General features: G+C 40.6%; 3 protein-coding genes across 3 annotated transcripts; 1 reads left to right on the top strand and 2 right to left on the bottom strand.

Annotated features, from left to right (window-relative positions):
• Positions 1-4,995: 4,995 nt before the first annotated feature.
• Positions 4,996-5,958, bottom strand: Tas2r39 (taste 2 receptor member 39). The gene has a single exon (XM_048337728.1). It carries the CDS (start codon positions 5,956-5,958, stop codon positions 4,996-4,998), a length of 963 nt encoding a protein of 320 aa, XP_048193685.1.
• An 11,695-nt stretch (positions 5,959-17,653) lies between these two features.
• Positions 17,654-31,278, bottom strand: LOC125345677 (prolactin induced protein). The gene is made up of 4 exons (XM_048337727.1): positions 31,184-31,278; positions 28,846-28,957; positions 18,053-18,167; positions 17,654-17,778 (listed from the first exon to the last, which is right to left on the bottom strand). Exons 1-4 carry the CDS (start codon positions 31,276-31,278, stop codon positions 17,654-17,656), a joined length of 447 nt encoding a protein of 148 aa, XP_048193684.1.
• A 31,449-nt stretch (positions 31,279-62,727) lies between these two features.
• LOC125345893 (olfactory receptor 9A4-like) lies at positions 62,728-63,665 on the top strand. The gene is given in 3 exon segments (XM_048337960.1): positions 62,728-63,231; positions 63,233-63,315; positions 63,317-63,665. Coding segments are annotated over 3 exon segments (936 nt in total).
• The last annotated feature ends 8,424 nt before the right edge of the window (positions 63,666-72,089 follow it).

The following is a 72,089-nucleotide window of genomic DNA, read 5'->3' as shown; positions in this document are numbered from 1 at the left end:
TAAAATGCATTTTGTGAAGACACCCGGGAACATGCCATCATTTGAATTCCAAATACTTTTCTTCTTTTTTTTTTTTAATGCAACTGAGTCCTCAGTGAGGATCAAATGACGAATAATGATGTTTGTGTAAAACTCACAGCTGGAGCACTTCTCTGGAGGCTCATGCAACAGTGACAACACAGAGCTTTCTCGCTTGCTGGTAGGTTTTAACGGAAACATATGGTGATGGAGGTTATGGTGAGGCTGGCTCAGGTAGCCTAGTCTTTGGCTGCAGCGTCCATATTTACTTTGTCCTGTGGGTTGGGTCAGGAAAAGGCAGGAAGCCAGTTTGCCTGTGTCATGCAGTACGGTGTAGCTGCAAGGCCCTTTCCACATCAGATCATGAGCCTGATATCCAGAACCTTCCCCAAGAATCAACTTCATTAGTGGCGTCTCTTTCCTGACTTGGATCTCCTGGCTTGTTCTTGCCTTCTGCTCCTTTGCTTCTGTGTCTGTCTCCCTAGGACATGGGAGTTTAGGCATTGAGACCTCGTAAGAAAAGCCACCATGTTTTCCTGAGAGGTAGCATCTTTGTTTTTAAAAAGTTTTACATAGCTGTTTGCAAATAAAAATAGAAAGTAAAGTAACTTTTATTTGGAGAATTTATCATAGGCTAAATCTTGCAGATTCATAATGCAATAGTATTTGCTACTCCAGATGTGGCACTTTTCAATAAAGAATTTGGGCACCTTATGATAGTCATGTGCTAGGGACATATTATCTTAATTACTGTTCCAAACTTCATCATACCATACACATTATTTTCTCCTTAATTTTATAGACAATACAATTGACATTTGGAAAGGCGAGTCCTTTGCTCAAGGGAGTGGATAGCAGTTAACTTAGAGGTGAACTTAGCTTCTCTTCAAGGTTCTTACCATCCCTTGCTTATAAACTATGCTCTCTTCACTCTCCTCGTTATTTTGTTGTTGCTGTTTTTTATGTTTGTTGCTAATTGACCATCTTTGAGATGCAACCCAAGTTTCTTTTCTGAGAACTCTATTATTATTTCCTCAGCATTTTATTCAAGTTGATCTCTTACTTTTCATATTTTACATGTACCTCCACTCCAGCGGTCACTAAAGAAATTATTTCAGCTAAATAACCAAGCTGATGGTGATGGTGATGACGTGTGTATTTTGTCACTTTTATGATAGAAATGACTCATACCAATCTTATGACCCATACAAGCGATGACAGTGAATTAGGAGTGTTGTATTTGATACTTGGAAGACAAAGCTCTCAACCAGAGAGATAGTCTTCAACTTTCTAGATTTTTAAGCAAGCACTTGCAAATTAAACAGACTTTACTTTGCTTGAAACTCCAATGGACATTCTTTAATTTGAAAAGCTCTTATTTCAAGTTTAAAAAGGAAGGGGAAAAGTTGACAAAACGCAAGCCATTTTGGAAAAGTAACATACAGGAGAAAGTATGAGATTAGCAAGTTCAAAGACAGGGAGGTTGACACAGTTGCCTCTGCCTGCGACAGAAGTTGAAAATTGTGTGAACTGAAAATGCGTTCACATTTCAAAGCTTATCGTAAAGCTGAGGAGTCGTGAGTAGAACCATTGTAAATGAGAACCATCTGTGTACATATCTTGCATAAGATGCATCTTGCATTGCATTATAGGGCACACTTTTGAGTTTTAGAAATGTTCTGTTTGACTCTAATATCATAGTTAATCTTGTGTTGCTACAATAGAATGACACAAACTAGTTAATTCATAATGAACACTGGCTTTTTTTGACTCACGGTTCCAGTAACTGGGAAGCCCAAGACTAAGGGGATATCCTGCTCTATGCTTCTAAGGCAGAAGGCAGAATGGCAAGGCAGCACCTGTGAAAGAGAGAGAACAGATGGGGCATTCTATCAGGCATTATTTGAATGCAATAAGTTAGTGCATTAAACTTGAGAAAGTAGACACTTTAATAATCCCAAATGGATGTTCACAGTGTGAATTGGCAACTTAAATCTCTGAGGGTGGGTTTGTTTATGAAGTAATGCTTTGTGACTGTGTCCCCAGTATTCCTTATGTTGTAAAATCCACCCCAAATGCAACAGGATCGAGGGGTAGGAGCTTTTGGAAGTGACCATTACCATTGTTAGAGGGAGAGGGTTCCTAATGTAAGGATCAGTAGCTCTCTTTCTTTTCTTTCACATTGCTGTCTTTCTCTTCTATCTTGGATGATACTGTAAGAAGATCCTCACCAGAGAAATCTTTCCATCTTGCACTTACCAGGCCAGAATCATTCCCAGTGAGATAGTTTTCCATTCATTATAAATTACCCAGTAGGTGGAATTCCAACACATAGTGGACTCAGACATTTAGGTTTGACAGAACATTTCTAAAATTTATTGAAGTCACACGTGCTCAATCCATAATCCAAGTTAGCACATTGGAAATTTCATGGTATTGCACTGAATTTGTAGCTCACTTTTGGAAGTACAGAAATTTTCATGATATTAATTCTGCCAATCCATGACCATGGGAGTTCTTCTTGCCTCTTAGAATCTTCTTTAATTCCTTTCTTTAAAGTCTTATAGTTTTTGTTGTAGACGTCCTTCACTTCCTTGGATAGATTTGTTTCTTGTTTGTTGTTTTTTCATTTGAGGCTATTGCAAATGGTATATTTTTTCCTAATTTCTTTCTCTATCTTGCTGCTATACAGAAAAGCTATTGATTGACTTCTCAAGTGAGCTGAGGAATAGATTTGCTCAATGATGTTGCTCATGTTGCTGCTGGTATAAAATTGTAGGAACACAAGTCTCTTCAGTTATGAAATATTTTTATACAACACTAAACTGCTTACAAATAGTTTTGGTTGAATTTATACAGATTGTGAATATGAAATTATTCCACATTATGAGGTTGTGGAAGAAAAGAGCCAGGAAATTTATATATAATGTGATTTGTATATAAACATTATATTGAGGGAAATATCAAGTGTTCTGTTGTACAGAAAATACTATAAACATTCCACATACCCAAAACCTTCTGCAAAAAGAATCATCAATATATGACTAGCTGGAACTTCTGCTCTACCTATTCCTTTGTCCTCTGTTGGATTGTTTCTAGGAGAGGGTCAGACTTAGTTCATCTGGTTTGTGACGAAAGAAAGCATTGTTAAGGGAGTGAGCATAATGACTAATAATTCACTCAAACTGAATATGAAAGAAAGCCAAGAATGGGAGGGCCTGATAAGGAGACAGAGAATAAAAAGTTGATGACTTTTCTAAATAAAATGGAAAAAAAAGAGAAATAATAATAATAAGACAAAAGATGCTTAATTTGTGATTTTAGTTTTCAACTTTTTTAGTTTTTGGTTTGGTCAGGCTTTGAACTCAGGGCCTACACACTGTCCCTGAGCTTTTTTTTGCTTAAGGCTAGTGCTCTTACATGTCCAGTCACAGCACTACTTCTGGCCTTTTCTATGATTTCAATGGAAATAGAAGTCTCGCAGACTTTTCTTCCTGGGCTGGCTTCAAACTGCTATCCTCAGATCTCAGCCTCCTGAGTAGCTGGGATGACAGGCATGAGTTAGCAGTGCCCAACTGGTTGGCAACTTTTGTAAAATCTAACAGCAACAGAGAGACTCCATTCCCCAAGTAAACAGCGCAATAATTTTACTCATCTCCTTTCAGTATACCTAGGTCCCTTCCTAATGAAAACCAATAAAAACGTTTTGAAGTTTCATATCAATACATGCATGATGTAAATAGTTTAAGCAATTTGGAAAGGCATAAATGAACATATATGTATATATATTCTCTATATTTTAATATTTGGTGCTACTACTTATAAATTCTCTGTTCATAATTTTGGTACACTAAGAAATTTTAAGTATACATATAAGGTCACACAAAATATAGATTCATTAAAAATAGAAACATAAATGGAATAATAAAGTATCTCTAAATTTTTGTACTTAACACTACATTGGAAATCTTTTAATGTCTGTACAGAAATTCATCTCCCTTTAAAAATGTCAGAGTAACATTCCATTAGGATTTACATATTTTCTCATTAATAAGCAACATTGCAATGAAGATCCTCTTGCACATATTTTGCATTTATAAAGACTTATGAATTCATATGTTTAGCTAAATACTCTAGACAGTAATTTTAAGCTGTAAGGCATTTCATTATGCTGATAATGAGCGATATCTCCAGATTAGTTAGTTGTGTCTTTGGAAGATGGAGACAAAATATACTTCCAGCTGTAGCTTAGAAAGCTTTCCAAGGAATCTCAATGTGTTTAAATTGGATGTGAGGGGAGAAAGAGAGGACATGTTAGCAACTCAAGTTTTGGAAGGTGGTTCTTTCTGTTTGTTTGTTTGTTTTGCCAGTCCTGGGGCTTGGGACTCAGGGCCTGAGCACTGTCCCTGGTTTCTTTTTGCTCAAGGTTAGCACTCTACCACTTGAGCTACAGGGCCCCTTCTGGCTTTTTCTATATATGTGGTGCTTAGGAATTGAACCCAGGGCTTCATGTATATGAGACAAGCATTCTACCACTAGGCCATATTCCCAGCCCTCAAAGGCTGTTTTGGTAGCTGTATCAACCCTCGCTGCATATCATAATCACAAAGAGGACGCAGAAATTTGCCTTAAGTTCCCAAACCAGAAATTCTGACTTCATTGATCATAGTATCCCTGGCTGGTCTTGGTCATTGGTTCTTTCTGTTGAGATCCTAATATTTAGTCAGTGTCAAGAACCACTGCTAAAGATAGAGTAAGAGGAGATACACAAAGAAGGCTCAGGCAAGGAGTATGCAAGACAGTGCCCATGAAACAAAAGAGAAAAGTGAAAATAAATCTTCTATTAAAACAAAAAACCACCCATGTCAGGTGAGAGGATCAGATCAGGTTTGAGGCAGAAAGGAAGAAGAAAGGAGAGGCCTAGGCAATGGAATGGAAGAGCTGACTGGGTCAGCCCACATCATTCCCTTTCGTTGCTTATCTCAGAATCCACTCTCCTGGGTGAAGATGAATTTGAGACTGAAGCTTCCTCCACGCTCTCTTTAACCCGGGGTTGTCCTGAATCAGTAGAACTGAATGAGCAGTTGGGTAGGTGATCAAGGAGATTCTGAGCAGAATAGTCCAGAAAGAACTATTTTTAAAGATATCAGATATAGCAAGAAATAGAGTAACTGCATTGAAAAAGTAGAGAATGAGAAAGTAGCTAGTTGCTTTAATGGCCCCTATGTGGGCTTCCATCCTTGGATCTCGCGAGCCCGTCGCTCTGCTTTTCATGTGCAGGGTATGTCTCTTGAGAGATATGATCAGCATGGTGGCCGCCACAATGAAAATGATCAGAGGAACCAGGATACTCAGGCTAATGAAGAGAGCCACGATGGTCATATTGGTCTTAATGTGGGATAGCCCCTTCGTGGAATTGTGGAAACGGATACCATGAGAATCATCATTGAACAGCGTGATGGTGTCCTTGCAGAAAACCAGGCTGCAGCTGAAGGAAATCAGCACAGAGAGCCACAGGAGCCGGGGAATCCATCCAGAAATTCTCCACTTCAGCTTGAGGAAAAGTGAGGAGGAAAAATTGGCAATCTTCATGAAGTAGAAGAAACTGAGCCAGGCAGGAAACCAGAGGCCACAATAATGTAAAAATATAAAACTTATCTTGAATAGCGTATAGAATCTATCTTTGAAAAAAGTAAGCGAGAACGTAGAGACTAAACTAATTTCTAGTATCATAAGGCTGTTGAGAACTATTCTAGATACACTCAGGAAAACCAGAATCCTGCCACTTGTTGAAAGTGTCTTTTTCTGAATCCACGTAGCTACATAGATAGCCACGATGAATCCATTTGCAATGACACCGGCTGTGCATCCAACGCCTATGATAAAAACTGAGGCCAAGACAAATGGGGACCAGTCATTGTCTACAGACTTGCTGGACATCGCCATTCTGAGGTTGGTGCTCTTCTTTGATGTATGGAAGAAAATGTCTCCCTGGCATTAGACAGGAGCCTCAAGAGCTCCCACAAATCACGTCACAGGAGGAGGTAGCTGAGAAGCCATTCACAAATCCACTCCATTTGTTTATATCAAGATTCTTAGCTCTAAATATGGAGATACAAATGATGGGAGGATCTGGTTTCCAGTTCTCTCCTTGGTTTTGAATATGTGGGTATGAATTCAGTTGGGGGCTCAAGGAATTCTCCCCGACAAACCATGCACATGGCTCTAAGAGCTATGCTCTCTGGTAACTAGTTAATATGAACTTGTGCACACCGAGGGAACTGATTGAAATTAATATCATGAAGGGGTGTGTGTCCATACATATATATATATATATTTATTATTTCATGGCAGGAAGTGCCCAAACAATCTGGATATATCATTATATTTAAATATCTTGACAACATTATGAGGCATGGTTTTTTTTTTGTTATTTCCATTTTGCAGATGGAGAAACTGAGGCATACAGAGGTTTTTCTTTTTCGTTTTGATAGCTTATCCAAAGCATTCAGCTAGATTATGCTAGAGCTGGAATTCAAACCTATCACCTGGTCTTAGAGCTTGTCCTTGCTCATTGGGTTGTTCTGTCCAGACCTGTGTGAATTCTTTTGTGTATGACAAAGACTATATAAACAACTGACTTCACTGACATTTTTTCCTGGTAGCCTCTATAATGTCTTTAGTACTGAAGGGGCATAATAAAGCAAGGAGACACTACATATGTAAGAGATAGGACTTTATCTACAAGACATATTACTTGAGGCAACCATTTCTTTCATGATTTTTAATTACCACAAGTAGTTTCACAAGGCGGTTTCAGTGACTTTGACATACACACCTACATAGCTACTTACTTACGAGGCACGCTGGTGAAGCCCCCTTTTTCCTTCCTTCTCTGTCATCCTTCTTTCTTAAAAGCATTTCAGCGTTTGGTTTTCATCCATGCATGTAAAGTGCTTTGACTGTGTTCAGACCCATTTGCGCTCTGGCTGCTCCTCCCCTCCCCGCTGGGTACCGGTCTCCTTAGGATCACCTGTTCTGCTCTTGCCCGGGATTCAGCATGAGTTTCGTTTATTGCCACCATGGCAATCCACGTGCATATTGTGATAACACAGGCACGCCCACACTCGCTATCATTTTAAAGAAAACACTAGGAAAAGAAAAAGCTGAATGAAAGTTCCTGGGTTCTATAAGGTAGGCTCGCCAACACCTCATCCATTCAATTTTGGAATTTTAAAACCAGAAGAGATGGAAAATGTATCACCTTTATCTGATTTGAAAGTGCAAGCATAGGTTACACAGTGGTAACAGGGGCTCCCTATGGAAGTGAGTTAACTTTATGAATATGTACGTATGGCATACATATCCTAAAATAATAATAATGAAGTAAGTCTAATGAGGGGCAGCTGGAAGGTAACAGATTTCTAGAAATCTTTATAATGTTTATATTTTTCTTTAGGCTTTTAAGCTAGGCAAAAATTTATGAAAGCGTTTCAGTTTAATTTTAGTCAGTTATTATAAATCTTAACCATCTCATCTCATCTTTTGCTGGTTTTGATTGGAAACCATCTCCTTCTGTAGACCATGCTGGCCTTGAATTTAGGATTCTCCTGCCTTTGCCTCCAGGATGCTGAGATTACAAGTGCTACCACTATACCCACCTTAGCATCTCAAAATCTCTGTTCCCAAGCTCCAAATAGTTCTTCTGAATGTAGTATAATAACAGTTCTTTGGCTCTGCCTATGTATACGTGGAGGTTTGGAATATCTAGGGCCTATTATTTCCCACTGGCTTTCTTTCCCTCATGTCTGATAATCCAGGTTTCCAAGAGAACAAGGGAAGATGGGCACAGCCTCATGGTCTAATGCCATTCCCCTCATAGAATATTTATTCTTATTATCATTGAGGCAAAGTCTTGTTATGCAACCCAGGCTTGCCTCAAAATTGCAATCCTCGTCCCTCCACAGCCTGAGTACTAGAATTACAGGTGTGCACTACCATGCTCTACCCTCTCCTAATTGGCTTTGCTTACCGTTGTATCCCATCCATGCTCCTAGCCCTGTTGGTGAAACATAGGACACAGCATAGACACTTGCTGGGGGTTAATGAATGTCCTCTAACCATCTGCTCAGAGAAGCATTACATAATGAGAGGCATGAGGAAAGGTGGCGCGGAAATGCTGCCTCCCCTAACTTTAAGCTTTTGCGAGCCCCAACTCTAAATAAAACGGAAGCACATGAACAGGGAGGTTATGGTTTATTTGATTATATTTTTACATCGTTATTTTGAAATACCTTTGACACGGAGCTGAGCTGTAAAAATAGCACAGAGAATTCTCACAAACCAGCTTCCTCTAATGTTTCTTTTGATGCAATGATCAAACCTAAGAAATAAGCCCTATTAAGACAGAATCAGCTAAGCTGGGCTTTATTCCCCACCTTTCCCCTTCTCTCATATCCTTTTTCCCTTCCTTCCTTCCTTCCTTCCTTCCTTCCTTCCTTCCTTCCTTCCTTCCTTCCTTCCTTCCTTCCTTCTTTCCTTCCTTCCTTCCTTCTTCCCTCTCTCCCTCCCTCCCTCCCTCCCCCTCTCTCTTTCTCTGTCTTTCTCTCTCTTTTTCTTTCTTTGTCTCTCTCTTTATTTCCTCCCTCCCTTCCTTCTTTTTTCCCTCCCTCTCTCCCTCCCTCTCTCCCTCCCTCCCTCCCTCCCTCCCTCCCTCCCTCCCTCCCTCCCTCCCTCCCTCCCTCCCTCTCTCCTCTCTCTCTCTCTCTCTTTCTTTCTTTCTTTCTTTCTTTCTTTCTTTCTTTCTTTCTTTCTTTCATTGGTTGTGGGACTTGAACTTGGGGCGTGGGTGCCATCCCTGAGCTCTTTTGCTCAGGGCTAATGCTCTACCACTCTGAGCCAAATGCCACTTCCCTAATATCCTTTTTCTATTCCAAGATGCACTCACTGCATATTGCATATTAAAAAAATACTATATTTCCTTAATTGTTTTGATCTGGAAGAGACTCTGGGCTTTTCCTTTTCTTTCCTGACCTTGACAGTTGTGAAACATTTAGGTCAAGTGTTGTGTTGCAAATCCCTTGCTTTAGGTTTGTCCTATGTTTTCTAATGATTTTACTTGGGTAGAATTTGGGGGAAGAACGCCACAGAGGCCGTGAGCCCTTGCCACTGCAAAGAACACAATGTCATTGTCACATGACCAGTGTTGTTTATCTGTCACTTAGTTACCATGGCATCTGCCAGGTTTCCCCACTTTAGCCTTCCCTTTCCTCCTTTCACCCTGTATTGGTTGCATCCATTAGAAGTGTGCGGCTGAAGGAAATCATTATTTGGAGGCCCAGGCGAGGGAGCTACAACACAATGTTCCTATTTTACTGCAGCCTGTGCTGACATGTCTACTTTATTATTTTTAGGAATATGTTGCTTGATTTGAACACTGTTTTACTATTTTTAAATAAAATAAAAATAAGAGTCATGCGGGAAATAAGAAGTGTGCCTCTGAGCACAGCCCGTGCTCAGAGGGGAGATGACCCTCGTAGAGAAGGAAAGCTCAGAGAACTTGCATACTTTAAACCATCATGCTGGAGCAGATCATTTGAAGCCACGTGAATAATTCCCCGCCCCCCCCCCGAAACTCTTGCCCAGTAATTTGAGTATTTACCGGTGGATATTGCCTTATAGCGGTTATCATATGACTGCAATGCTTTAATTCTATGCTTCCTCATCTCTTCTACCTTTATTAAGGATTGATTTTTGTGGGGAAGGTTTTTATCCTGTTCTTGGCATGATGCTCATACCATCCTGGGATGAGTCCTGGTGATTTGCTTGAACATGACTCGGTGCTTGCTTCTGCAGGTAGTTCAATTAAAGATTTGAGGTGAACAAAATCTTTATATGAAAAATAGTGACTGTTTTAAATAAAAACAGAAGGAAACATTCCTCATCAACAACCACTCCACGTAGCATTTTTACTTACCGAATCTCTAAATATTTTACTCACTTTCAAGCAATGAAAGAATAACAAATATTTAGCTTAAAATAAAATCCCTTTCGTCACATTTTATAGTTGATTTAGATATGCTACCTAAATTAACCCTTCCCTTGATATTTTCAGTTTTTAAATTTCAATCATCTAGAGTCATTTTTCACATAATCACAGTAGCAAATGCCTACAATTTTGTTTCACTGTAATGCAGAATAAATATTTATTGGATAAACTAATAATGCTATCAGAAATATTCTTTTCAGCTATGATACTATGGATGGCTCAAATGGGCCATGAGCTCAAAGTTCTGAGTTCAAATCCCAGTATTGCCAAATAAATTGATAGCAATATTTTTTCTCAATCAATGAGCTATTCTACAGTAACTTTTAATTTATTATTGTAAAGGTGATGTACAGAGGAGTTACATAAGTAAGGTAATACTACATTTCTTTTTGAGCAGTGTTCCTCCCCTCCCTCATTTTCTCCCACTTCTCCCTGACTTTCCTCTCTCCAAGTTGTAAAGTTCATTTCCAGCATCGTGTCCAGTGAGTATCACTGTTGCATTGGTTCACCCTTAGTCCCACTGCTTCTGTGATTCCCCTTCCCTTCCCCAAATCAGATAAACTTACACACAAGACAAAAGGTACAGAAATTAAAAAACAAAACAGTGACAACAGGGCATAAGCCCAAGGGAAAAAAAGAAAGAAAAAAAATAATTGCAAACAGTACATTATAAAAACTTCTTGTTTCCATTTCTTGGAGTTCATTTTGGTAAGCTTCATTTTACATGGTCATATACACCTAGCTATTGAGCTGTTGTGATCTTCTGCTAAGAATATCATAGCCATATTCTAGTTATTACAAAATAGGGAAACTATGCAGCCTTGTGTTTCTTGGGCCTGGCTTGCTTCACTTAATATAATTTTTCCAATAGTTTTTTAAAATTTAAAATTAAATCATTGATACCACTGAGCTATAGCACCTTGATTTATTTAATTTATTTTTTTTTGTTTTTAGTTTCTTCCTCACCGTCTTAGGAACAAATGTCAATATTTGTTACCATTCTGCTAATGGGTGACATTTCAATGATTGCAAGTTTCTTAAAGCTTACAGAACTGAAACTTTGTGTTCCATTTGTTTAGATTTTTTTTGATCATCTATCTCCTTTTGAGTTTCCATAAAAATAATAACATTTTAACATTTACCCAAACACTCCTTGGTAATGCAGGAAATTTAGGTTTATTTGCAAATCATCAAAGACTTAAGCTTATCTAAAGAAGGAATTATAAGTTGCATTAAAGGGAGCTGTGGGCACTGCCGGGAGAAGTATTTTTGGCATTCAGTGTGACATTAGTGCTGTAATGCTACCGGCATACCCAAATTGCAGTTTGTCAATTATAGCCTCTCTTTTGATTTGTGAGATATCCCTGATTATCTTAATGCTAGTTTGAATTATATTTGTTCCACCAATAATTCCATTTGTCTGTCTGTGTTTTTAGGGTTAGATTGTGCTACATAAATATTTTTATTCATATGATTAACTGCAAACAAATCCTTTTCATCTTCAACATTTGCCTTTTCAAACTTGTTTCAGTAGCATATGAGGTCGATTATTTATTTCAACAGAAGGAGCTTCCAAAAGTAAATCTCTTTATGAATTGGATGAGCACACTCTATTCTTTGAATTAATGCTGGAGAAATCATTCATTATTTAATTGTTTTTCTATTTGAAAGACTATAATGAAACTGACATAAAATTGACAGCATGTTATGGAGAATTTATTCCTCCAAATTCTTCTATCATACATGCTTACATCCTTGAATTTGAAGTGGTACAACTTTTAATTTTAGATATTCTTCTCCTTCTCCTTCTTCTTCTCTTCCCTCTCTTTCTCTTTCTCCTTCTCCCTCCCTCCTCCCTCTCCCACTCCTTTCCCCCTTTTCTCTTCCCTCCTCCTTCTTTTCTCCTAATACCTCTGGCTAGGACTTCCAATACTATATTGCATAGAAGAGGAGAAAGAAGGCATTTTAATCTTATTCCTGATCATAAAGGCAAGCCTTTTATCATTTTCTTGTTGAGTATGGGGATTGTCCTTTGTGCTAGTATGTTGAGGTATTTTTTTCCCCATACTTGTTTTGTGGTTGGGCCTTTTTATTTTATAAAAGATGTTGGATTTTGTAAAATGTGCTATCAGCATCTACTGAGATGATAGTAAGAGTTCTATTTTCCATCTATTAGTGGGATTTGTCACATAAATTCATTGACGTATATATGTTAAATCCTCGATTTTGTTGTTGCTATGAGTCTTTTGATATTCTGTTGTATTGTTTGCAGGATTTTGTTAAGAAAATTACTATTATTATTTGCATTTATCTTCACAGGAATATTAGCCTGTAGTCTTCTTGCTATGCCCTTGCCTCATTTTGATGTCAAGATGATACTGATCCCATAAGATGAATTTAGAAGTGTTCTTTACCTGAGTTTTCTGGGAGACTTCAAGAAGGATTGGCATTGCTTCTTTTTATTTTTATTTATTGATTTTTGAATCAGTACTAGGCCTTGAATTCAGAGGTCACAGTGGGATTTTCCTTGTTCACAGGTTTTTGGTTACCGACTTATCTTCTTACTCACTATGGGTCTGTTCAGATTTTCTATTTCTTCATGATTCCATTTTGGTAGTTTGTATGTTTGGAAGAATTTTTCAGTTTCTTCTAAGCTATCTAATTTATAGGTGTACAGTTGTTCACATAAGTTTCTAATAATCTTTTGCATTTCTGTAGCATTACTGTAATATCTCTTCTTTCAATCTTGATTTCATTTGAGTTTTCTCTCTCTTTTTTCTTGGATAAAAATATTTCACCAAGATAAAAGTGAATTCTCTACTGAGAGATCTACACAAATGCCTCTTCTGTAGATGTGCATCAGTTCTGCAGGGCCATCATTGGTTGTAGTTGTCAGTAAATACAAAAAACTTTTGACATACATGCTAATGCTTTGGTAGTCGACTTGGTTTTCAACTGGTTAATGATACTATTACATAACTATGTTAAATGATAACAGCAATAAACATCGTGTCAATTGGTATAAAGTTGAAATAAGAAAACTCAGAAAATATAGCACTTAAGTATCCATTAGTGTATACTTTGTTTTCTTGAACTCATTATACTAAAAATTTATTATGAAAAGTGAATTAATAAAGAAGAATGATAGGAGGATATGAATTGGAATATGTTGGAAATATTTGTGGGAATGTAATAGTGAAATCCCCATTTGTATAATTAATGCAAGCTAGTAATGATACAAATAAACAAAGTGAAAAGAGCAAATAGTCTCAGATTTACACCATGCCAAAAAAAAAAAAAAAAAAAAAGCAGCAGAGAGCCTGCATAAGAACACATGGGCCCGCCTCTGACAGGCTCTGTGACAGGACTCCTCAGCCTCTATCTGCAGCAGTACACGCAAGCCACAATTGCTTACTTTTTTCTGTTATTCCCTCCTACTGGTGTCCAGGAGGCTGCAAACCATTCTCAGGTTTCAATCAGAGCCGGGCACAGCTGGTGCATGGAGCTGAGTGGGGGGAGGGGAAGTGGACAGCTGTGTTATTTACTTCCTCAGTGCCATGTAAGGCTGGAAAGAGTTAACCATCCTGAGCCACTCCCTAGCAGTAGGGTTTGCCTTCGCAGTAAATTCCTTGTGTGAGGTTCTTCAAAGAAGTATTATTCCTGGTGTTTCTGAAAATGACAGGGGAATGTTGGCTGGATTTTGTATTGGGGCATCTCATATACTACTAGCAAAGAGTTGGGGAAACTTACTCTTTAGCTAATCTAGACAAACTCTTCTTTCTTATGGTATTTTCTTTGCTAGATCTATTTCTTTGATTTGCATCTTTGAAAACTTCTGGGACACAGCCTGTACACGTGACGTATGCTTTGACTAGACTCCGTTACTGAAATAATGTAAAGCAGCGTTTTGTTTTTACTGAATGGTACATATTCCAGTGATGGGTGTGTCTTTCCTGTTTATAGTATCTTAGAGAACACTACTATCTAAGGGCTCACAGAATGTTTGGTATCTAGCTATGGGAGTCTCACTGAAAATTTCTATGGATCAAGGAAATGTGTCATCACCAACATCATCGTAATTGTCATAATTATTATTATCAGTACAGTGTTTCCACAATGATCAATGAGTCTACAGGTTTTTCTATTAACATCATCATCAGGGAACTTTGGACTGTATGGGAAGCTGGAAAATTCATACAGATAAGTAGCTAAGGAGATTTCTTGGGTACCATAACTTCTAGGGTGGTAGTGATGTCCTCCAATTTACATATGTTTTTGGAATATTGGCTGCCAAATTGTTCTATGTCTTTGATAGCTAGAATATATTAGTCTAGGGATCCAGGGGTGGAAATAGCACTGTCAATTCCATTTGTGGAAGCATTAGGTCTTCTTTTCTGAGTTTGCCTTACTATGAAGAAAGACAAGGATATATACATGGAACAATTAAGATCCCAACATACTTGGAATTCTGAGTCTTTTTCTTGCTACTAGTTGAAAAAGAACAAAATGTAATTATTTTAGGACCAGATAGCTGAGTGGAGCTGCTGGATGTCGCTGAATGGAAATGGTAAGGGAGCTTTCCTCAGTTCTACCTTGAATTTTATATGTGGTTCTGTTTCCTCTTCTACATCAAATAGTGAGAACCATTCCTGTCTTCTCTCTCACTCCCCATTCCTCATGCAAATACTCATTGTATTATGTCTGTGAATATTTCCTGGAAGACAATGCTTAAGAGCCTTTGAGTTCTTGCCCTAGGAAGAAACCGCAATAAATGTTGAGAAAAGGACTAGTAGTTCACTATGAAGTTGTAGGAAGTTTATTTGACCACCCACAAAGGATAGTTCCTCCATGGGGCAACTCCAGCATGTAGAAGTCAATCCCACAGGAGTCCTCCCAAGTTAGAACATTATATTAGTGTGATAGTCATTGAACGAAAGACTTTGTACTCAATTGCAGGATACAATACCGCACCATCAGGGCATATATTCTTGGCTGACACAACTTCAGCTGTTGCTACTATTTCAGTATTTTCTGGAAAGAGCAAGGAAGAGCCTTCTCACTTAGTCTGTCCCTACTCTCATCCTTCCTTCTACTGTGTCGGTGCTTGGCTCCCACTGATGGATTTATTTTACAAAGCATCCAAGTCTTTTCCCTCATTGTTGAGCACTCTGCCCTATTTCCTGCCTAATTTGTATTTCATTCTTACATTAATACCTTCTTTGCTTCCTGCCACATCTTTACTTTCATTCTTTCATTTCACTATGATTTCACCTAACATTCCATCTTATCTGGCATTTGTGTTTAGGCAGGAAGTATTCTTACTTACCATGGACTAAAATCTCCCAGTAGTAGCTGTTTGTCTCTCACACACACAGGCAGTGTAAACTAGTTGACCAGAGGGCTACTCAATGTTTGGGTTGTCCTCAGTCCTGATTTTAACCTGAGAAGAAGGCGAGAAAGGGTTTAAGAATTGTCATCTGGCAAAGACAGCCCTGGATTAACCAACCATTAAGCAAAATAAACAGTATTTAGGACACTGTGAAAAGGGCACACCCAGGGAACTCCTTCCCCTCCCTGTCTGCAATTCCCAATTATCATTCCACATACCACTTCAGTCAACTTTTCTGTAATTCTTTATGTCTCATATTAAAATTTAATTTATGTTATTATTATTATTATTTTGGTGCTGGTCCTGGGGCTTAAGCTCAGGGCCTGAGTGCTGTTCCTGACACTGCCAGTAAACTAGATGCTGAGTTAAGCACCTTTCTGTGTTTAATAGAAGGCTCCAGAAGAATTGAATCCTCACTCTCTCTCCACCCAGCTTTTTGCTTCCCCTATAGCTGTGATAATAGGCACATGCCTTAGTTACAGCCGTTGGTCAAGATGGCTGCCATCCCCTGATCTCCGCTCTCCAAGCAGCTAGGACTGTAGGCTTGACCTGCTGTGTCTGGCTTATGGTTTATTGATGTAAATTTTTGGATTGCTATAGAATTTTGTAGATGCCATCTTATTTTCTTGGACTTCCACTGTTTGAATTTTCAAATCAGCTATGAATCTCTTTGTGGACTATTTAATAGTAAATAGAGTTTTTTCCCCCTCCCCTTTTTCCTGGCTAAAAGGAACATGTTCTTTTATCTGTTTTCAGTAGTCATATACTATGATGTACTCAATGTGGTTTTTCTCTACATTTTTCTGACTTACGTTCTAGTTTTTATATTTGTGATTTGATGTCTTTTGTCAGCTTTGGGAGATTCTAAGCCAGTATGTCTTCAAAAATTATTCCTTCTCCACTCATCGTTACCTGAGTCTATTACAGTTGAGCAGATACCCCATTGCTCTTTCAATAAAGTGGTTTCTATGGTATTCATTTGTCTTTTATCTTTTATTCACTGAGATTTTCCTAGTTTACCTTGATGTTTTACTAGCCCTCCAGCTTCGATCATGCCACTATATCACACTTTGGGTTCTTCTGGTTGTACCAGTTACCCGAATATTGTTCACCTCTATGTATTTCGTGAAGCACTGGTAAACTTTCTCTGATGAAGCTCCTTAGGAAAACCTTTGTTCCTTTATAGCCTCCTCTTAAGCATGAGCTTCTTGGGCAGAACTATACAGGCGTTCAATGTCCCTGAAGGTCATTGTCTCTTGTTCATCACTGGTTGAAAGAAGCAGCAGAATAGGATGGAACATTCTGGTTCATGATGTCCATAACAACTCTCTGTCTTTGGTGCTTTGTAGTCAGAAAATTCCCACTTACTGAAATTTTAGGGCATCTCCTGTAGGGTGATAGGAGGGAGGAAGGGAGAAAGGCCAATCACTGGGGGGAGGGGGGCTTGACTGTCTGTCCTGTAGGGCAGTAGGAGGGAGAAAGGCCAATCACTGGGGGATTGAGCTGCCTGTCCTGGTTCCAGCTCTCTTGGCTTAAATTTTGGATTAAAATCAGGTGCTGGTGGCTCATGGCTGTAATCCTAGTTACTCAGGAGGCTGAGGTCTGAGGATCACAGTTTGAAGCCAGCCTGGGAAGGACAGTCTGTGAGACTCCTATCTCCAATTAAGTGCGCACACACACACACACACACACACACACACACACACACACACACACACACACATACACGAAAGAAAGAAAAGAAAGCAAAGCAAAGGGCCAGAAGTGGAGCTGTGGCTCAAGTGATAGAGCATTAGCCTTGAACTAAAAATCTCAGGGACAGTGCCTGGTCCCAAAGTTTGCACTCAAGCACGCACATATGCACACACACACACGTACATGCACACACATACACACACACTCAATTTGAGTGAACACATTTTCTCTAAACATAGTTCCTCTATTTCATATTTCTTTCTCTGTCTCTATACTAGTGGGCGGTGAGAACCCATAAAACCTCCATAATCAAGTTTCTTTGGAACATTAATGCTTTAGAAATTTAGGATCCTTGGGAGATTTTGAGGGTAGATTTCAGAGAGAAGACACAGCAGAACACAGAGACATTTGCAAGAATTTTATTTGATAATCCACATCTGATACATCAGCCAAGCTTACTTGGAGGAAACCACATGGACGTGGAAGGACGCAAGAGGGCTTCGTTACGCCACATACAAGGAGAATGTTTGATAATATCGGTTTGCGGAGATGGGCACCACTGCCAAATCTTCGGGGCAGATGCCCTTTTCTCTAACAATATCAACAATAACTCTAATTGTTGCAGTTCCTGAAAGAGTTGAGGACAAAGGTTATCTCTCAGACATTGCAGGGTCTCCCCTTTCCTGCCTTACTGGGGTTTGGTTTCCTTAATAATTTACAAATTTCTTTCACTTCTTAGCTTTTCTCATGCAATACCTCCCCTCATTTTGGATTCCTGGTCCTGTCCATGTGGGGCCCCCTGTCTGCCCAGCTTCTCATCAAGAGGCTCTGCTGCTGTATTTCTGTTTCTATTTTCCCCTCCTTGGTGTAGAGTCCTTTGCTGAGACAAGGCCTGCACTTACTGTTGACTGTAAAGTCCCAAAAATAGGTTACAGGACTGTCTTCACAGAGGCACCGGGTATATTTATAGTTGAACTGGCCTTCAAAGGCGATATCACTTATGAGGTAAGCTTTAATCTGGTGGAAAGAGAGGACTCAGTGTTAGTCTGACCCAGGGAAAGGGAAAGGAAAGACGAAAGAGGAATAGGCTGGAGGTGGGCCAAAGGTACAGAGAAATGCACTCTTGTCCTGTCATCGCGTGTACCCCGCACTGTCAGTGTCAGCCTCATATCCTCCAGACAGGTGTGAGTATGAGACAGGTGGGACTCTTCCTGGTGTGGCCAGCCAGGGGAGCCTGTGGCTTCGTACCAGTTAGTATGGCCCAGAAAGTGAGAGGTCTGTTTCCCCGCCCTAAGGGGGTGCATTTCCCAAGGGAAACACAACTGTCATAAGCAAGGGGAGGGAATCACATTGTGTACATTTGTCTGTTGGGATCCAGCCTTTGGACTTGATGGGGGACTTGACGCCCTTCCCCCCAGCCCTAGGGGAATGCGGAAGCAGGCTACGGTTCTCTGGGTCCAGAACCAGAAGAACTGGCTTTGCACCCAGCCCCCAACTCTCTCACCAGCCCAGGCGCCTCTCTGTCTCTCCCTGGCGTGGCGCTTTCCAGTGATGTTAGCTCAAGAGGGGATCATGTGATAAGCTCCCAGCCTATCAGCGTCCTGGCCGATCGCCTTCCCTTCCTATCTCCACTCCAGGGAAGGCAACCCGAGCCCGACATTTGTCAAAGGTTCACTTCACTCAAACTTGAGTGTAGAGTGGCTGTAATTGACTCCTGAAGACAATAATGGAGTAAAGGTGGAGGGGATGTTGGTAAAAAAAAAAAATAAATAAACGTATGTCATAAATCTTTGCATCTTTGGCAAAGCTGACTTAAGAAACTCAGTTCCCAGGAGCACTATGCTGTCCTGTGCCTGCTTGTCCACTTAATATTGAAAACAAACCTGTCAAGTCCTACTGCTCAGCTATTCACAAGGCATCGTACAGGACATATCAGTGTACATTTATATTCAGAAAGAAAACAAACAAAAGATTTGCCTTCAGGTAAACTAAGAAGCTAGAGCTTAAATCAACTCTCCCAGACGCTCAACCTGGTACTCAGAACTGATCAAGACTAGTTGAAACTGAGGCCACTCCCCAAAGTTCCTTTTGTGACCGTTGTTCAGTTGACCTTGATGAAAAGCAAGTCCATCAAAGCTTTCAAGAAGAATGAAGGATAAGCAGTTCAGCTATGGAGAAACTACCCCAAATACTGTCTTCCATATTGATCAAGACTTAAGAAGCCTTGGCTAACTCAGAGACAGTTTTTTATTCGACAAAGAAAACGCTACTATCACAACAATAACTATTCCGATACATTCCAGAGCCTGTGTACCTGACTACTAACTGCATTGGTGCCCTATTTTTTTTTTCCTTGGGTTTCCTTGTACACATCTAAAACCAAATGCTTCGGTCACATGTACACCATCTTTGGCTCACATTAAAAGACTGATAGGCCAGGCATGCACATGCCTCCGTATGTCCAGCTGTCAGGAAGCCGAAGCAGGGGGATTGTGAATCCAAAGCCAACCTGGGCTACAGAGAGAAATTCTGTCTCAACAAACAAACAAACCCAAACAAACAACTAAAAAGACTATGGTATAAAATTGGCCAGAAATGGGGCTGGGGATATGGCCTAGTGGCAAGAGTGCCTGCCTCATATACATGATGCCCTGGGTTCGATTCCCCAGCACCACATATACAGAAAATGGCCAGAAGTGGCGCTGTGGCTCAAGTGGCAGAGTGCTAGCCTTGAGCAAAAAGAAGCCAGGGACAGTGCTCAGGCCCTGAGTCCAAGCCCCAGGACTGGCAAAAAAAAAAAAAAAAAAAAATTGGCCAGAAATAAAGAAATGTATGGACAGAAAACAATCTCTGAAATAAAAGTTTGGAATGTAGATCATTTTTAAGCTGCACAGAAGACAATTCTATTTTTCTGATATTGAAACTATATTAACAATGTTGGAGCTTGCAATTGCAGAGTATTTGCTAGATTGAATCTTTGAAAGTCCTTGTTTGCCCTTTATGAAAATGAAAGATGGGGGCTGGGAATATGGCTTAGCGGTAGAGCGTTTGCCTTGAATGCATGAAGCTCTGGGTTCGATTCCTCAGCACTACATAAACAGAAAAAAAAAGGCTGGAAGTGGAAGTGTGGCTCAAGTGGCAGAGTGCTAGCCTTGAGCAAAAAGGAAGCCAGGGACAGTGCTCAGGCCCTGAGTCCAAGCCTCAGGACTGGCAACAACAACAACAACAACAAAAAGGAAATGAAAGATGGATCGTGTATTTGATAGCACACTCTCAAACAGACCTTCCTTAGCAAGAAACAAATCAGCTTGCTAAAATGGCCAATTCATTTAGTAATAGAAATTACTACTAGCAGATTATTAGCAAGGAGTGAAAAAGAGAAATGGGCAGATTTTGGTAACGTAGAACATTCAAAGATGACATCATTTTCATGAGTCAGAGAATGTTTAAAGACACTTCAAAAGTTCTTAATTTACTTTAGTTAATTCTGTGTCTCACACTGTTCATATCTTTGGACTTAACAAATAATTTTCCAGAGTAAAATCTGCAGATAAAATCAGAGATAAGAGGCTTTAGGAATTGGAACAGCCTTGTACAATCAAGCTACCTAAAGTAGGCTCCTAAGGGAATAATACCCAAACCAAGAATTTCTGACAGACATACTCAAGAATTTATTGTTTCATTTATTTAATTAATTTTTGGGGGTTGGTCGTGGGGCTTGAACTTGAGCCTGGGCACTGTCCCTGAGCTCTTTTGCTCAAGGCCAGTACTCTACCACTCTGAGCCACAGCTCCACTTCCAGTTTTCTGATAGTCAATTAGAGATAAGAGTCTCACAGACTTTCCTGCCTGGCTGTCTTCAAAGCATGATCCTCAGAGCTCAGCCTCCTGAGTAACTAGGATTATAGGTGTGAGCCACCAGTGCCCAGCAGGAGTTTATTTTTAAAGGGAAGGAAATTCAGAAACATGAGGCCAAACTTAAGTGTCGAGCTGTGGTGACCCAGATTCAGGGATGACTCTACTCTCTTCACTGAAATCTTCATCTGCTTTCCCTTCCACCTTAGGTGTCAACACAGGAGAAGCAGGGATTCACGTTGTTAAAAATGCTTCCCTTTCCCCCACCGGTGGCTCAAGCCTGTAATCCTAGCTACTCAGGAGGCTGAGAGCTGAAGCTCTTGGTTCACACCCAACCTGGTAATAAAGTCTGTGAGACTTTTATCTCCAATTAGCCACCTAGAAAGCTGGAAGTGAAGCTGTGGCTCCAGTGGTAGAGTATTAGCCTTGAGCACAAAAGCTCAGACACAGTGCTCAGGTAGATATGTGATCTTTAATGATTAAATCTCCTACTCTTTCTCGCCTCCATTGGAAGATGAAAACACTTACCCCCACCAAACCTGGGAATTAGGTCAGCCAAAAAAAAAAATCTTGAGGGCCAATTTTTGTTGTTATTCTTTTCATTTTTAACTTCAGAGGCCTTTTCCACTTAAGATTTCAAGGTTTTTTTTAGTTAAAAAAATCATTGTGCAAAGCAACTGCCATTTAACAGAGCAGTTTATGAATGCAGTGCGTTTGGATCAGTGTCCTCCCTTTCAACATCCATGCCCATCTCTCTCCTTTCTCTCTCCTTCTCCTTCTCCTCTTCATTCATCTATTCCTCTTCCCTGGTCCCCACTCTACCCCTTTCAAGTACCCATTTCTTGGTTTTTATTTTGTTGAATTTTGACTTTTTCAGGAATTACACTATTTGAGTTCTTCCTTGAATCTATCTTATTTCAGTTACATACATTTGTATATTCTTGCATATCACCCAAAGTATATCCATTTCAGTGTGAACCTAGAGGGTCCTGATGGAAATAATAAATTGTTTCTTAATTTTTCCACCCTTTGTTTAAAATTTAGCATTGCTCCAGTTCTGAAAGTCATTAAGCAACCCTGTGGCATCAGGAATATGTGTGTGTGTGTGTGTGTGTGTGTGTGTGTGTGTGTGTGTGAAATCACAAGTAGAATTGAAACAGCTCGATCACTTTATAGATTCAAGTATCTTGAAATATTATTGTACTTAACACAGTATTGAGCATCTAGCCTTTGTCAGGGTGGTTGCTTGAGCATGGTTAAGGCCACTGCGTTCTGCCCATCCTGGAAGCTTACCTGGTAACGGCACAGGTAAGCCCCAGCCTGAAATATCAACGTCCAGCATTTCCCCTGTGGGAATGCTGCTCAGAACATCTTGGAGAGTCTCTTGTTGAGAGAAGACTAGTCTTGGGTCATTTACTTTAAAAACACTATTTGCAACTAGATAATTTGGTGAAGCAGAATTTTTAATTGTCAATCAGCAGGGCAGTTTTTCATTTAGTAATATGCACTTCATGCTGTATATAAAACAGTTTCAGAAAACTGACTTTAGGAGACCTCTAAAATTGTCAGTTGGACAAAAATGTTAAAGATTGTGAGTTAGCTTAAGTTTTCTACAGCTTAAAGGGTTATATAATCTTTATTTCCAAACATAATTGTTGGTATAATCTTATTGTCTTTTGATTCTGAAGTAAATAAATGTGAGTATCAGAGTACACTTTATCAAAATTCATTTGTAAAAACATTTTAATTAATGTCAAGTAAGGTGTAACAAATTTTAGACTTATATGAACAAATAATATATCCTTAAAAATATTTAAATGAGCCAGGTGCTGATTGTTCATGCCTTTAATTCTAGCTATTTAGGAACGTGAGATCTAGGGATTGCTGCTGTAAGAAACTTGGGCAAGAAGGCTCATGTGCCTTCTATCTCCAGTTAAACACTAAAAAGCTAGAAGTGGCGCTGTGGCTCAGGTGGTAGAGCACTAGCCTTCAGCAAAAAAGAGTTCAGGGAGAGCACTCAAGACCTGAATTCAGTCTGCCATGTGGAGGTATATAGTGTTTTCTCCCAGGATTGGCATACAAGAAAATTACAACTACATCCTGCAAGTTCTCTTCAACCACACATCCTCAACCTACGGTGTGAAGTTGCTGTGTTTTCTCTTAACCCTCCATCCCGAATCATTTGTGCCAGGACTTTGAAGAAACTCCTCCAGTGAGCTGTCAGCTTTTCTTTCACTCTTAGACCACTCTAGACTAGGAGGATATAACCATCCTAAATATCTACACACCAAATACAGGAGCACCCAACTTCATCCAACAAACACTACTGACTCTAAAATCACTCATAGACCCAAACACATTGATAGTTGGAGTCTTTAACACTCCACTATCACCTCTAGACAGATCAACATGCTAAAAACTGAACAAAGAAACCACAGAACTAAACAACTGCATAGACCAAGACTTAACTGACATCTACAGAATATTCCACCCAGCAACACCAGAATACACATTCTTTTCAGCAGCACATGGAACATTCTCCAAAATAGATCATATCTTAGGGCACAAAGAAAATCTGTACAAATTCAAAAGTATGAAAATCATTCCCTGCATTCTCTCAGACCACAATGGAATAAAATTAGAGCTCAACTCAAATAGCCACCACAGAAAATCCTACAATTCATGGAGACAAAACAACACACTGCTGAACCATCAGTGGGTCATTGAAGAAATTAGAACAGAAATTCAAATGTTTATGGAATTCAACCAAGATGAGTACACAAAGTACCAGCTCCTTTGGGACACAGCAAAGGCAATACTCAGAGGAAAATTTGTATCTCTGAGTGCATACACCAACAAACTGGAGAAACAGCAACTCAATAACTTAAGGAAGCACCGTAAGCATCTCAAAAGAGAACAACAAGCCAAACCCCAAGTCAATAGATGGAAGCAAATAATTAAAATCAAATCAGAATTAAATGACTTAGAGAAAAAAAAACCATTGGAAGAATCAACAAAACGAAGAGTTGGCTTTTTGAAAAAATTAACAAAATAGACAGACCCCCTAGCAAACCTGAAAAAAACAAAAAAGAAAAAACGAAGGCAGCACACCCAAATAAACAAGATCAGAGATGAATAGGTAACATCACCACAGAAACAACCAAAATTCAGAACGCAATGAGGGACTATTTTGCAAACCTTTATGCCAACAAATTCGAGAACCTGGAAAGAATGGATGACTTCCTAGAAAAAATTGATATCCCCAAACTCAACCATGAAGATTTAAACCTTCTAAACTGTTGGGATCCATCTTTGGCCTTGATGGAAGGGGCTTGATGCCCCTCCCCCAGCCCTGGGGAATGCGGCCTGGCTACCCCCTCTGGATCGGAATCCAGAGAAACCGGTTGGGCAAACAGCCCCCCAACCCTCTAGCCAGCCCGGCGCCTACCAACCCCGCCCTGGCTCGGCGCCTCGAGTGACGATAGCTCTTGGGGGTCAGGTGATACCTTTCAGCCTATCGACATCCTGGCCAAACCCCTCCCCTCGGAATCATCTCCCGTTGTCCTTGTCTCAATAAAGTTAGTTTGCTCTAAGAAGCTAACCCCGTGGCATGTGTACGTCAGACTTCTAGCGGTAAGGATGCGGGCACACATCTGCGGCCAGGCCATGTGCACCGCAGGTTGGCGCTGACTCCCCCGCCTCACTCTAGCTTATCTGCGGGTTGGACGGCTAGGGGAGAGGGCGAGAAAGGGAGGGTGGAAAGAAAGAAGTAAGTACCCGAGCCGGGAGAGGCTAACAAGCCCAACATAAACAGACCCATATTCAGCAATGCAATAGAAACGGCAACAAGTGATCTCCCATCCAAGAAAAGCCCAGGTCCAGGTGGATTCACAGCAGAATTCTACAAGGCCTTCAAAACAGAACTCACACCACTATTTCTTAAACTCTTCAATGAAATTGAAAGAGAACGTTCACTACAAAACACATTCTATGAAGCCAGTATAACCCTCATGCCAAAACCAGGCAGGGACTCATCATGGAAAGAGAACTATAGACGGATTTCCATGATGAACACTGATGCAAAAATTCTCAACAAAATTCTGGCCAATCGACTTCAACAGGTCATCAAAAAAATCATACACCACGATCAAACTGGATTCATCCCAGGATGCAAAGTTGGTTCAATATACGCTAGTCAATTAGTGTAATCCACCACATCAACCGGAGCAAGGTAAAGAATCACATGGTTATATCTCTGGATGCGGAAAAGGCGTTCAATAAAATCCAGCACCCATTTATGATAAAAGCCCTGGAAAAATTGAGATTCCAGGGAACACTCCTGAATATAAAAAAGGCAGTCTATGACAAACTAACAGCAAGCATAATTCTAAACAATGAAAAGCTAAAGCCATTCCCTTTAAAATCAGGAGCAAGACAGGAATGTCCGCTCTCTCCCCTCTTCTTCAACATAGTACTAGAATCCCTAGGCAGAGCAATTAGGCAAGAAGAAAACATAAAGGGGATCCAAATAGGAAAAGATGAAGTTAAATTTTCTCTCTTCGCAGATGACATGGTCCTGTACCTAAAGAATCCCATAGACTCTGCTCCCAAGCTACTAGAGCTGATCCAAAACTTTGGCAAAGTAGCAGGATATAAAATAAACCCTCAAAAATCAATAGCTTTTCTATATGCTAATGACCCAAACACCGAGGCTGAAATCAGGAAAGCAACTCCTTTTGCAATAGCCTCAAAAACCAAAAAATATATGCTAATGACCCGAAGCCCGAGGCCAAAATCAGGAAAGCAACTCCTTTTGCAATAACCTCAAAAAACATAAAATACCTAGGAATAACCTTAACCAAAGAAGTGAAAGACCTCTTTGATGAGAACTTTAAAAACATGAAAAACGAAATTAAGACAGAACTAAGGAAATGGAAAAACTTCCCATGCTCCTGGATTGGGAAGATTGATATAGTCAAAATGGCAATATTGCCAAAGGCTATCTACAAATTCAATGCAATACCCATTAATATCCCAACACCATTTTTTTTAATGAAATAGAGGAAGCAATCCAGAGATTCATATGGAACAATAAAAGACCACGAACAGCAAAAACAATCCTAAGCAGAAAGAACAGTGCTGGAGGAATTACAATACCCAACTTCAAGCTGTATTATAAAGCTATAGTAATAAAAACAGCTTGGTATTGGCACCGGAACAGGCCTGAAGACCAATGGAACAGAATTGAAGACTCAGAAATGAACCCACAGATCTATGCCTACTTAATCTTTGATAAAGGGGCTAAAAAAATAGGATGGAAGAAAGATAGCCTCTTTAACAAATGGTGCTGGCAAAACTGGTTCAACACCTGCAACAAACTAAAACTAGATCCTTATATATCACCCTGCACCAAAATCAATTCCAAATGAGTCAAAGACCTCAAAATTAAAAACAGATACCCTGAAAACACTAAAAGAAGGAGTAAGAGAAACACTTGGGCTCCTTGGCACAGGACGGAACTTCCTTAACAAAGACCCAGAAATCCTACAAATCAAAGAAAGGCTGTACAAATGGGACTGCATCAAACTGCAGAGCTTCTGCAGGGCAAAGGACATAGCTCGCAAGATAAACAGAAAGCCCACAGATTGGGAAAAGATCTTTACCGGCCATTCAATGGACAAAGGCTTCATATCTAAAATATATGCAGAACTAAAAAAATTACATTCCTCCAAAACAAAACCGCAAAGAACCAACAGCCCCGTCAAAAAGTGGGCCAAAGACTTAAAAAGAGACTTCTCTGATGAGGAAATGAGAATGGCCAAGAGACATATGAAAAAATGCTCTACATCACTGGCCATAAAAGAAATGCAAATCAAAACAACATTGAGATTCTACCTCACCCCAGTAAGAATGTCCTTTATCAAGAAAACTAACAATAATAAATGTTGGAGGGGATGTGGCCAAAAGGGAACCCTACTTCCTTGTTGGTGGGAATGTAAACTGGTTCAGCCACTGGGGAAAGCTGTATGGAGATTCCTCAGAAGGCTAAACATAGAGCTCCCCTATGACCCAGCAGCCTCACTTTTGGGCATCTACCCAAAAGGCCACAAACAAGAACACACTAAAGCCACCAGCACATCATTGTTCATCACAGCACAATTTTTCATAGCTAAAATATGGAACCAACCCAGATGCCCCTTAGTAGACGAATAGATCAGGAAAATGTGGTACATATACACAATGGAGTTGTATGCCTCTATCAGAAAGAATGACATTGTTCCCATTTGTAAGGAAATGGAAGGACTTGGAAAAAATTATACTAAGTGAAGTGAGCCAGACCCAAAGAACCATGGACTCTATGGTCTCCCTCATAGGGAATAATTAGCACAGGTTTAGGCAAGTCACAGCAGAGGATCACAAGAGCCTAATAGCTATGTCCTTATGAATGCATAAGATGATGCTAAGTGAAATGAACTCCATGTTATGGAAACGAGTGTTATATCACTGTTGTAATTACTCTCAACATGCCATGTGAAACCATAGCTTCTATTGTTGATGATCCTTTTGTATCCCCTTCCTGTGGTTGTATCCGCACTATCACTGTATCTTATCTGAGTACACTGGAAACTGAATATACTGGTAGTAGAACTAGGAAAATGAAAGGGAATATCAAATTTGAGAGACAAATGACTTCAAAAGCAATACTTGCAAAACCATTTGGTATAAACCAACTGAACAACTCAAGGAGGAAGAGGGAAACGGGGGGAGGGGGAATGAAGGAGGTGGTAACAAACTACAAGAAATGTACCCAAGGCCTAACGTATGAAACTGTAACCTCTCTGTACATCACTTGGACAATAAATAGGAAAAAAATGAGTCAGGTGCTGATGGTTCATGCCCTAATTCTGGCTATTTAGGAACCTGAGATCTAGAGATTGCTGCTGTAAGAAACTTGGGCAAGAAGGCTCATGTGACTTCTATCTCCAGTTAAACACTAAAAAGCTAGAAGTGGCGCTGTGGCTCAGGTGGTAGAGCACTAGCCTTGAGCAAAAAAGAGTTCAGGGAAAGCACTCAGGACCTGAATTCAGTCTGCCATGTGGAGCTATGTAGTGTTTTCTCCCAGGATTGGCATACAAGAAAATTAAAACTACATCCTGCAAGTCCTCTTCAACCACACTTCCTCAACCTATGGTGTGAAGTTGCTGTGTTTTCTCTTAACCCTCCATCCCGAATCAGTTGTGCCAGGACTTTGAAGAAACTCCTCCAGTGAGCTGCCAGCTTTTCTTTCACTCTTAGACCACTCTAGACTAGGTTTGTATTTTAAATCTGTAAAATAAGAATAGTCCGCCTCCCCAAGCTGCCATGAAGAGGCTCGAGTAACAAAACCTAAGTAGTTTTGGCAGTACTAGAGTTTGGACTTAGGTCCTCATCCTTAGTAGACAAGCACCCCACCCTTACCACTCAACCATCCCTGCCACTCTCCTTTTTGATGATTGTTTTTGAGATACAACTTCATTCTTTGCTCAAGCATGAACCTGGGTGCTCCCTGCCTATGATAGATGTCTGTGTAGCTAGGGTAGCAGGCGTGTGCCATTGTGTCCAGCTCTTTGTTGATAAGATTTTTCCCAAAGCCTAGTACTGTGGTCCTCCCAATCCTAGCCTCTGAAAAAACAACAACAACTAAGATTAAAGGCATAAGTCATTGGCACCCGGATTTAATTTTCATAACCTAAGCTTATTGTGATAATATTAGCACGCAACATGAACTCAGTACCTTGCGTAATGAAGTAGTCAGATTTGTCCCGAGCCCCCCGTCCCCCCAGCCCCCAAGCCCCACTTACCACCATGCATTCTCTCAGTTCTGTTTTAAGCCTAAGTGCCACAGTCACCTCTTCGCCTTGTTTTGCTGTTTGTGGCCTTTCCAAACTGAATATGATTGCTTTCCGATTGGTTCTGCAAAGAGAAGAGCAGGGCAAGAGAGACCAGAGAGCAGCCCATGGGAGAGGGTAGGCACCATGAGCTATAGGAGGAACATGGGCTGCAAAGGGAGGAGGACGACTGGGCCTCAGCCACCTGCTCACCATCCGAGTCCCCCCCTCCCCCGCCCCCCGCCATTTTGTTGGGTTGGATGCTTTGTATGGATTTGGCTTTGGATAAAAGCAACTGGGACACTGTAAAACCGAGTATGTTTCCCTCCCCACCTTTTTATTGACAAAAGAAATCAATTTTGAAATCAGATAAGAAGGAAAAACAAGTATAATTTTACATCTTTTTCTAAGACCATCTCACAGTGTTTGCTGCTTTTGCAGTGAATGGAATGGGAGGATTCAAATCATCCTTAGGTGAGTTTCTCAAATCTGTAGAATCACATTGAGCTACTACATATGTCAGTGCCCTGGAGGAGTTTATAAGTACTTTCCTTGAAGAGCATCCTCCTTTCCTTACTGGGTTGAGCCTCCTTAGATTTGTGCAAATGGCATGATTGGCCAAAAAAAGGAAATGGAAGTAAAAAAATGGTTTCATGTTTCCTCTGTGGTCATGAAGGCAGATTCATGTCCAGGAAAATGACTTTCCTTATTTTAAAATTATCTGTCAAGACAGGCGCCAGTGACTCACGCCTGTCATCCTAGCTACTCAGGAGGCTGAGATCTGAGGATCTCAGTTCAAAGCCTGCCCAGGCAGGAAGGTCTGTGAGACTCTTATCTCCAGTTAACCACCAGAAAACTGGAAGTGGTGCTGTGGCTCAAGTGGTAGAGCACCAGCCTTGAGCTGAAGAGCTCAGGGACAGGGCCCAGCTTAGTGTTCAAACCCCATAACTGATAAAATAATAATACTAACAATGAATGATCAGTCAAAATGCATTCTTTTTAAATTGTAAAGGTGATGCACAGAGGGGTTATAGTTACATAAGGAATTGTGAGAACATTTCTTTTCCAACAGTGTTACCCCCTCTCTCATTTTCTCCTATTTTCCTTCCTCCTGACTCCCCCTCTGCAAGTTGTAAAGTTCATTTCCAACATAATGTCTGGTAAGTATTGCTGTGGCTTTCCATTTTAAAAGTAACTTCACTAAGGCCTTTTGTGCTGGGTGGAAAATAAAGGAATTTAGTTTCATCAGCCACAGTGCTTCATAGCCTCCAATTTTTAGGGCCAAACAGCTCCAGGTTTCAAGGAGATTCAACTTCACATACAGATTGCTCAAATGCTCACTGCCTCTGACAGGGCTAAGTGTCCACAACTCCTCCCACCCCCCCCCTTACATTTGTGAATGAGTTTAGGACTGTCAGAACCAGCTGGGCTAGAGTAAGGACATAGTAGTTTGGAAAAGGACATTCACTGCTAAAATGAAGAAAGCCCTGGACGAGCTGGGATGGCAACTCACTCTGATTAACCACCTGCTTTCTTCAGGAGTATCCAGGAGCGGCCTCTGGATCTGAACTCGAGCCTGTGTAGTCTTGCCTCTATTCCCACCAGCACATCAAATCTCTGAAGTAGTTTCCTCTAGGACAGGACATGGACCCTACCTCATGGAGTACCTCCTTTCCAGAATGCAGAAAACCAGCACTCAAGACCTGCTGCTGTCCAGAAAAATCCCCTCAACAGTCTAGGCACGCCTGTTTCTGCTCAGACTCCTCCTTTCCTTTCCTCCTTCATTTCTCCAGTTTCCCTGCTTCCTTCAAACATGGACCATGACCCTATTATCCCAGTGTGTGTGATCTAGAGGTCCTAGTGTGCAAGTCTACCATGGACCGTGACCCTATCCCAGTGTGTGTGATTAAGAGGTCCTAGTGTGCAAGTCTACCTTCAGGATAGGAAGAACATCTAAGTTGCCTGCTTGGCTAGCTGCACTGCAGAAGAAAGGGCAAACACCAGTCCCTCTTGCCCCACACAGAGCTCTTGCTGGAACCCTCAAGCTTGTTAACCTTCTCAAGGTCTGAGAAGGTATATAATACCGAACAGAAATCTTAATGAGATTGATGATTCATTAGGAGCGAGACTCACTTATGACTTCGGTCCACTACAATCCTTATTCTTCTACAGTTCTGTGAGGCCCCTGAGACTACGTAGAAACAGGGTTCTGTAAAGTTAAAAATCTGCAGGCAGGGATACACAGGTTTCCAGGTGAGGAGGGGTGGCGGCCTTGCCGATTTTCTGAGCAGAGGAGCAAGGTGGGACTCACGTGTTTTCCTGGGCATCACTGATACCCAGTTGCAGGCACAGGATCAGGAGCAGGGCGGCAGGGCTGGCCCTGAGCAGGAGCTGGAGACGGCTCATGGCAGAGGAGACGTTGAAGTCCTGGAGAATAGAGTGTCTGGGGCTTAGCTTGCTTCTTATATGCCGGTCAAGGAAGTGCAAGAGCTGCCAGATTGCTTTCTGAAGTGAATGATTCAATTACTTCCCCTGCTCAGGATCTTTCCTCATTAAGCTGAAGTTCTATGTGACTCCCAATGGAGAAAAACATGAGAGTTCTGCTAGATTGTGAATGTCTGGGGAAGTTGCCTTTCATAGTTTTCTCAGTATTAGAGCTGGGTAAAGAAAGTGCCCTACCTTGGCTTCTGGATATGTTTTCCTTTCCGTCACTACAACCCTGTCTATCCTGCTGTGTCGTCTGCTTCCCGTGGACTCTGGAGGCTGTGTGTCCGATTTGCTGGCACATTTATTGATTATGTTAGAGTAAAATGTAAGAGAAGAGGCTGTGAGAGTGTATTGTTCTGGAATACTGGGATAATTAGGGATCTCAGAGACCACCACCACCATTCAGTAAGAGAAGGAGGAAGAGCTGGGCTGTTCTGGAAGATGAAATGTGGCCAGTGCCCGATGACGTAATGATATTTGTGATCCTTCCAACCTTCACCGGTAGCAGTAAATCCTACAGATGTCCAGTGCTTCCGAATCCCCAATGTCTCCAGCGTAAGGTCACATTTCAATCTAGACTCTCTTCTTTAGCCCTTGTATTTGAACTCAGGGGCTAGGGGCTGTCCTTAAGCTCTTTTTTTGCTCAAGGCTAGTGCTCTATGACATGAGCCATGGTTCGGCTTCTGGCTTTTGGATGGTTAATTGGAGAGAAGACGTTTGCAGACTTTCCTGCCACGGCTGGATTTGAACCATGATCCTCAAATGTTAGCCTTCTCTGTAGTTAGGATCACAGGTGTAAGCCATCAGCTCCTGGCTTCAATCTAGAAATTCTTATAAATAGGAATACATCCTCAAACCAGACCGTTTTAAATATATGGTCACAAGGGTATCATTGGAAAATGTTGCCTACAGAATAAGAGAAGGTGGAGAGGACCAGGAGGGGGGATGTGCAGCCTTCAGTCTGTGTAATACCCATGAAACCATGTGATCTGGCCCTTCCGGGGTCACTACAGCTTGAATCTATTGACTCCAAACTCAGTGTATCTAGGAGTATTTTACATAGCAGTATAAACATCAGTGCCAAATGGCTGTTGGCAGAGAAAAAGATGACCACCCCAGTGTTTGATTATAGGGCCCTTGGGTGTTTACGGTTTGATTTAAATGTGAAACATTAGTTGGCCACCAGTGACTCACACCTGTAATCTTAGCTACTCAAGAGGCTGAGATCTGAGGATCATAGTTGACTGTGGTTCAAAGCCAGCCTGTGCAGGAAAGTCTGTGTGATTCTTATCTCCAAATAACTACCAGAAATTTGTGTGTGCATTATGCTCTTCCAAACCTATCTTTGCATGGACTCACTACACCCTCTAACAACCCCAGAAAGTAGCTTGTCATTTTTGTACATTTTATTTTATTTTTATTGTAAAGGTGATATACAGAGGGGTTACAGTTACATATGTCAGGAAATGAATACACTTCTTTTTGAAGTGTTACTTCTTCCTTCATTTTGTCCCAGATTTTTTCCCTCCTGCTCCCCTTCCCCAAGTTGTATAGTTCATTTTCAACATAATGTCTAGTGGTAACACTGCTGAATTAATTCACCCTTTGCCTTACCATTTCTGTGCTTCCCCTTACCCATCCCCCAAACAGATAAACTTAAATACAAGACAAAAATACAGAAATAAATACACACATAAAGGCGCAATAGCTATGTGCATATGTTCATATACGATGATGTTTATTGAAATGAACTCCAAGAAATGGAAACAAGAGGTTTTTGTATTTTACTTCCTGTATTTTTCCCCCTTCTGTCGCTGTTTTGGGTTACTGTACTTTTTGTCTTGTAGCTTGTCATTTTGAGCCTATTTTACAAATGAAGAAACTGAGGCACAGAAGAGCTAAATTCCTGCGTAGGTCACAGAGGTAGGTTTTGTGGGATCTGTAAGTTTTCATTTGCAGGATGAAGGAGCTGCTTTCAGAATCAACACAAACGTTTGACTATAAGAACATACAGAGGGGAGCTTAGGAAGAGCATCTACAAGCAAGGAGTTGTGGGACGTTGTATCATTAACCCAAATACGTGCATGGAGCCGGGAGTTAACTGGAGGCAGTTGGCTCTAGAACCTCAGCGGTGAAGCCTTACCCTGCCCAATGTATATGTCAGGACTTCTGAGGAGAAGTGGCAAAGCTGGGAACTGGAAAAACTGGGATCCAGAAATCAAGTAGTCGGATGTCCGAGTCTGTGTCCTTGGACTATTAGTTTATCTGTTTCTTGATGTAGCACCGTTTTAAAGTTGAGAAAAGGAAACTCAACAGGGGTTTTGATAACCTGTCCATATCACACAGCTGACAAATAACAAAGATATTATTGAAGCCTGGCTGGAAGAGAATCCGGGCTTGACATTTATACTGACTACCCTTTATTTCCTCTTAATTTGTAAAGGGACAGTGGTGTAGGACTTACACAAGGGCATGTGACCTGTATCGAAAAAGAAATGAGTTATTTACCTGAGTCCATTATTTTCAAGTTCGAACTCTTTTTTTGTGGTTCTGGAGATTGGACTCAGAGACTCGCATAGGCTAGGAAAAGGCTCTACCTCAGACCTACATTCCGGCCATTAACCTCTGGTGTTGAAATGTGGCAAAATGAATTACAACCAGTCCGAGAGAAGCAAGTTGTGTGTGTGCGCGCTAACAATAATGCTAGTTTCCTTATTGGGTTAATACTAACACCTTCCTGGCTTCATACAATAGAAGTTTATTTATAGATCACATAAAATCTTCCAGAGGGTTGGGAGTATGCCTCTTCCCTTAGAAACGGTCATGATTTGTGTCCTTTCTAAGGTCACTTTGGACATTAGGATTGAGTTGTAAAAAGTAAAAGAAAGAACGGAGGATTATGAGGAGCACGTTTATGGCAAAATTAATCTTGAATCCCTGTTGCCACAGCTTGATACATGGGTACACCAAATTTCAAGAGCTTAGAAAATACAGAAAGCCTGGTCAGAAACCCATACACTATAGTCAACTGATGCTTGCTAAAGGCACAAAGAACATACGCTGGGGACGGCACAGTCTCTTCTGTAAATGGTGTTGGAATATCCATATGCAGAAGGATAAAACTATTTCTATCCCACATCATATCAAATCAACTCAAAATAACCAAAAGATTTAAATGTAAATCCTGAATCTATGAACTTACTAGAAAAAAGCAAAAGAGAAAGCTTCATTGTTTCCTTTTTTAAAAAAATCCAACCTTAGGAAATCAGGCAACCAAATTAAAAAACAGATGAATGGCAATGCCTCAAGCTCAAAAGGGTGGACAGCAGGACAAATAATCAATAAAGGAAAGAGACAGCCCACCGAGTAGGGAACATTTCTCAAAGCACACATTGGACAAAGGAATAGTATCAAAAATGTATAAGGAATGGAAATTCTCAATAGCAAGGAAACAAACATTTTGATTAAGAAGCGGTCCAACACAGTGGGGATGCAACTCAATGGCAAAGCAAGTGCTGTGTCCTGCCTTCAATCCCTAATACCAAAAAAAGAAAAGACAAAAAAAAAAGAGAAAGAAACGGTCCAAGGCCGGGTGCTGGTTTCTCAGACCTGTAATCCTAGCTATTCAGGAGGTTGAGATCTGAGGACTGCAGTTTGTTGCTAGCCTGGGCAGCAGTGATCTCCAATTAACCACCGAAAAGCTGGAAGTGGAGTTGTGGGTGGATCAAGTAGTAGAGCACTAGCCTTCAGCATAAAATCTCAGGGACAGTGCCCTAAGACTGGCACTCACAGAAACAATAAGAAAGGGCCCAAAGACCTGTGTAGGATTTTCACAAAGAAAGATACAAAATGTCTGATGTATATATGAAAAATGTTTAACATCAATAATCATTAAGGAAACGTAAATCTATCTATCTCAGAATAACATAACACATCACACCTGTTCATGTGGCTGTTATAAAGTTGAAAATTGAGTTTTGGTGAAGATGTTGGGGAAAAGAAATTGTTGTACATTGTTGGTAGGAATATAAATTGGTATAGAGGTTCCTCAGTTATCTCAAGATAGAATTATTACATGATCCAATATCCTCACTCCTGAATAGATATGTAAAACAATTTTAATTTGTACATCTGAGGTCCATTTTCATTTTCTGGTTCACTACAGCAAACTCTCTATGACTGCATCCCACCATAAGTGGGAAATCTCCTCAAATTGCTCCCATGATCACGGTTCAGCACCAAGAGAAAGTATCATATAGCATGTGTAGTTGTCTTGGGAAATGAACAAAACTGAAAGTTTGGAATGAGGGTTCTACTGAAGGTAGCTTTCAAACCACCATCAAGTCAAAACTCATGAAGTTGAACCATCATACTTTAAGGTCTTCCTGTCCTCAAAATAGCCAACAAAGGAAATTAACTTGAATGTTCTCAACAACAAATGGATAAAGAAATGGTGGCTAGGGCATAAACCCAAAGTAGTGGGCAAATCAACATATGAGAGAGACAACTGCACAGCGTGAAATCTACAGCACGCTTCATGATAGCTCAGTTTCGGAATCCATCTGGCTACACAATACCCAGTGAATGGGTAAGGAAAACATTATACACACATACATATATATCATATATAATATATATACACACACAGACACACATATGTATATATACATTTAGACACACACAATGGATTATTATTATATTATTATAATGCCATTTTCAGGAAAACAGTTGGAGCTGGAGATTATCATGTTGGACAAATTAAGCCAAACTCAAAAATCTAAATAAAATGATGATGATGATGATGATGATGATGATGATGATGATGATATGGTGATGATAGGATATGAGATTAAAATTGGGACAAGAATCTGAGGGAGGGGAAAGGAGTATGACAGGGCCAAAAAATACTGTCATTTGTGACAATTTGGATAAATCTGGAGGTTCATGAGGTGAATGTCACCACTAGACATAAGGCTAAGCGAAGTAAGATAGGGTTACAAAGACAAATATTGCTCGATCTCACTTAATGTGCAAGCTAAAAATGTTGAACGTATAGAATACAGAATAGAAAGCTCCTTCCCCAAGACTGGAGGCAGAGGGAGAGGCTGAGAAGATATCAGTTGGAATGTGTAATGTTGCTGTGTGGCAGGAAGGAATAAGTGCTAAATTCGACATCATAGCAAGGTGTCTGTGGTTAACATATTGTAAATTTCAAAATAACTAAGAGGTAAATTTCAGATGTCTTGCCATCAAAGATTAAAAAGTAAATGAGGTAGTGGTTATGTCAGTAAGCATGTTTCAGGCATTCCAAATTAATTAGTGTATCAAAGCACCACAATACATGCCATAATTGTACATAATTATATTAATTAAATAGGACACAGGTCTTGAAATCAGGCAGATTTGAGTTTACAGCTTGGCTCTGCTCCAGATAGTGTGATTTTGTGCTCATTTCTTTACCTTTCATACTTAGTGCTATTTATAATGTTGATCATGAATGATCATGTGGAGCATGAATGTTGATTAATGTACTATAATTTCCATATAAGAGTTCCTTCAGTATAACTTATCTCTAATTGGGACTAGAGGAGTTATTGTAACATATCTTTGGGAGCTTTTCTGAGATGTGAGTTTTGGAGTAACTGTTTCAGATCAGTTCATGCTCTAGGATCCTAATTAAGGAGAGTTTGGTAAGCCTGAAGAATGTAGAGGTATCATTAGTTGATAAAACTAGGAGTACTTTCTTGTCAGTAGAGATGTATGCTTCTGAGAACATTTTACTTCTGAGAAGTGATGAGATTTCTTCTGTGCGTTTTCTGGGAAGGAACGGGCCATAGTTCCTGAGGCAACCGCATTCACACAGATGAATGCATTCCCCACAGTGGCTAACAAAGTCCAGGCACAGTTTCAAGGATTTCTATTTCCGTTGTATGACTTTGGCATTTGAACACATCCTGTGTCCGGAGTTGTGTGAGAATCACCCTCTCATTCCAGAGATTTACATGCCTGCCACATGTCCCTCAATGCTAGCGAACAATTTTCAGTGTCAAATGTTGCACTTCAAGATGATTAATTCTTTTTTTGACCTGTCCTTAGAAAATTATTGTAATTTCCATTCAAATGATCTCCCTATTGTGTTAGTGATGCAAGAGTTAGCTGAATTTGATATAAACCCTCGTGCTAAGCAGTTCTTTGACTAGCTGATATTTCTCTTCTGGGCTATTATACTTACATGTGTCATACATCAATCTCCAAATTTCTCTCTAATTATTTTTATTTTTTTCCCAAGAGAGAAGATACTCCAAGATGACATTATAGATGTTCTTTTATTATAACTACATTTTTAGTCAACTAACTTGGCAGAAATTTTAGTGATTAAGTATTTTTAAAATAAAAATACCCCCAATTCTTCAATTTGATTTTAATTAACAGACCTTTTTCTTGGAGGAATGAAAACTTTAGCATTATGTTTTTCATGGCGATGAGACCTGAAGTGTACCTGGGTGGCTGAACCTGAAGCAAAAGGTTATGATATAAATAGATTCTAGAGGGGTGGGAAGATCTTAAGTTAGAAGGACTTACGCTTGAGAAGGAAGAAGCCTGAGTGGCTGAGGCCCAGAAGAAATAAAGTTTGGCAGACTTGGTTTTCAGTCCTGAGTAGGATGTGGTAAAAACAGTATTATGATGTGTTTATTCAAATCTCGGAGTATCTTTAAAAACCAAAGAATGATGGGCTCCAGGATCATAGATTTTGATTCAGGAGTTTGATGAAATGAGCTAGGAACTTGGTATTTTCACGAAGCTCTAAAGGAGATTCCAATGGGCAAGGAGCCTGAAATGCATAGATTAAATCAAAGACCAAATTGTTGGTGAGCAATATTTTGGAGGGATTTTGGTAGCTTCAAAGATGGCCAGGAAGTTGGTCATTTCATAAACTGCATGAAGGTAGAAAAGCATGGTGCTTGTAAATAGACCCTTTATTTATTTTTTTTTAACAAATCACACCTATGTCTATCTATATCTATGTATATGCTGTAGTTGTTTGTTTTTTTAAAATAAGATCTCACGTGTTTGCCCCTGAGGGGCCTTGGACTTCAATCCTCCTATCCATGTCTCCCACTAGCTTGAATTACAGGTGTGAATCACAGTGCCTAGCTAGCAGTTAAAATCCTGTTTTAAACCACTTTTGCAAAGTAACTCTTCAAAATCAAAGAGCATTGCTTCCTCATGACTCATTTTTTTAACATATAGAACAAAAACTGATGTTTCTATCCTGTCATGGCACTGGAAACTCTAGAATATCTAGTCCCTGCTACCAAAATTTCTTATTTCTGTTCCTAGTGTTCTCATGATTCTGCTTCAGTCATGTTGGACTTTTTGCCTTCTTGGAAACAGGCTGAAGCAAACTCCTGCCTCAGGTCCTTTGCATGGCCTATTCCCTGTTTGGGGAAGCCTCCGTTTCAGGTATATAAAGGTTGTACATCTTGGATCCCATGGGGACCACTCTTCTTTCAGAGGTACTCTTGGTTAGAAACCTCCCCAGCCCAAGGCAACCGAAAATGGCTGAATTTAGGCAAGGGATACCTTTGGTCAAAGCAGAGATGGTGACACTCCTACCACTTTTATATTATAACCTTCTTACTCCTGTTCAAAAGCCTAATGAGGGGAATTCAAAGGATCCAGGGGAATGGAGGGAAACAGGGTGAGAGGTGGACAGACAGAAACCGACAGAGAAAGAGAATTTCATATGAAACAGTGCTGTGAGACACTGGATTGAGAGACAAAGCAAGAAGGGTTGTAGGAAGGACAGACTTTGGCTCATTTCCAAGGCTCCTCAGTATCTGGAAGTTGGGAAGAAATTTATGTTCTGACTCATTTATCCAAACCCCTCAGAGAAAAGCTTTTGGAGCACAACATCTCTGAGCTGCTTTTATATTCCCTTGGAATTGGAAAGAACCATGGTCCAGCCTCCTTTGTACAATAAAATGGGAACCTCTCTTCTTCACATAGAGGTTTCTAGGGAAGATGGAGAAATAGAGGCTGATGGCCTTTGGAATTGATATCCAGTTCACAAAATAGTTATTCAAAAAATCATGGAAAGGGAGGGTTTCTTTTTGTTAGGCATGGCTATAAGCCAAAGGGTCATCTGTAGAGCTACACACACACACACACACACACACACACACACAGTGATACATACAAATTCACATACACACCAATGGGGTCACTGTTGGGGAGGAAGGAGGACTTCTTTTCTTCATGGACATGGTGTAGCATTTTCATATGGTCATGTCTCACAAAATTATTACGCTAATGATATTTATGAGAGCACTAAGAAGCATAGTCATTTATTTACTCTTGACACACAGGTAGTAAGTAGCCAGATATAATTAATATCCACATCTTTCTGATTACACAAGCCAGCTACTGTTGTTTTTTTTTTTTTTCACAGCAGGCTGTTGAACAGAACTTACAATTCCAGTTTAATCTTTGTGGCAAAGCTGTACACATAGTGGTCAAGACTAATATCTCTAGCCTGGCAGTTAATCCAGGTGCAAGAGGATAACAACTCTGGTCTACCCAGTGGGGTTTCTGTGGGGATTAGCTAGGGAGAAAGATCAAAAGTCCCTTCAGGCTAGTTGGCAAAGCATCTTGCCATGCCCTCTTAGCCTTTTGTGCTTTTAGGCAGATTCTGCTTTGGCAGGAAAAGTCAAGGGTATTTGCACAATGGGTCAAGTCATAAAATCTGCCCTGAGGAGAGGGGACAAGCTGTTCTTCCTGGTTTTATACATGAGATAGTGTCCTTGTGTCAGTGGTCAACTTTATCCACCTACTTGCCATTTCAAACTTCAGTCAGGTGAAATAATCACGGCTCGATTTCCATTTGTCAGTTTGGCATTACCCCCATCCAAGTTTCCTGCCCTCCTACTCTAAGCCTCTCTTGCTGCTTATGGTATTTGCCTGAAGTGATCCTCCATTGCTTTCTGTGGCAAAGACTTCAGGGCTCTGGTTCTGTGAGTGAATGGAGGAGCTTTATTTACCTGGGCCGTATACCCAGGGAGCTCACCAATGACTTTTCCTGCTAAGCATCTGTTTCCTAGACCTGGGCACATTATACTAGAATTTGAAGAAATGATTTGTCCTAGAGCTGTGGTACCCCTGTCTATTTATGTGACCTTATCACTTTGATTTGTCCAGGATTTCCCCAGGTTTACCATTGAAAGTCTGGCATCTGGGAGACCCCCTCAGTTCTGAATAATTTATGATGGTTGATTGCTGTAAATTAGCTCATAGTATCCTTTAGCCCTCAGGTTAAATCTCCCGTGCCTCTATTGCGCTGCAAATGGGCATAGCCTCAGAAACGATAAAGTGATCCACTTGCAAATTGCTATTTCACCCTGGGATATGGTTATTTAAATCTCTACTAAAATTTCTGTTATTATGGGCTTTTTAGCAAAATTGACCCACTTATTTGCTTTTCTCCTCTCTATGAAATAAACATACAGAACTAAAAATCAAAAGACTAGCAAAAACAACAAAAGTACCCTCTATCAAACAAGGAGAGGTGCCTCTATGACAGGGTCCCTCACTTATTTGTCTCTCTTCTCCAATGTCATAAACCAAGAATTTTAAAGCTAATTATTTGTGGATGTCTCCCTTTGCATTTTCTCTTGCTGCAAACTCACTCAGGTGCTGAAATATCTCAGTGTGTTGCTTAACTTCTTTCCTGAGCCTATGATTTTCATTCCAATCATGGTCTGTTGCCCAGTTCCATTTGGACATTCCATTAACACGTTACTAACTCAGTGGATTCAAAACATATTTTACTCACATAATCTCTTCCTCTTGTTTCTAATTATCCAGATAATTAGGTATGAAAAGTAGACTCATTGTTTTAACACAGAGCAGGACAGCAAGAGCTGTCAACAAAATATCAAGTCACTTCAAGTCCAACTTTCACATTATTTTACCTCCAACACTACTTATCAATGTACTTGCTGCAATAGTTTCCCATATATTATTATCGTTATTATCTACATGCTGCAGTTGAAACAACATTAAAAATTACTGACAAACTAGACTTTCTAGAGTTATGCTCTAACTGAGACATTTCTCTCAAAAACGTTTAGATGCTCTCTTGCCTACCAAAGCAGTAAAAAAATTCTCAAGATGGCGTTGATAGCCACTCGATTTCATAGGTTCACCTTCAGCTCTTTTCCTACATGTACCTTATACCAGACAGTGGGATTTACACTTACCTATAATGATTCCCTTCTGATAGAGATTTGTTCATAGTTCAGCCCACTCAATATCTTCATATACTTCATGCATACATCTGTCAATGTTAATCGCACCCTTGAGATGTGTGATATAATACCTCTGCAATATAATCTAAGTTCCTCTCAATGCGATATTATACATAGTGAACCCTCAATGTGTTGAATGCACTTTTCTTATAGAAATGATTTCATTTTTTTTCCTGCACCATAGCTATCCGCCTACTTGTGTTCATGGTGTAAGAAAACAAATTTCTTAGAGGACTAACTTCTATAGCACTCACAGCAGTTTGCCTATCACAAGTGTTCAATAAGAAATTCATTTGTTACTGTCAAAGATGGATAGGTTTCAGAAAGGTGAAGAAAACAAAAGAGATCCAGTATATATGACTAGTGTATATATATGTGTGTAGATATATATATATATATGATCTAGTATATATGACTTTCACACACGTACACACACGCGCACACACACACACAAACATGACCAGTGCTTGCTACATAAGCTCATAAGTTTGGTGTAACAGAGAACCCAGATATGAGTGTGAGAAAGAAGGCTGAAGGACTCTATGAGACGAAAGAAAGGGTGAAACAGTGCGTTATGAATACACAGCTCCTCTGCAGATCAGGGAGGTAGTTTGGTTAGATGGTTAGATGGTATTTTAGGGAGGGGAGGGATCAGTAGCTGTGTTCTTTAGACATTTGTAAATCTTAGTGACAACAGCAGCTTTTTTTAAGCCAATAAGTTGCACTTTTAGACTCTGAGGCCGAATTTGCTGAGCCTAAGCTACTATTGCCCTGAGTTCTTGAATTTTTCATTTATTTCTAAGTGTATTTCCTAAATAATGCTCAATTATTTGCTGGGAGGTTATTGTCAGACAGGCATAATTTTTCTCTAATAACTGTTTAGCACTCTTTTGGGAAAGCGTAGCTCCTCTATGGCAATTTCACTGTCAGAATGTGTAATACATGTTGATAATGATGCTTTTCTCCTTTAGAAATAGCACCATGGTCTGGTAACTAAGAGGTGTATAGGGACCTGCAAAACTCTATTTCTGCAGGAAATGTTGTGGCTTGTTTGGTATGAGAGAAATCCGTAATGAGCACTTCATTCTCATTATGGGCAATTTAGCTTTCTAGACATCTAACGATGACAGTATACCAGCTCTTTTATTAATCCTCATTAATTTGTAATTCCCTGATAATTTAACATTTTCTTCCTTCCTCCCAACCTAGTCCAAAGTTTAAGTGGGTTTAACTGTTGTGTGACCTAAATGTATATAAGTGATTAGTAGCAGATCATAACAAAGCAATATTATCACTTAAGATTCCTTTGTCATTGAAAAGGACTGACATACTTTTTAGACATGTGGTAGAATGAATGGCTCAGGAGGAAACAATGCAGGTTTCTAAGATGCAAACTTGACTTAAGTTGCAGTCCTAGGCAGAACAAGCCGCATGTGAGAAAGACAGCCAGCCGATTTGCTTGACCGGCACACTGTTTCTGTTGACAGCATGGAATAGGAGCAAAGATGGGGTTATGAGTCAGCTAGTGGGTGATAAGAAGGCAGTTGTGACAGCTCTTCCACAGTGAAGCTTGAGGATTGGGTTTGAGAGTTAATAAAGAACCTTATCCAAGCATTTAGATGTTGATGATGTGTTCTTGGTATTCCCAGAGGACTGCACAGGAAAGAAAGCACATGGATCATCCCTGGGGCTAAACCAGTTTCTGTAGGTAAAAGATCCTAGCCCCTAAGGGGAATGTCTGTATGTGTACATAGACATATATGTGTGTACATGCGTGCGCACATGTGCACATGTATGGGAGGAAGAAGACCATTGGGAGGGCACTTGTATTTTGGAAGAAGGATTGTGTACAAATGTTTGCTGTATTTCAGAAGACATCCCTGCTTTCCACTTTGTTTTAGGGCTGTAAGCCAAAAGGAGATAGAAGTATTAGCCTTGTGAGATTAGGAGCACAGCAAATGTGTACACCCCTAAACTCTCCAAAAGTCCTTTATCATAATACTGGCCTACTGGCCACTATTCTTCTCCAAGTAGGACAGTGATTGATGGAATCATTGCCAAGCAACTCCAAAATTCTTTTCTACTCTTGCTTTCACTCCTTGAATTTTGGGGCAGTTTCTATTACCTATGTAATTTAAAAAAACCCTTGATTTCCTTTTTGTTAACAATATCTTATAATTCCTAACTTGGCCTTCTCTGTTGTTGTTTTTTCTGTCTGTAGTGTATGCAACCATCCAACAACCCTAAGAAATAAGACAAACTCAAGCAAGATCTGCTCATGGCAAAGTAGCATAAGAAAATTTTGGCAGAGTTTATATATGGTTGAGACCAGTTTGAAAGTTACTCATTGTTATTAGGTCCAAGCTTAGGGAGGCGCCAGTAACTGACTGACTCATTGTTTTCATTCTCTCCCTAGCTTGCTCTGAGGGCATTATTTTTCCTTGTTAGGGCATTCTCTGGTGAAGCAAAGACTCCCGTGCTTGTTTCCATTATTGCTGTCACTGTCTTCCCTACTCAGCTTCTTGTCCCTCAGACTTCTGGGGCAAGTAAGTTTCCCTGGAGTTCAAACCCATTCATGAAGTCTACTTTGAACTCTGCTGGCCAGCCTCCTCTGGATTCTGAGCTTTCGGAAAAGCCTCTTCCATTCTTCTGTGACAAGCATCCTTTCTCAGGCAGCCCGTATCAGAATTTCTCTGGTGGTTTCCTTCATCTTCTCCTACCCCATGTCATTTTTTTTCTTCCAGGATGGCTGTCACTTATTCAAGCCAACTACTGTTGTTATGGTTGCTTCCTAAATCCAACCACTCTATAACAATGATTACTTTTATTATCATTAAGTAGTTGTACAACATTAACTAAGATGCGTTGTATTCATAAACTGCTTTGTACAATGACTTAAAGATAATTTAAAAAATGGGGCTTCAAGTCAACATGTCAGCTTATGAGTACAATGTATCTTGATCAATGTCACCCCTTCCATCATTCTGTCCCCATCTATCATCTTGTGCAGCCCTACCCTTCCCCTCAAGTTACCTGGCTCTATTCTCACATATGTACATTAATGTTATGACTGTATTCACCCACTTTTTCTCTCTTCACTTGTCTTCCCTCTCCCGTTACCTTCCCCTCTGTGAGAACACGTTTCAGCTTCTTATATTCATTTTGTTAAAAATGTTATTAAAGGATTTACACCATTGGAATCTTCCCCATGTATACCATAGTTAAATCAATTTGTCTGTGGATATATGCATATACCGTGCTTGGTTTTGTACATGTTTATCATTTAGATTTAGAGAAAACATATGCCCTTTGTTTTTCTGAGCTCAGACAATGAATCTCCAGGCGATTTGTCCACCATACTTTACTCTCTCCATCACAATTTTTAGTTTCCAAGGGGTCACTGGCAGCTTCTAGAAAAATCTTGAAAATTATTTGGGAGTTCAAACCCCCATTCATGTTTATTACTCTTTGTCATGTGATTCTGCCTCTTACCAAAGTTAGCCTGATCCCAAACAAGCCCCCCCATGTATTCTCCATAGGTTCAGGGGAAGGATGAGAAATCTAGAGAAAGAGAGTGACAGCCATCTCCCAGAAGCATGGCTGCTACTCCCTCTATGTTCAGATTCCAGACTTTTATTCTGGAGCTTAGAGTTGTTGGAACTCAACTTCGGAATTAAACTTTGAGATAGATGTGCTATGTTTATTTGTGTGCTGTTTCTTTCATTTTAAATGACTACCGTCAAGTTCTTTCCCTGTGGCAGAACTTGTGCACAGTACTTTTTTAATCTTTTGTGCTTCGTACACATCTTGTTATTACAGAGAACCTGATTTTGACAGTTCTTCAGTTCATTGTGAAAATCTAAGCTTACCAAACTCACTTTTTATTTTTTCCTTTCTAGTATTTTCTAGCATTCGCTGGAAATACTTCAATAATTTCAGTAGATACTTAAATAATTGAATAGACAAAAGTGATCCATTAGCGTGCTGGTGTGGGCGACAGTTGAAATTCTCATTGGCCACCAAATATGTGCAAATCTGAGTTTGGCAAAAGAGAACACTTTGTCTGGGTAGAGTGTATTCAGAGTGTCAAAGTACACAAAGGTGTAATTTATACAGTCACCTATAATTACAGGTGGCTAAAACCCAGATACAACTTAGTGAGCTTCCTCCATCTTCTTCTTTGTCATAAAGGTGCTGAGTGCAGCTGCTTTTCAGGCTGTGGAGAAACTCAAGTGAGATGGTGTGTGTGAAAAACAAAGGACCCGGAGAAGGGCAATGCCATTTTTTTATCTTTGGGCCAAGAAGATGATGTTTGTTCTTGGGTTCCCAGAGAAGTCTGAGGAGTTTGTTTTACTGATAAAGAAATACAAACAGGGGGCTGGGAATGTGGCTTAGTGGTGCTTGTCTAGCATGCGTGAAGCCCTGCGTTTGATTCCTCAGCACCACATAGACAGAAAACCAAAAGCCAGAAGTGGCGTTGTGGCTCAAGTGGTAGAGTGCTAGCCTTGAGCAAAAAGACCAGGGACAGTGCTCAGGCCCTGAGCTGAAGCCCCAGGACTGGAAAGAAAGAAAGAAAGAAAGAAAGAAAGAAAGAAAGAAAGAAAGAAAGAAAGAAAGAAAGAAAGAAAGAAAGAAAGAAAATAAAAAAAGAAAAAAGAAAGGAAGGAAGGAAAGAAGGAAGGAAGGGAGGAAAGAAAGAAAGAAAGAAAGACAGAAAGAGAAAGAAAGAAAGAAAGAAAAAGAAAGACAGACAAAAGGGATTTGGGATGTAAGGGTTCTCAAATAGGAGACTAAGAACAGATTTCTTGGTACCTTAAGGCAAAAGAAACTGTTTATGTCTGTGGGTTCCTGTCTGTGGGAATACTTCTGATTCAAACACTACTCACTCATGATTACCTTCTAGCACCCAAGATCCTTGGCTTTTGGCCAAAATGGCTCTATGAGAGATAGTCTCCTAGAAGACAGAAGAGGCAGCAGAGTGGAGCTGGAGCTGTGGGGGACTGAGGAGCATTCCTCATAAGTCTAGGGTGGCAGACAAGTCCCAGGAGCAACAGATCTGGTGTGAGATTTCCTGTTCCCAACAAAGTCAGAGAAGGTTAGCCAATATGGGGCAAACGTCCTCTCACTCCTGAAACCATGCCCACAGGATGTCTTGAGGAGACATTCTGGTGGTTCCAGGCACTGTAGACAGCCACAGCTTGAGGAATCTAGCAGGAACCAAAGTAATGAAGAAAGGCCTGGGGTATGAGGGAACCTTTTGGGGTGCACGTCTTAAAGGTATGAATCTCTGTCATACCCAAGTAAGACTTTATTTCACCAACAATAAGCAGATACTTCGGATTTTCTGATTCTGCTGGAAAAGACACCAGGGAAAACAGTTTTCTAACCTGAGAACTTTCTCTTTTCTACCTCTCAGGAGACTAATTATTTACTCTCCCTGCAAACTTTGTGAAGAACTGAAGAACGGAGTGGGAAACAATTATCTCTCCATATGCAGATCTTTTCCTTCAGTTGCCTCACTAAAAAAATCAGCCCCCAAATTCACTTGTTGTTTCCTCCTGAGGCAAAGTTTTCCTATTACTTCTCATCTCTGTACATTCCCTTATTAAAAATTAAAATAACCATCAGCTTCTGTCAATCTGAAGCCTTTCATTTTCTGTCAGGTTTCCTTACGAATGGGATCTCTGACCCAGCAGTTCAGGGAAAGATGTGATTTGCTTTGGGCTTCCTCAACAATCCCCCATCACACCCCAAATAACCTGCATAACAAAACTTACCTGTGCTCCTTTGCTGCCCCGTGTCTGATCTTTGGGACCTCAGCATCTCCTGGGAGCTTGTTAGAAATATAGGATCTCAGGGTTGAAGGAAGCTAAGTTCCCCCTGAACTTACAGAACTTATTTGCAAAATTAAAGGAAACAAAACTGCAGCACGCAGGGTCAATACTGTCTCATGAATACAACAGCATTGCTTTGATATGCAAACATTTTCTGTGCTAATGCCTACTGTGCCCCCTGCAAAATTTGTTGTAAAGAGAAACCTCTAGTTATTGGAGGGAGTGGAGCATCTTTTAGTCACCCTTCACACGACACCGGATGACACACCCATCCCCAAACCTCACTGGTCAATTCTGTCTTCCAGAGAGTCACTTCTGTGGTTCTATAGTTCCATTAGTTCGCATGATCAGTTGCCTCTCAGAAATTCACACTTTTCTCATTGTGTGAAAAACGGCTCTTCATATCTAAAAGTTCAAGTCACATGACATGAAGTCATTTTGACTTCTTTTTGTTTTACCCAGAGAAAGAGACACTTCCTCTCTTGTGCTCCCAGAGTGCTTTGCACACTACAATCAACTCTGGTCTTCCTACACTAAATTCTGAGCTCCTTAATGTATACACCATGTCTTATATTTCTTTGTATCTTCTGCACCTGGAATATAGTTAATATTCAATAATTGCTGTCTTGAAAAATGAAGTACTAAGATGAATTTGGAACATGAGTTAGCATCTGAAGATATGGAAATGCCATCTTAGTGAATGGACACAAATGGTGACCTAATCACAGCAATTAAAATAGGCCGTCTGCATGGCAGAAGGTCTAGATATTGTTCTGTGGCATCATATCACTGTGTGGGAATATTAGCTATCTTAATTTATTTGCTAAATAGCTGTTGAAACTCAGAGCGAAAGGGAGTAACCCATGGAATAAAGGTATCAGTTTACAATTCAATTCGTGGAGCACTCCATCCATGAGCTCAACTCCATAGAGTGTCTAAGCCAGGCTGGCAGTGTGTTGAAGTGAGGATGCCTACACTTGCAGGGAGACGCGCCTGGATGAATTAGAAGTGGCCTTGAAATCCCATGAAGCAGCAGCTTGCTTACATCATGATGTAAACTTGGAGAGCTGCATAATAACTACTTTGACTTAGAGAACTAAAATCCCAAATTTTCTTTCAGCAATTTGGGAAATTGTCAACATTATTTTCTCTGCCGTGTCTCTCCAGGAAGCCTTAGTGGCACATGAACTATCTGAATGACACTGATGTATAATTTTCTGGGAGAATTTTCATTTAGGAAACTTTTGTATGATGGACATGACTCAGAGGCCAGTTTTGATAATTTCCTAATTGACATTGAGCACATCACGGACCCCTGTCTCATCAAGACAATGGTGTGGGATGCAAACATCTCTAGGTCATGTCTTCATGGGATTCTGAGGGCCGCTCCGAGGTCAGGCCTTTTGGCCAAACTCACTTAAAAAAAAAAAAAAAAAAAGCAATGTCAGACTAGGATGAGAGTCTTCAGGTCCTTTATCCTGGTTATTGTCTCTAGAAATAGGTCTTGAGACTAACGTGCTTGATGAAAGAAGGCTCTACCAATAATATATGTGACCTCAAAATCTCACTTCCAGTGGCTTTCTTATTGAGGTTGGGGCAACGGCTTTTGAGTTTGTAGCCTTAGGACTCACACCCAAAGCCTTGTGCATGCTAGGTAAGGCTCGATCACTAAACTACGCCCTCAGTTCCAGGACAAAGACTTTCCTAATTGAAAATTATTCCAGAAAATTGTCTGGGTCAATGCTGCTCAGTAGTACTATACACAGGAATCAAGAGGGGCATGTAGAAAGGCAAATTCTTGGATTCACTTGGTCTTGATAAGGGCCTGAGATTCCTTTTATTTTCTTTGTCAGCTGTGGGGCTTGAATTTGGGGCCTGGCCACTGTCTCTGAGTTCTTTTGCTCAAGGTTAAATGCTCTGCCACTTTGAGCCACAGCGCCACTTCTGACTTTCTGGTGGTTAACTGGAGATAAGAGTCTCACTGCCTTTCCTGACTGGGCTGGCTTTGAACTGTAATCCTCAGATCCCAGTGTCCTGAGTAGCCAGGATTCCAGGCGTGAGCCACTGGTCTACATTTCTAACAAGCTCTTAGAAGAGGTGGCGGCTGCTCCGTGGATCAGCCAAGGACCACAGGGGAGTTTTGTTGAAAATGTCAAGATGAAAAGTGTGGTGGGTAATTGAGACAGACAGAGAAAGAGGTCCCTCCTCTGGGAAGGAGTCAGCCTTGGATGTGAAAAACAGGTACCCGCCCCCCCCCCCCCCCCCCAGTGACAGCCTTTACTTCTACAGAATAGCCTTCTCTATAAGCTTGAAATTGACAATAAATTAGTAGTGGTTTTGGTTATTTTTAAGTAAATGAGGCCAGGAGGAGATTTTTCCTTTTTTGAAACAAAGTCTTGCTGTATAGCTCAGGCAAAACTTGAATGTGGGATCTACCTGTCTTAGCCTCCTTAATGTTGGAGGAATAATATTCTTGCTTGTAGTTTATGGCTCACAAATTGGGAAATATAGTTTGGTAAGTTAAAATATATATGTAGGAATGACATGGTAAAATAATTTAAATTTTGGAGCAGTTATAGAAAATCCTGGATAAGTTAAAACTAAGAGAATACCATCATCATAAATTAGAGGATTATAGTTAGAAGAAAGAAGGGCACTGGGGAAGATGTTTCCCTTAAAGGGAACATGGGAAGGTGAATGTGTGCACACGTATGCATATACAAATATTCAGATGTATGTGTAACCATTAGACATAGGAACTTCCAAGAGTGACTATATCCCCTGCCTTCCGGAAGATGAATGTTCCAGATCACACAGGAAAGCAGTTAATCCTAAATCCTGAACAACTGGTTCTTATTGCTTATACCAATGGAGGTTTATCTCATTTTAATTTAATTACATTTTTTTCTTTCCTTTTTTCAGATGCAAGAGTATCTGCCGAGTTGTGCACTGTTCCTACTCGATATCCCTTGTGTTACCCAGGTGTCATCAGGAAGAGGTCCCTTAGCCTCGGCTGGCGTTTGTCCCTCCGGTATGTTCTCACACAAGTCCATCCTCGTCCTTCTTCTGCGGAGCTGTCAGAGGCCGCTGTGCCTGTGTTTGTTCCTGATGCCCAGTGGATCAGCTCTTTGTTATTACCCCTTCACTAGGCTAACAGTAAACTGCCAAGGTGGTTCTGACAGCTGCAGGCCAGACAAGACCGTCCTTCTGAAGATTTACTATTGATTTATTCAAAGGCACAAGAAAAAAACAACACACCGCCAAACAAGATTTGAACAATGGCCAGCCAGAATGAGAAAAGCAATAAAGTCTATTCCAGTTGAACAGAAAGAAAGAGAAAAATGCGGCTTTGAGTCTATTATATAATCATGACATCGAGTAGCCTACATAATCTATGAGCATAATTTTAAATCTGTCCCCATTTACTTTGAGGCTTGGAGCATGGAGAGTTGAGCTAATTCTAATTTGTTCTGCAGCTTTTCCAGAAAGACAGAGCTAGGACTGAAAGAACTACGGGAATTACTTAGTGCCACTCGTTCTGTCTCCCGGGCTTCCCTGGCTTTGAACAAGCAGCACCCTGTGTCCTTATTTGTTGACTTCTTGCTTCAGATAAGATTAGTGGGGAAATATAGTCATTTTTATGGTTGTCTGAGTTGATGTTGCCTGCAGTCCTGTGGATTTCTTTCTCAGTTGCCTCTGCATCTTTTTGCATAACTGGTCCCTTTGTCAATGAATATTTTCATTGTTATTGCTTTCTTTGATCCCTATGACCGATTCCAATACCAACATCATCTCTGGCAGCCCTGCAGGCTTTGGCTGAAGGAAATCCTTCTCCATTTGTGTCCTGCATGTTACCTGCACTGTGATCGCCTACAGCAGCTTTTTGCTCCTGTCTACGAAACCAAATTAAACACAGACAACCCAGTGCAACAAAAGGGAAACCCTGTTGATTTTCTCACGGTGCTCTCTTCTACTTTCCTTGAATTTTTCATCCTTATGGGCAAAGAGTCCTGATTGACTTTTCCTGTAAACCAGTTTGGCTGTCAGTAGCTCCGATCTTCTTTATTTTGATTGTAAAGGTGATGTAACAGAAGGGTTACAGTTACATAAGTCAGGTAAATGAGGACATTTCTTTTTGAACAGTGTGTAACAGTTCTCACCAGAGATTCTTAAGTAATCTGGAATGTACTAGTACATATCTCATCTAGTATGCAATCACCACACTTGTGGCATTAGAAATGCACCGCGTGCTTAAACATGTATGCACACCACACTAAGATACAGCATATCTGTTCATCAGTCAATGATAATACAAGCTACATTTTGTTTCAATTGTTTTATAATGCAGAGATTGTTTTATTTTGGAAAATCTAGAGGAGGAAACGGCTTCAAGTTGAGTAGGACCTTGAATAAAGAAATATGTCCATAGGAAGTTAGATTACTTCTGACACACTAATAAATCAGGTGAGGGTTAAACAATCCTTGGAATCATGAACCTGGAGAATGTGGGGATGATAGGCAAAGTTAAGGGCGAATTGCTGATTTCGAGCTTTTTGATGATTATCTGTCGCTAAACCTGAAATCTAGTGGCATAAAAAAAAAAAACCACTGATTTTCTCACATCCCCAAATTGTTGGACAAGGAATTTGGTTGGGGTCCATGTAGGTGATCCATCCACTAGTCTCAAATGGAGGTTTTCAATCATTTCAGGTTTTCAGTGGCAGATAGCCGATCTAGAAGATCCTAAATGGCTTTCCTTGCATGTGCAATGCCCCAAGGAGAGATCTAAAAGTTGGTATTAGCTGGGACTATTGGGTGCAATGGTATTAGCTGGGACTATAGAGTGCAGGACCCCACCAGTGCAGCCGGATCTCAGGGTAGCATTGCGTGTTATGGCTTAAGGCTCCTAGAACTGGTAAGGAGATTGAGGCTGCATACATTTTATAACCTGGGCTCAGATGTGACTTTATTAAGAGTAATAAAGAATGACAAAATAGTTTATTTATTTATTTATTTTTTGGCCAGTCCTAGGCCTTGGACTCAGGGCCTGAGCACTGTCCCTGGCTTCTTCCCGCTCAAGGCTAGCACTCTGCCACTTGAGCCACAGCGCTGCTTCTGGCCGTTTTCTGTATATGTGGTGCTGGGGAATCGAACCTAGGGCCTCGTGTATCTGAGGCAGGCACTCTTGCCACTAGGCTATATCCCCAGCCCCGACAAAATAGTTTATTAGTCAAAGTAACATAAGTTTTCTCAGATTGAAAGAGAAGGGGACAAGAAGATTCTCAAAGACCTTGACCTTTTCAAAGCTGGTCAATAGGGTAAGGGATATAGTTCAGTGCTACAACATTCGCCTAACATACACAAGGTCCTGGTTTTGACCTCAACCACCACAAAGGAAACAACATGGATAAGCCAACACAATTTTCTTGTTCTAATGCTTAAGCTATTTTGTCTGAGCTCTAGTTCTGAAGAGAAGCCACGCTACTAGCCTACCCCTTTTCTTTTTCTCCCCTTCTCAGAGAGCAGGAGCTTAGAGTATTCAAAGTCAAGCTTATTCTGATTCTACAATGTCTTCCTTTTCTTCTTGTCCACGTACAAGAGAGGGAGACACACTGCTTCAGAGGGAGAGGGACATCTCCCAAGACACCAGTATCCCCATCTCTTGAAGAACAGGAAGAACCACATGAGAATCATTCCATCAAACATGCACTGCAGGGATCCTCCGAAAGCCTTGCTTTGCCAAGTTTTACCCTGACAGTTTGCTTAGACAACTGAAACAAATACTAATTATAGATTACTTGATCGACTTATCACATATGTTCAAAAAATTCACACAGCACAGCCATGATTTTGCGTATATTGCAATGCCACACTTAAATTTTTGTTTGTGTAACACATTATTCTTTGATTGTGAATGTTTATTTCTTTTTAGAGCTACCTATTTATCCCTTAACATTAGAGGAAGGGCATCATTTTCTGCAGGAAGCAAGACTTCTAAACAAGATTAAATTCTTTCACTTGAGAGGTGTTTCTTGGTAGGAAAATGTGAGTTACACATTGAAAATCTTCAGTTTTCTTTCCAGATGCATGTTTTATGTCTAAGCCTAAAACCTTAGAAAGGATTTGGGTCTTTACTTGATTCTGAAATCTGTCAGAATAAGGAAGAGGTAAAGTGAATTAAATGCATCATGAAAGTCACGGAGCCAATGGAAGTTGTGACAAATACTATGTCTCCTGTGTTGGACTGGAGTAGCTTTCAGTTTTCATATGAACAATAGTTACTAAAACCTACTACTGCATAACATAGGCTGAATTTCAATCATATTTGATACCAAAGACTTCATTACAACTTTTCATATTATTTTTCTTCATCAACTTAAACATAAACCCTACTTATGTGTCATTCAGTTGACTGCTACATATATCATTAATATCTGCTATGTAAAAGATTATGCGCTGATTATATGGGACGAATATAAGAGACATAAGAGAAAGGGAATTAACATGTCCTGAATTAATATATTTAATTCTGGAATTCACCTCAGAGGGAACACTTCTTAGAATCATGTCTTAAAGAACATAGACTACAGAAAACTGATGTTTCCGGGTTATATGTTTAGGGGCTGTGATTCAAGCTCTGATGTCACCCTGTGTCACAGAGAATCTCAAGCATTGGTTAGGTGTCCAGAGATTCCTCCAACCAGCTGTCTGTGGACACAAGGATGATAACCTGTAGAAGGCGGTTTTAGGAGCCAGAAATCTTTGCTCTCTCATTCTATCTCAGCTAGTTTAGCTGCATGACCATAACAAGCCACTCAATCTTTCCAAGTATCAGGCTCATCATACATAAGATGAAGTACTGGAGACTTTCTTCTACCACAGCTCATATTCTTTAGCCCTTTTTTTGTATCATTAGTTATTCTACTATCTCATTCATTCATGCCCCACTCTGCCAAATACAGCATTGTTCTTGGCTTAGCGGAGATAGAGGAGGTTTCTATCTGGATTTTGTTTGTTTTGGGTCATGGAAATTCTCCAAACTGGTTATCTTGGTCCTTTCCTTTCTCCCCCCTTTTCTTCTTCTCTCTTTCCCTCCCTACTTCTCTGTATCCTAGAAATACACATTGCATTGATGAAATGTCTGGAAAAAACACAACCCAGAATCTATATCCCTTGATTCCAAAATAAAAATAAATTACAGATGGTTGAAACATATTTGAATGTAAGAAGTAACAAATGAGATTATTTTCCTCTTTAATTATTTTGGAGTATGAATGTAGGTTTTTCAGTGGAAAACACAGATTCCCAGGAGACTAAAAGGCTGTTAAACCTAACTGCACAAGAATGAAATATTTATGCATGAGGAGAATAAAATACAAAAATAAAAACATATGAAATAAAGGCTTCTTTGATTTATACGTGCAGTTCTTTTACAAACCAATAAATCTATGAAAGAGAAATATAAATGGCTTTTAAATATGAAAAGTACTCAACCTTATTTAAAATTAAAATGAGAAAAAATTTCACAAGAAATTTAGTATTTGAATAGCTATTCACTGTTTTGAATTACATTGAATACATTGACTGTGTTGAGGAAAAAACAGTAAAGAAAGTGGACATTATTTCTTCTGGAATGCATCATATTTGATGAAGACAGATATTCCCATATGATATATTTACAGGTCCTGCTGGTGCCAGTGGCTCACACCTGTGATCCTAGGTACTCAGGAGGCTGAGATCTGAGGACTTCAGTTTAAAACCAGTTCTGGGAAGAAGAGACTGTAAGACTCATCTCCAACTGACCACCAAAAGCCGAAGTAGCATTGTGGCTCAAGTGACAGAGTGATAGCTCTGAGCAGAAAAACTCAGGGACAGTGAGTTCAAGTCCCAGGAGCAGCGTGCGTGCGCGCGCGCGCACACACACACACACACACACACACACACACGAAAAGATCCTACTTGGGAGTCTGATGCATGAGGATTATGAGTTTGAGGTTAGCCTGGGCAGAAGAGAAAGACGCTATTGATAAAAAAATACAAACAACACATATACAAGTATGGACATACACAATTACAAGTGGTGACTCATTTAGAGCCGGAGTATATATCATTACCTTCCGTCTAGACTGATCTTTGGAACAATCTACAATGGCATGAGGGAAGGGTGACAGAGTAAAATACGGCTATCTCAGAGATTTCAATTCCACAGGCTGCTCTCAAGTTATGGCAGTTCTTCACAACTGTCCTGAAGAAAAAAGGAGCCTAGGCTTTTATACTGCTGCTTCAACAGGCCTTGCTGCCTCAGAGGAAAGACCATAAATTGGGCACGTCTCTTTTACTGAGGGAATTTCTATCAAGAGCCTCAGCTATGAACTGAGTCACTTGGTCCTCTCTGCAATCCAGGGAGTGCCCTAGCAAGTGCTCTATGAACATCTGGAGAACATCTGGGCATGCCCCTGGGCCTGTGTTCGGTTCAGAGGAGCATCTGTAAAACGGTGTCTTACCCGAAACCCGACATAAACTAAGCAGAGCTCAGTGGGAAGTGGAATGAACTCTCCCAAAGAAGGAGCAGGGAGCACCGAAGCCCATGAAGAAGCAGAAGAATGTCAGCATTTCTGGATGATCCGGGGTGGAGAAGGCTTGGCCTGAGGTGACATTAAAGAAGAACACTTCTGGGAATCAGGTACTTTTCCTTATTGTGGACTATGACATCTCCTGTCACCGGAGGCCCGTTGTACCTATGTGGGAAGTCAAACATTGACACGGAATGGCCTGGGGATAAAGGATGTCCCGTTGAACACACCTCGGAAATGAATCCAATGAAGTGCATATAAGCTGCTTTCTGGCTCGGTTGGTCATCTAGAGAGATGAGTTTGAAGAAATGTTAGCTTTGTCCAGCGCTCCATCAAGAGATTAGCTCCTGAAGAGACTTGGTGGAGGCTGAAAGGTTCTGTTCTCTCTTCCTTCTCCTCGACTTTGGGCAAGACAGAAATGGAGTAAAAATTACATATCATGTATGGCAAGGCTCTGATAATTCCAAGCAAGGAGGCAAGGAAGCACACAGACAGCAAGCAAGAACAGCAATTCACATGCTGGTGTCTTGGCTCCAGTTTTGATGACTTATTCATGATCATACATTATCTTGAAACCATGTCATAGTCACTAAAATTTCTGTACTCTAGCTGCATTACCATGCTAGTATCTAGCTTCTTCACAGCAAACGAAATTTCCTATTCTCATAAGTATTTGGAGAAAGCTACTCAGAAGAGCTCAGCCAGACAGGCATCTGTTTGGAGATGTGCTGTTTTTTATGTCTAGATTCTTTGATTTAATATAACTTCATATTAAAATTATGTATATATTAAATCATATATATTAAAATACAAAAGTAATACTATGGTTATGATGTTGCCTTATATAACCTTATAGCCAGTTTTTCAACATAAACAAAAGCCCTCCTAGATTTTAATTTGAATTGCATTAAATTCACAAACTAATTTAAAAAGAATGGCTATTCTAACAAGTTTTTCTTTTGCTTCATGAAAACAAAATATTTCACCATCTGTTTAGATATTATTTATCTCAGCAATGTTTTCTAAGTATGTAGGTCCTCTTCTGAATTGTTAAGTGTACCCTAGTTTTCTCTGTGCTTTTATAATGTCTACTGCTAGGATACATGAGTACTATAGACAATCATTAGCATGTTAGTTGGCTTTAACATATGGCATTTTTTTTTATCAGTGAACAAGGTACTTTGAACATAAGTCACCTCTTCTCCTATTGCCCACCCCACCTTCCTTACTCTCCTGGTGGTCTCAGTGTTATTCCCCAATAGACTCCTTCCACTCTCATCTCTTTTTCTTTTGATTCTCCATAGAGGAGAGAAATCTTGTGATGTTTGTTTTTCTGAGGCTGGCTTATTTCACTTGACATGGTAGATGACAGATTTTTGCATATTGACCTTCTACCCAGTGACTAATAATCTCATTTTCTATTTTGGGTGCATGTAGGCCTAGAAAACCAGTACATAGAACAAGATGCCTTGTATAAATGAAGAGTCCTGTTTCTTAATTTTCTTTTCTATTCTTTCTTTTCTTTCAGTTGTGGGGCTTGAACTCAGGGCCTAGGTACTATCCCTGAGCCTCTTTATTTTTATTTATTTATTTATGTATTTATTTATTTATTTATTTTTTGGCCAGTCCTGGGCCTTGGACTCAGGGCCTGAGCACTGTCCCTGGCTTCTTCCCGCTCAAGGCTAGCACTCCGCCACTTGAGCCACAGCGCCGCTTCTGGCCGTTTTCTGTATATGTGGTGCTGGGGAATCGAACCTAGGGCCTCGTGTATCCAAGGCAGGCACTCTTGCCACTAGGCTATATCCCCAGCCCCTGAGCCTCTTTATACTCAAGGCTAGCACTCTACCACTTGAGCCACAGTGCTACTTCTGGTTTCTGAGTGTTTAATTGGTGATAAGAGTCTCAAGGGGACTTTTCTGCCCAGGCTGGCTTTGAACCATGATCCTCAGATCTCAACCTCCTCAGTAGCTAGGATTATAGGCGTGAGCCACTGGTGCCGGCTGTTTCTTTATTTCTTAATTGTAAGCTTTTTGTTCCATTTACTTGCCAAGGTTGTCAAGGATTTCCAGTACAATGTTGATCAGAAATGAAGACAGTAGGTACCTGGCCTTGTTCTGTACATTTAAAACATGGTATTTAGGCTTTCATCAGTAAGCATGACATCTCAACATTTTTCATGGGTTCTGTTCCTCAACTTGTGGTACATGCCTTTCTACCTAGTATTCTCAGAGTTTTTTTTTTTTTTTTTTTTTTTGGCCAGTCCTGGGCCTTGGACTCAGGGCCTGAGCACCATCCCTGGCTTCTTCCCGCTCAAGGCTAGCACTCTGCCACCTGAGCCACAGCTCCCCTTCTGGCCGTTTTTCCATCTATGTGGTGCTGGGGAATTGAACCGAGAGCTTCATGTGTAGGAGGCAAGCACTCTTGCCACTAGGCCATATTCCCAGCCGTATTCTCAGAGTTTTAAATTGATAGATGATGCTTTGTGTGAAATGACTTCCCTGGGCTTCTAGAAATGATCAGAGACTTTTCTCTTCAATTCAGTTAACAGGGTGAGTTACTCTGATTTATCTCAATGTTACATCAGATTCACATCTTAGGATAAAAATTTAACTATTTTTAATGATATCTTTCTAATTTATTCCTGGATATAATTCTGCTAATATACTTGTTTAAGAAGTGTTCATCTATGTTTGTCAGTGTTATTAGTTAAGAGATTTATTTTCTTATAATGTCTTTGGTGTGGAGATAATTCTTGCCTTGTAAAATGAACCGGGAGGCTTTCTCTTCTTTCAGAATTTCTAGAAGAGTTTACATAGGATTGCTATTATTTGCTTTAAATATTTGGTAGAATACAATAGTAAATCCATCTGGGTCTGGATCTTCAGATTTCTGTGTTGGAATGATAAGTGAATTCAACTCATTTAACACTATTTTGAATACTTAGTTGCTCCACATATTTTTTAGTCAGTGTAGATAATTTTTATCTTTCAATATTTTTTATCTTTCAATATTTTTCATCTGATCAGGTTTGCCAATTGATCTCTCTCTCTCTCTCTCTCTCTCTCTCTCTCTCTCTCTTTTTGTCAATATTGGTGCTTGAACTCAGGACCTGGGAACTACCTCTCAGTTTTATCACTCAAGGATAATGCTCTTCCACTCATTGAACCACAGCTCCATTTCCAGCTTTTTGGTGGTTAATTGGGGATTAGAGTGTCGTAGACTTTATTGCCTAGGCTGGCTTTGAACTGTAATCCTCAGTTCATATTTCTGAGTAGCTAATATTACCAGTATAAACCACCATCATTCAGCTTGATTTCTCTTTGAAGACATATCCTTGATTTTCACTTCGATTTAAGAATTAAAAAATAAAATGTGAATTATATTCTTGGCTCATACTAGGTCAGAAAAATGAGCTCACCTATCATGATGTCTTAGTGATTGTATAAACCACTCCAAAATCATTGGACTATAATTTGATTCTAGAGAAAAACAATAGCTTAGACAAAGCGACTCACACCTATAATCGTAGCTACTCAGGAGGCCCCAAGGATTACTATTTGTAGCCAGCTTAGACAGAAAAGCCTGCAAGACCTTATCCCCCAAGTAATGCTAGATTTGAGGTACAGTTCATGTAATGGTAGAATGCCAACTGAGCAACCAAGCTAAGCAAGTGTGCAGCTGAGTTCAAACTGAGGTGCCGGCAAAAAAGAAAGTAATAACTTTAATACATCTTTATAGTGACCTAGAAATTTCAACTTCAGGGTTTTATTCCACAAATTGAATTGTCAACTTCAGGGTTTTATTCCAGAAATCAAATTGCATACATACTTATAAATTTCTAAGAAAGTTTATACCATCAATGTTTGGAATAGAAATGGAAACAACAAAAATTAATCAATAGGGGGCTAGCTAGTGAAGAATATGACAGCCAAAGATGGAATACAATATGAGGAAAAAGAAGGTAGAGCAACACTTGTCATAAGGGAAGGTATCTTCTGTACGTTGTGAAGTAGGAGAGAAAAGGTTGCAGACCAGACTTTTCACAGCATTCTCTTTGGAAGAATGTGGAGTTCCACACTGAGAACATTTCTGTGGAATTATGTGACACTCTTGTTGGGCTTGAGCAATTTAAGGAATCGGGAAGGAAGCTTATTTCCAATTTTACCCTTCGGCACCCATTGACATTCTCAGATTTAACAGGCATACTTAAAATGAAAACCCAAACTCAGATAAATGTTTTATAACTCTTGCGTGTTCTGTCTTCTCCAGCACCAAGCAGATTTGCAATTTACATTTTCGTCAGTTATTCCAAGTTGTGAATATAGCTGCTTGTGGAGGCTTCCTTCTGCTCTCTCCGCTTGGAAGGGGCCCAGCCAGTAAGCAGACACACACGAGGCTGCTAGAACCTTTCCTGAAAGCGGACAGATAGATGTACTCATGCACAGGGGAGGGAGAGCCTGAGACACTGCCCCGGTGGAGGTACCCTAGGGGTTTGAACCTCAAGATAACCTTCTGTAGGGTCACAGAAGTAGGAACACAGCCCTCTGGGGAACGAATAGAGGAGTCATCTGTCTTCATGGGACACGAGAGGAGTTAAGGCTTTGACAAAGCCCGATATATATGTAGCTTTGGAGGACATGGATTTTATGTTTAGATTTTTAATGAAGTCGTTTTTACTTTCAATTGATTTAATTTGATTAACCACTTGTGGAGGTAGAGTGTCTAGATTTCTCAGTTTTATAGATTCCAAATTACAATGTCAAGATGGGGGGTTATGGTAACTCCCTGGGCCCTGAGTAGGGAGTCACACCTGTCATACTAGCTTGGAAGTGTCGTGGTCAGCCTGTCAAACAGTTCTGGGAATTTCTGGGATTGGGCGTGCTTGGAATGGTTGTCAACCTGACTACAGGGACAGCTCCATCTCAGGCTAGTTGCATAAAATGCAAGACTCTATTTAGAGAAAGAAAACTAAATTAAAAAGGGCTGGGGGTTTGGCTCAAGTGGTACCTGTGTTTGAACTCCAGTACCACCAAGAAAAAGCAAGTGAAGTTAATGACCAGATAAAACAGAGAATAGATCAGAGGAGGACCTGTTCCTGGATGCAGAAGTTCTGCTTGTTAGCAAAACTTTGTTACCACTGAATCATGAATCAATTCAGTCCATCTTTTTGGATCTCAATGTGTGTTTGATACAGCTCAGATAGCTTCTATTTCCCTTGATAGAACACAAAGCAACACAGGCTACTTAGTATCTTGTACGTACATAAGCTTGTTTTAGAGTCAACTGTGGTGTCTTTTGATAGAGAATGGAACTGATAAGTGCCCAGCATACTAAAGATCACCTTGGAAAGAGCCTTAGCTAAAGAACCAAGAAAGTACATTTCTTATAGTCTACGATTTCTGGAAATCTAGAGTTAGAGTCTTTGGGGAAGGCAACCCTGGTATTAAGAAATCACCGACTGAGATGATTTCAGATTTTTTCAAACTTTCAAAAGTTCTACACCTCAATTGGTCAAAAATGGAAATAACTGAAAGTTTTTTTTTTCTGTTTTCCCTAGACTGATTGCTTAGGGACTCCCTGAATGTGGGCTAATTAAGAAGAGGTACCGCAATGACTAAGAACCCATGGGAAGAAGAGAGGGAGAGGAAACTAGAAAGAGACATGTTTTCATCTCTGCACAGTACTGCCGCAGGTTACTGAACTAAGCTTCTCTGTGAGGAAGTCCACAAAGCAGGATTTTTGGTTGTTTTCTTCATCACTACACTTGTTTAATAGTAAATGAGAGATTGAAATAAATGAGATATATTATCTGAGGTAATAGCATGTTCTAAGAAGAAAAATTAAAATCGAATAATGAGCTTGCCTTCTTGTTTTGGGTAGGTCATTAGAACTAGAACTGAGGAAATGACCTTTGACTAATGTGACAAATGGAGTTACCATAGGGAGCCAGTGTCCTTGCTGCTGATAGACTGAGCTCAGTCTCTGGTCCATGTCAGGTATTGTCTTTCCTTCCACCAGAACTTTCGAGGGGAAAATGAGTGAGAGAAGAGTGGATCAGCTTAGGAAAATGACACCACTACCTTAGTGTTTTCATGTGGACACGTTACTGCTCTGTAATGTGGACATTTGAAAATCCGAGCACATCAGCTGATCCTTGACCCCAGTCTTGTTCTACTGACCCCAGCATGGGTCTTCGCATTACCATTATTGTCAAGGCCTGTAGTTCAAAGTTCTACCCTGGGAACATGCTGCACGACAATTTTAGATCCTCTGATGAAATTAGCTCAAGAGAAACCAGGACAATCTCAGGTCCAACAAGACTATTACTGACAGGGCTCAAAATTAGCCAGTTAGAATGTGATAGCCACTGAGACCTAGGATTAGGCATGGACAATGGAAAAAGGATTAGGAAGGAAGACTGGGCTTCTCTATACACATGGAGAAGACAGATCTCCACCCATTTAGGTAACTCATCCACAAAGTTTTGGCAACATGCAAAACACAGTAGCAGGGGCATGTCATCTAGCCTTCAGGTTGGAGTTTTTTTCTCATCGTAACCTTTCTTCCTTCTCTCTTGGGACCAGGACCATGTGAAGCAATACCACTTCTCTTTCCGTGTCAGGTTTTGTGAGAAGCAAAAGCAAGACCTAAGTGATGGACAATCGCTCCAGTGTCTCCGATTTCTTCCTCTTAGGCTTTCCTGGATCCCAAGAGCTACACTACATTCTCTTTATGATATTCCTTTTGTTGTATTCAGTGTCATTACTGGGAAACACGATTATCATCATGATCGTCTGTGTTGACAAACGTCTTCTGTCCCCCATGTATTTCTTCCTCAGCCATCTCTCTGTCCTGGAGATCCTGCTCACAACTACCATTGTTCCTGTGATGCTTTGGGGGCTGTTGGTCCCTGGTACCCAGAAAATACCTCTGAATGGCTGCATTGCCCAACTTTTCTTGTATCTCTCTCTGGGGACCGCTGAGCTTGTCTTGCTTGGGTCGATGGCTGTGGGCAGTTACGTGGCCATCTGTAACCCTTTGAGGTTCAACATCACCACGAGCAGCCGCACCTGCCTTTGGGTGGTAATTGTGTCCTGGGTGTTTGGGTTCCTTTCTGAAATCTGGCCCGTCTATGCCACATTTCAATTCACTTTCTTGCAAATCAAATCTAATAGACCATTTTTACTGTGACCGAGGACAATTGCTCAAACTCTCCTGTGATGACACTCTTTTCACAGTCTACCCTTTTTCGAATGGCTGTTTTCATTATCATTGGTTCTTTGATCCCTACAATCATCTCCTATGCCTACATCATCTCCACCATCCTCAAGATCCCCTCAGGCTCTGGCCGGAGGAAAGCCTTCTCCACCTGTGCTTCCCACTTCACCTGTGTTGTGATTGGCTACGGCAGCTGCTCTTTCCTCTTTGTGAAACCCAAGCAAACGCAGGCAGAGTACAACAGGGTAGCCTCACTGCTGGTTTCCGTGGTGACTCCTCTGCTGAATCCATTCCTCTTCACCCTCCGGAATGACCAAGTCAAAGAAACCCTTTGGGGTGGAGAAAAGTGCTGCTGCCAGCTCCTCCATGATTAGCTTTTCTCTAAGTCATGATCTCACTGTGGATCTGTAGCCTTGAAAATTCCTGACTCTTCATCTTCCATGATCATTATTGTAAAATTCAGACCCCTGTGTACAAACTACAGATCCTGTGTCCTTCCTTCCATAGAAGATCTGCTCTTCCAACCAAGGAAGATGCAAGTATATCTTCTCTGGCCCTAGAAACTCATAAGAGTTTTTCTCTGCCTCTTTGTACTGTTGACCTCAAAGAGGTGTATTCATGGGATGTGGGAGGAACTAGAGAAAGGAAACATTTTCTGTTTCTCTTTATTTGTTTCTCAGATTCAAGTTACTATTTGGTGTTATTGCATTATTTCAAAGCATTGTTACTTATCATTTGTGCTATTACTGCTCAACGCATTCTATTTCTGTATGTTTTTCGCTTAAAATATGATCACCTAATTAATGTTTTAAATGATTTACTTTTAAAACAAAAAAGAGAAGAGAAGAGCAGCTAGACAAATGAGATTTTGAGGCCAGTCTGGTGTTCAAGAGCAGCATAAGCTAGGAGAGAGAGAGAGAGAGAGAGAAAGAGAGAGAGAGAGAGAGAATGAGAGGGGAATGCTGATAGAGTAGAGGAGAGAGTAAAGGGAAGAGAAAGGAAGAAGAATACAAGACAAAGAAGGAAGGAGTAAGAAAAGAAAAAGGAAGGATGGAGAAGAATGATGCATTTAACTTTTATTTATATTTAACGTTTTAGTTTTATCAGTGTTTTTGTTTGTTTGCTTGTTTGTTTTGTGTAGATCCCAATTCTGTCCATGTTACATTTCAATTTGAAGAGCTTCCTTTAATACTTCTGGTAAGATTTATCTGTCAGTAACAAATTTTTTAATTTGTCTAGGAATGTCTTTCTTCTTACTTAATATTTGAGAGGTAAATTTTCCTGGGGCTTGTATTTTCTCTCAGCCTTTTAAATGTATCACATTTATTGATTGTTTTCTCAACCATTGCCAATGAGACACCAACATTTAGTCTTACTGAGGTTACTTGTATGTGAGAAGTCATCATTTTCTTGACAGTTTGAAAATTCTTTTTCTTTCTCTTTCAGCAGGTTTGCTATGTCTGTGATAAAGGCATTTGTGTTTCTTTGGCATTTAAAGAAATTCAGGAATGTGTAAATTAATTTTTTTTACCTTAATATCAGAAACGTCTCAACCATTGGCTGTACTAGGATTTGAACTCAGAGCTTTGGACTTTCTGGGAAGGCCGTCTATCCTGAGAGCCATGCTCCCTGTAGTTTTTTGCTTTTAGCTTTTTCTTTCCCTCAGATGTGAACCTCCTACCTATGCCCCTTATGTAGCTTAGATGACCGCATAGGCCATCGTGTCCAGGTGATTGGTTGAGCTGAAGGTCTTGCTAGCTTCTTCAGGCAAGCCTGGAGTCCCCATCTTTCTCTGCCTTCTGAGTAGCTGGGATTGCAAGCATGCCCCAACATGCTTGGCCTTTCTTTTGATGATTCTCTATACCTCTTCTATTCTGATTATCCCATGACATGTATGTTAATATACTTAGTAATGACCTTTATTTCTCTGAGGCTTTTTCTTCTTTTTGTTTATTTTCAGTGTCTTCCTTCTTTGTTAATTACATTTTTTTTGCCAGTTAAAATATACCATTTTAATTCCTCTGAAATTTTTGTTCAACCTATTAGCCTCTAGGATTTCCTTTTTTTTTTTTTTTTTTGGCCAGTCCTGGGCCTTGGACTCAGGGCCTGAGCACTGTCCCTGGCTTCCTTTTGCTCAAGGCTAGCACTCTGCCACTTGAGCCACAGCGCCGCTTCTGGCCATTTTCTGTATATGTGGTGCTGGGGAATCGAACCTAGGGCCTCGTGTATCCGAGACAGGCATTCTTGCCACTAGGCTATATCCCCAGCCTTCCATTTATAATTTTGATATTGTTATTGCCAGAATACCTCCTTTTGCTTCTTGATATCTCCCTTTGCTTTCGTTCTTTGAGTGTATTTCTATCTTCTTTAAAGTTCAATGTGACCTCTTTCCTCTCTGTCCGCTGTCAGCTACATTTCCTCCCGTGGGTCACACATTCCCGTTTCTTTGCACTTGTTCTCCATTGTGTTAAAAAGTAAACACTTTAGAGAGTGAGTTGTTCACTCTGCATAGCGGTGTCCCATCCTGAGGGGCTTGTGATTGATTGTAGCTTTCTAATCAATGGGACCAGTGTCTTGGGTGGACTCGCTTGGTGGCCTCTGTTACCCTCCCCGAGTGTGCTTTGCTGTGGCTTCCCTAAGAGCACAGGCGTGACTGGACACGTGCACAGAATCCTGAGGTGACTGTGCTCATCACTCTGACCACATTCACCTCCAAGACCCCGCCGATTGCCAGCTGATGCTCCTCCTTTATACATAATGCCCACTAGACTGTGTCACTTCACAGGGCCATTCTGATTCCTTTGCAGAGTTGGATTTGAGGCCAGAATTTGAGAGTTGAACCCATTCAAGGGACTCATTTAGTTCTCTCTCCTTTGGCTCTTTCCATTACACTTTGTAATTCTTATGAATTTGTCATGCTCCTTTTTTGGGGGGGGGGGTTCTTTACACTTAATCTTTCATCGTTTCTGAGAGTACCTTCGGACTTGAACTTTCCCAATCCCTGTTGCAAATAAAGGCAGTTTCCTAAGGCTTTTGCTTTTTATGACTTGGGTTTCTCACTGGGCAAATAATCTGGGACTGAGGGTGGATGATTATGTAGCTTTGTATTTGTGACACTTCTGCTTTGGTTGCAAAGTGCTAGGCATGGAAATAGCTTCTTCTTGGCTCATCTCTTTTGGAATGGGACTTCTACCATATGGCCAGTGCTGGTTGGGGGCCCTGCATTATCAGAGAACCTGACATGGAATTTCTACACCACGCGTGAGGAGTGGGTAGAATCAGGGAGCCTCTGACTGCATCTCTCTCCTCTCCTGGAAATTAGGTTATGCAACATGTAGCTGGAGAAGGAAGAAGAAATCCTGCATATCTACTGATTCTAGGAAGCTACTATCTAGAGCTCTCAGTGGAAGCTGGGTGAATCAGAGTTCAGTGTTCTAGCTGTACTTGTCCTGGAGGGGACTTTCTATCATGTGAAGCTAGGAGAAGGATAATGAATGTCATTGACTCTCACGGCTCTTATTGAGTTTTAGTAGATTTCATAAATAAATGTTGCTTTTATGCCAAGGTCAAAAGTCTCTTTAAGTATCTTTCTTTTAAAAAATTATTGCTATTATAAAGGTGATATGCAGAGGAGTTATAGTTACATTAAGTCATGAAACATGTCCATTTCTCTTTGGACAATGCCAACTTCACACTCTCTTTAAGCGTCTTTCTTAGATAGTAATTTTCAACAACACTTGTTTGAGTGGCCAGAGAGTCTTCAGGGTTCCCCCCTCAGTCTAAACGATTTAAAATATGCACTAGTTCCATCGTTTGGATCAATTCTCCATTGACTTGTATTGTTCTTTTCTGAAATTGGATGTCCCTCCTCCTCCGCTTCCTCCTCCTCCCCTTTTCTTCTTCTTCAGATTTGATTTTTAAACCTAAATTCTACACACTGTATATAGGATACTCAAGTCTGAAACACACGATATTTTCTCCTAGAAATGTGCAATATTTTCCTTCGATCTAGATAAAAGTTTGAGGGGTTCTGCCAATCCCGTCAGAAAGTTGAGCTGGGTTTGTGTATTGGTTCATTTGTAGTATGCTTCAAATTTCTTTACTTGGATTCAGGGTATTTAAAGTGATATAAAAGCTAGTTCCAATACAAAATAATAATCTTCTTAATACAATATTGTGAGATATTTAAACATATTCACAATGACTTTGACATCCATCTTTCCATGGCCCAGTTAAATAAATCACATGTATATCTGGATAATCTCCTAATTCTTTGACCATTTCTAGTATGCTGAGACAATAATAGTTCAGCGAGATGATTTGTTCAGTGGCCTTTCTTCTGAATGGTTCCTATTATTGTCAAGGCCATGAAGGTGTACGGTTCAACATTGTTCGGAAGAAACAATTGCAGTTTCCTACAAAACTGCCTATGTATGCACATAATCTCTGTCTCTCCTCCCACCCTCCTCAATTTTTGTGCCCATCCTGGAGCGTGAACTTAAAGCTTAGGCACTCTCTGTAAGCTTTTTTTGCTCAAGGCTAGTTCTTTACCACTTGAGAGGCAGCTCCATGTCCAGCTATTTTGGGGGTTAATTGGAGATAGGATTCTTATGGGTTTTCCTGCCTGGTCTGACTTCGAAACATGATCCTCACAAGTCAACCTCCTGAGTAGCTAGCATTGCAGGCAGGAGTCACCAATGCCTGGCTTGCACATGCTCTCTTAATCTACCTAGACATCCAGGCAATTTTCTCCCTTATAGTTAGAACTAGATACCACTCCAAGTTTAATAGTTGTTGTTGTTTTTTTTTTTTCATAGCCCCAGGAAGACTTTGGCACATTCTTTTTGGAATAAGACAGGGGGGCAACCTTTCTTCTAACTTTTGCTTTCACCTCATACACTTTCTGAGACAAGGGTGTTAACAGTCATGCTGAGGACTTGAAGAACTTTAGCCCCACACATGCAAGCAGTTCAATTAGTTATTTATAATCTCTTTGACACATTTTCTTTCTTAATGTTGGCATTGTCTAGTGACTTAAGCCAACTGAATCTGTCAACTGACCTTCTCCATACTGAGTAGTAGCCTCTTTTCGATGACTTTTGGGGAATTGTAAAATTTGGGAGCTCCTGGTACCATCTTACTCTTCCTTCCAGAAAAGCCGTTGTTGTATCCAGCCTCCAGCTGCAAATAGCAACTCCTGTGGCACAGCAGTGCGCTCGGCTGGACAGGAGGCAGCTCATGGGAGAGGCTCACAGTCCACCTCCTCCCAAGGAAAGTCCACAGACCGAGACAATATGAGCGACAGAGTGACACAAAAAGTCATTCTATTTATTTGACCAGGACACCAACTCTTTGGAGCAGTTTTCCCCAAAAGTCCTACTAGGAAAATACCCTAATGCCTTGATTATTATTTTGAGTATGCTGAGATTATGTGGTCTCCAACTAAGGGAACAGCTCTGGTCAGCTTCCTTTACTTGTCCTGTCTCCCTACCGTAAATCATTTCCATAGGAATCTCTGTCTCAGGCTGTGGTTCCAGAACATTCAATCCATGTCAGTGGATAGTAGAGGTGTCCTGAAAGCTGGAGATCTGAAGATAGGTCCAGATTCTGCAGCCAGACATCAATGGATATCCCACCACTAGAGAGAGCAATAAACCCTGGAATGATTAGATGATGAGCAAATGAAATATTAAGATTTTTCTTCTTGATTTGCTGGTGTTCGTGAGGTTCAGGGAAGCATTAGCTGTAAGGACAGTGGTGTTTGGCAGGTATTGCTAAGCACCGTTGCTGGGGCGATACAGCGATAGACATAATCTTAGGTACAGCAATACATGAGAGTTACTTAGCAATGTGTTAGTCTGTTTCTTTTTGTTATAACGGAAGACTTGAGATGGGATACTTTATAGTGATAGATTTGTTTAGCTCACAGCTCTGTACTTCAAGAGCATGACCCCAGCACCTGCTTGGCTGGCGAAGGCTTCATGGTAGCACCATCAACAATGGCTGGAGTGTGCTTAGACGAGGTCACATGGTAAGGGCAGGAAGCAAAAGGGAGAGCCAAGATGTCCAAACTAACTTGACTTATAGCCACCCCTTTTCACAAGGAGCCACGCACTCCGTGAGGCCAACACTAATCCCTTCTGAGGGGTGGTCCCCTTCTGACTTAATTGACATTGGTCTTGGTATAAAATTTCTGGGTTGATGGAGTTGAGGTTCTTGAAAACCGGATTCCTCTGGAAATTCTCAGCCTGAGGAAGTAATTTGCTCTCCTATTGGAAGATATGGACCCTTACCCCACCAGATGTTTGGAATGTGCAAAGCTCAGATAAGATGGGTACCTTACAAGACAGTGTTTTCCTGCCTTTGACTCTGTCCATTTCTTCACCTTATACCAGATTTATAAACAGAGTTGATTCTCAGCACAACAGGAAGAGGTAAGGTTGCTCACAGAATGGAGAAGTTACGCAACAATCTCCAGAGAGTGCTGGGATTCCACACTGGGACAATGCAAGGATCAGGGGGTGGAGGGTCAAGGCTGTGGCTGGAATATAAAGCTGAGCAAGGGGGTGTGTAGATTTAGAGCGATTCTTCTGTCATACATAATTTAATGCTTTAGCAATGAGTCTAGAAAGTGTTATATCCTATTTGCTGACTCATGGAAGTTTTGAAAAAAAATAACAGCTTTAAAAATTAGTTTTATTGTCAAGGTGATGTACAGAGGGATTACTGTTACATATGTAAGGTAGTAAGTACATTTCTTATCAAACTTTGTTACTTCCTCCCTCATTTTTCTCCCACTTTCCCTCCTCCCAGCCCCGCTCCAAGTTGTACAATTCATTTCCAACACATTGTCTTGTGAGTACTGCTGTTACATTTGTCTCACCAGTTTGTTGTTCCCCTTCCCTCCCTAATTCAGACAAATGTATATATGATACCCAGGGTAACAAAATCAAATACAGTGACAACTGGGGGTAAACATAGGGGGAAAAAACCTGAAAGAAAAAACTTCAAATAGTACATTACAAACAACAACAACAACAAAGAAAAACCTCTTGTTTGCATATCTTGGAGTTCATTTCACTTAGCATCATCTTATATGGTCATATGTACATAGCTATTGAGCTATTGTGATCCTCTACTAGGACTATCCTAGACAGATACTAATTAGTACAAATGAAAGAAACCATTAAATCTATGGTTCTTTGGTCTGGCTTACTTTAGTTAACATGATAAAAATAACACCTTTTGTTAAAGTAAGTAGCGATGCCAAAAATTACCTTGGAAGACTATAAGAAGAGATCAAAAGGCTTAGAAAAGTAATGTTGACATGCAGCCGGCCTGGTAGCTCACAGCTTTAACCCAAGTGACCTGGGAGGCAAAGATCAGGCTTGTGGTTTGAAGCCATCACAGGCACAAAGTTAGCAGGACCCCATCTCAACCAATAAAGCTGGTTGTGATGGGTCACTTGTCACTCTAAGCTAGCCTATTAGAAGGATCTGGGAATATCAGCGGTCCTGGGGGGAGCAGGGTGAGTAATATCCCCACTTGAAAATTAACTAAAATAAGCCAAGACTAAGGGAATGAATGGTTCAAGTGACAGAAAACTTGCCTTCTAAGTTTGAGGCCCTGCGTTCAAACCCCAGTACTGAAGAAAACAGTAGAAAAGTAGAAATACTCCTACTGGTCTGCTATGTAAGACAGAAAAACCCCTCAGCAGAGCAAGTTTCTCGAAGCCTGGAGGACACTCTGTGTAGGGCCAGGTCAAGTGAAGAAGGAGGCTGTGAGTGGAGGCCGCCCCTCTGGGACTGAGCCCTTTGGTTGTTACCCTGGGCCACAGGTAACCTACAGCAAAGGACGTGCAGCAGCACTTAATTCAAACACAAGTCTGTACACCAACCCTACTGGGAAGACCGGTCGGAAAGACAAGCAGAAGGCATCGGAATAGCATAGCCTCTAGAGATGGCTAGCGGCACGGTGTCCATGGAACCGTGTATATGGCCACCTGTGGGAGTGCTGTTTGTATTCCTTATCCAATCAAGAGTGAACGAGAAGACTGGAGGCACAAAGTCACTGAACTTGGCCCAGTTTTGTATCAGCTCTCAGGCCAAGCAAATCCTTGGTACCTGATGTAGATACCACATGGGGCCCATCTAGTAGTGAGTCCCCAGACTCGGCCCAATAGGCCATCAGCCATCTTTGTGGAAAGCTATCCTGGGAGGAAAGGAGATTCTCAAGTAGTTAGGGGGCTGTGGGATGTAATAAAATGTGAGTTGAAACTAGTGTCCAGGAATTGAAAACACCATCCGTGCCCCCTGACTGGAGAATACAGAGGAATGAGCTTATTGAGTTCTCTATTTATAGCCACCTCACAGTGGTTCTATAGGACCCTCTAGTTTTATCTGCTCTTTTTGTTTTTTATTTCTCTCTTCTATAGTCTGCTTCCTCTCAACTTCCCTCCTTTCCCTTTTTCTACATTTCTGTCTTGCTTTCTCTCTCTCTGTCTGTCTGTCTGTCTCTCTCTGTGATAGAGAAGGAGAGATTGAGAGGGGAAAAATAGATACTTTGCATCAGGTATTATGCCAGGCACAGAGAATTCAATGCACACTTGTCCATGCAGAGAGATGGGGGGGGGGGAGAGAGAGAGAGAGAGAGAGAGAGAGAGAGAGAGAGAGAGAGAGAGGAGAATGGAGACTTTTCATCAGGCATTACACTGGGCACCGAGAATTCAAGTCTCACCTTCCCATCAAAGAACTCGGTGAGGAAGAGGGAGAGGAAGAGGGAGAGGTGTGTGGCAACAC

This window comes from Perognathus longimembris, chromosome 2, assembly GCF_023159225.1.
Source record: "Perognathus longimembris pacificus isolate PPM17 chromosome 2, ASM2315922v1, whole genome shotgun sequence".
In the NCBI taxonomy this organism is placed as follows: Eukaryota; Metazoa; Chordata; class Mammalia; order Rodentia; family Heteromyidae; genus Perognathus; species Perognathus longimembris.
The sequence above is the reverse complement of the archived record's forward strand: the minus strand, read 5'-3'. Positions and strand labels throughout refer to the sequence as shown.

Excerpts from the sequence above, each read along its gene's own strand:
- Tas2r39 (XM_048337728.1), bottom strand. The coding sequence starts at position 5,958 with ATGTCCAGCAAGTCTGTAGACAATGACTGGTCCCCATTTGTCTTGGCC.
- LOC125345677 (XM_048337727.1), bottom strand. The coding sequence starts at position 31,278 with ATGAGCCGTCTCCAGCTCCTGCTCAGGGCCAGCCCTGCCGCCCTGCTC. Across the intron at positions 18,168-28,845 it reads AACTGAGAGAATGCATGGTG|ATTAAAGCTTACCTCATAAG; the intron begins GTAAGTGGGGCT and ends TCTTTCCACCAG. Across the intron at positions 17,779-18,052 it reads TTGGGACTTTACAGTCAACA|GAACTGCAACAATTAGAGTT; the intron begins GTAAGTGCAGGC and ends CAACTCTTTCAG.